The sequence below is a fragment of the Telopea speciosissima genome, chromosome 2, assembly GCF_018873765.1.
Source record: "Telopea speciosissima isolate NSW1024214 ecotype Mountain lineage chromosome 2, Tspe_v1, whole genome shotgun sequence".
In the NCBI taxonomy this organism is placed as follows: Eukaryota; Viridiplantae; Streptophyta; class Magnoliopsida; order Proteales; family Proteaceae; genus Telopea; species Telopea speciosissima.
In genome coordinates this window covers 60,225,705-60,297,177 of record NC_057917.1, presented here as the reverse complement: position 1 = coordinate 60,297,177, position 71,473 = coordinate 60,225,705, and the positions used below count along the sequence as shown (strand labels likewise).

Genomic DNA, 71,473 nt, shown 5'->3' with positions numbered 1-71,473 from the left:
GATAGCAGTTCAATACAAGAAAGAAAAAAGAGATCGATCTGTTAGGGGGTGAAAGAGAGGAGCCTTCACTTGGCACACACTTCAAATCAAATTTCTTTAATTCAACTCTAATTGATAAGGGATTGATTGCACAATTATTAGGGGGGGAAATCTCCTAAATCTGAGACTCTTAGCTAGATAGACTAACTTAACTAACAAGACTCTAAAATACTAATTAGAATTGTGGAAGCCTAAGTCTTCTAGATCACTTGGGCCCACACAACTAATCACAATAGGACTCTCTAATGACTAAACTAAAGCCAACTTACATCCTTTAGACCACCACTATTGGGTTTTATAATTCAGTCCATTATGTAAAAAACCAAATAATAAAAATGCAAGGACTTCATGCATTTTTGGATCTCTACTCTTTTTGGCTGGTATCTCTGATGATAAAAAGGTTCTCCTTCAAGCAAGGACTTCATTCCCATTGGGCCATCTCCCAGTTAAGTATTTGGGTCTGCCTCTTATTCCAGCTAGGCTGACAGGCTGACAGCCCATCATTGCACTCCAATTTTGGATTTCATGTGCAAGAAACTGCAGTTATGGAAAGGTAAACTCCTCTCATATGCTGGCTGTCTTGAGTTAATCAGATCGGTTCTCCAATCTTCTTATATTTATTGGTCTGGAACCTTCAGTCTACCTCAATCAATCATAAAAGATATTGAAAATCTCATGTGCTCATTCCTTTGGAAAGGTAAAGAACCGTCTCGCTTCCTCCATCCAATGAGTTGGGCATCAGTTTGCCTCCCCAAATCGGAAGGAGGCCTTGGTTTGCGAAGAATTAAAGAGGTAAATTCAGCTGGTATTCTCAAATTGATATGGAAAATTGCTATCAAGAGGAAAAGCATATGTGTCAATTGGATATATGCAAGGCTGCTTAGAAATGACTCCATACGGTCAGGTCCCCACAACCTCCGATGCCTCTTGGGATTGGAGAAAAATCCTATATCTCAGGCCTATAGTCATTGAAGCTATTTTATGCAAGATTGAAGGTGCTTCCACTAAAGTTTGGATAGACCACTGGCATCCGTTGGGACTCTTCCTTCCTATTATTGGCTACAGAGAGATACACAGATTGGGTCTTCACAAACACTCTTTAGTTTCAGAAATCATTGACCAGAATGGTTGGATCCCCCTTCCCTCCCCTCTCCTATCAGATATTTGGAATGCTCTCCCCTCCATCTCTAGAAGTATGACAGGAGCAGGAGATATAGTCAGCTGGACTCATCTTCTTCAGGGATATTTAAAGCTAAGTCTGCCTGGGACCTCATCAGATCAAGGGGGACAACTTCACCTTGGAGAAAGATCGTTTGGTTTAAAGGCCACACCCCCGGCACAGCTCTTGTGTGTGGAGAGCTCTCTTCAACTGTCTTCCTACACAATCTTTTCTTCTCCACCAGCACATCCAGCTGATCCTACTTGCTGCCTTTGTCAAAATGCCATGGAAGACGTCAATCACCTCTTCTTCGAATGCCCATCCTCCTCTTCAATTTGGGCAAGAGTGTTAGACCATTGCTAGCCTAAAAGGACGAAGAATTCTCCCATTCAACAGAGAGTGGATATGGGTGGATATGTCTTTTGCGGGAAATACTATCTATGATTTAATTGGGAAACTTGCTTTTGGTGCATCCATTTCTTCGATTTGGATGGAGCGCAATATAAGAAGATGGACTTCAACTCAAGACCTCTTCGTCAGATTTGGGATTCCATCTTTTTTTATGTAATCAGTAAAGTTCTTATGACCTCTCCTAGTTGTATTCCCTCCCCAAGGAACAGGCATATTATTGTATCTTGGGGCCTCCCCTCTTCCCTTGTCTCCCCCCCCCCTCCCCTCATAAGGGTTCTCTCTTGTATGTAGTATGTACTATTGTTTTCTTTCCCCTGCCCCCTGGGGGGTGCGCCTTGTTGCTTTTATTCCTTTTGGTAATGAATATATTATTCACCCGGAAAAAAATGCAATATCCAATAGATATCAAAATAGAACCAATTTTAGGACTGGGTCTGCATTAAATACTTCACCCAAAGAGATGTTTTTTCTTCTAAGTACCAGTTTTTTAAGAAACCAACCATGGAATTGACACTCAAAGTAGCACAGATTAGATATTGGACTTCTTACCCTTAAGGGTATCCATGGTAGCACAAAGGCCAACCCTTCCTCTCATGCTCTAAAATCCTTACACATTTATTACATAAGCTCGCGTAAATAATTATTTCTGTTAAGGAAACTTCGTCACCCTACTAACAATAGAAAAGGACAGGCATACATATGATAAGGTTTATGTCCACCAAGAGGAATAAAACATCTCATATTGGACGTCCATTGGAATTTTAAGTCGTGAATCATGCTTTAAGATGGACTCATCTCATATTTGTAAATAGTGTATCAATTAACAAAAATTGAAAACAGGCTATCCCAGGTTTTCACCAAATGAACACATGTTAATTATTTATTCGAATTCGGACTAGGGTTCAATATGAGTACTTTCGAAGAAGATATTAATGTGCTACGTGCTCTGGAGAATCAAAAATGCTAATTGTTTCATACCCGGAGATCATCGAACCTACACTCACTTTCTGTTTTGTCTTTTTTTTTTCCCCTTTTTTTTTTTTTGGAGGGAGGGGGGGGCGCGGGAGACTAAAGAAGATTGATGCAACAGTCTCGGATTCTTTTCTTGGAATTTCAAAATTCAATAGCGAGATCAAAAATAGAATAACTAATTCAAAACGAAGAAATATATGGAGAAATAATCAAATAAAAAGAAAAAAGATGAAAACCTTACAATGCCAGGATTCTCATGAGGATCTCGCTTGTACATCTCAACGTGTCGGCCTCTCAATAACAAAAAACGAAGGTGACAAAATTCATGTCCGATGGAATTGACGCCGAGATGAAAGACCAAACCGAAATACTCGATCATCCCTTTGTCTTCCGAACCGAACTCCGAACCTTCTCTGTCCGAACCTTCGCTGGCTGCCATTTTAGACGATGGCGAAGGCGAAGACATTTACGCTGCAGCCCTTTTTCCTTTCAACAAATTTTTCTCTGTATTCAGAGATTAGATATAATAAGTTTATGTATGTTCTCTCTCAGATTCATCATAGAACAGAGAGATAAAGCTGTGGAGCTACTACGTTTACAGAAGAAAGAAAGAAAGAAAGAAACCGACCTTTTGACGCTTTTATATATCACTTTTGAATTGAGAACAATCAAGTGACAAACTAACAGCAGCAACAGTGAAACACAGAGAATGAGCGAAATGAAAAATCTAAGAGCGGAAACGCTGAGGAAACGCGTCTAGAAACGCTAGGGAAACGCGTCCATGGTTGGTTCGAGGATCCTCGATGCAACGGCTGTGTCGATTGTCGACAGTCGAGACAAAGGCTTTGTCGTCGTCGCCCGCCCGAACTCAGAAGCCACGTGCCCCCTTTACCGAGTGCAGATCCGTAATTTCGTCCATGCTCGAACTAATCATGGGTAAATGTGAATTTCATAGTGCTTTTTGGCAGGTGAGGGTCCACGTAGTTTATTATTGAACCGAACCACCGTCCTGCTTGAACCGGATCAACTCCATTGGGGAATGGATAGACGATGGAGACCATTCATCTGAAACCATCACATGTTTTCTCTGACTTGTCATGTCAGACCGGGTTTGACTGAGTCTGGCCAGTCAGAAGGAGTAGTGTTAGCATGACCAATAGGGGGATAAAAATTTCACCCTTCCTTTATCCAATTATGTTTGTTCATTACGTAGGAGCGACATGCAGTAATACAAGGTAAAATAATAGAATAATACCATTCTAGAGAGTGGAGAATGATAATTCCTTCTTATTTGCATATACCATAAAGATAAGAAGAAAAAAGAAGAATGGAAAGGGCGAGACAACAAAGCATGCTTTACAGCCAAAAGTGGTGAAATAGGACCACCGATCACTTTCATGGGATTAGTATTCTCTCCAATTCTGTTACGGTCTGGCATATTTTGATTCGAACCTTAACTCGAATCTGAATGTAGATTCTGAATCCGAGGTCATAGCACCGTGTACGTTATGGAGTATTGATTTGATGTTCGATCAGGTAAAAAATAAAGAAGGAATCCCGGTGATAACCCGCCATTCATCGACAAAATGGCAGATACCTCTTCTGTGCGGTTGTGGGATCCACACACAGATGTACAACTCATGGTAAGGGACCCTAACCTCGTATTAGGTATTTTTGGTACTATAAATATGTCCATGTGGGTTCGCTTGCGGAACACATCGACTTTTGGATGTTCCGCCACAGAAAAAACAAAAAATGAAATCTCAAGTTGATGTACTAGTTGATTGCTGCATTGATCAGAGAATTGTACTACTGCGGATTTTACTCCTTGAGGCGCAGAACCCAGTGTTTTGGGTCGGGGATCTCATCGCCGTATCCCGATTAATGGCTTGGAATGTTTTTTCCAATATTCTAGGATCCATGGGGCCCACAACATCCAATTACCCGCACAGGGATCAACTTTTTGTTTAAACAAATCAAATCTTACAAAAAAGACAAATTTGGACTTAGAATTGAATTTTGGATTATGTGAGTATTAGGTTAATGACACCTATCAAAAACAAATTGAATTTTGGATTATGTGAGCATTAGATTAATGACACCTACCAAAAACTTACATGACACCTATCAATTTACAAACCTATTTAGATTAGCTTAACAAAGAAAACAATTAAACTTATCCACTACTACCATCTAAACTAATCTAATCAATTAAAGAAAAACACTATGTTCCATTAACACCCCACTCAACCGACTAAAAGATGGATAAGAAGAAGAGAATTAAATAATCAAAAATCTATTTAAACTTTAAACGACCCATGTTAGGATTGATTAAAAAAAAAACTTGAAACTTATCTAATACGTTCTTCTTTCTAATCTAACCGTCTCATGTTTTGTTTAATAAAAAAAAAAAAGAGATTAACTAAAACCAATCTAATTCACTACTCTACTTTATTCGAACCATTTGGAAAACAAAGAGAACAAAAAGGAAAAGAAGAGAAGAAGAAGAAGAAGGGAAGCCGAAGAAGGGGTTGGTGCTACAGGCGATCCTTGTTCCAAGGTGAAACCCATCTTGCTCATCATCAAATTGTCCCCCTAAACCTTCTTTCTTGTCTAATCTTCTCCTAAACCTATGGATTCTTTTAATTTCTTTCTTGAGAGAGAATTGAGTAAACCCATCTCTTGATTCCAACTTTAAGGTAAGCCCTGACCTTGGCTTTAGATGGTCCATTCGATACAGAACTTCCACACCTACTACTAGTATTCAAGACAAAGGGGATCTTGTTTCAACCATAAATGGTTGTGATGCTAAATTAAAACAAGGACTGCAACCATGACTGTACCCATTCTAATTTTTTCAATTTTCTCAGATAATCGAATCATAAAGTGGGCCCAGCTCATAAGAATGATCGGGAAAGATTCGGCCCAAAACCCCATTAAAATCATGTTTTCCTGCGATTTTGGGTTGTTGTGTATCTTTGGTCGATGTTCCAATTGATTGGACCATCAACCAGAGAATACTGCCTTAGTTTTACACCAGTTATAATCTCAAGTTGGTGTCTCAGTTGACTGGTTCATCAACCAAAGAATAACTGTTTCGGTTTTAGCCACTGCCATCTCAGGTTGATGTCCCGGTTGACTGCCTCATCAACCTGAGATGTTGTTTCATTTGTGAACACACCCTAGACCCTGTCCAACTTTACCACTGGGTAACCCTAGGACTCCACACGGGTTTTTAACACTTTTTAACATCGGATATGGTTAAACATTCGTAGGACCTTACCATTCGCTCGTCAAGTCGTGTCGACCAACGACACCAAACAAAACCCAACATCACCATCTCGATTATAACAAGGTAAGTGGGGATAGGCTTTGATTTATTTTGGGAATGTTTATTTCATTTAGAATGTTGTTAGAAATCATGCATATAAATGAATGTTATCTTTATTCGGAAATTATCTTTTGGCTTATGGTTATGGTTTATGGATATGGAAATGTGGAGTGATGTTGATATGATGGTTTGAAATGTGAATTTTTGTGTTAGAATAGATGTCGTAGTCAGCTTGGAAACGAGAGGTATGGTGTGCCGTAGTATGGGATGTGGGAGCACTGTACACCTCGTACTATGCCATTAGATTGCATATGGCTAGACATGTCACTCCCTGGTGCTACAACTCTTACCAACAAGGGTCTACGTGTTGGATAGTCCTCCCTGGGGAAACCAGCCGTTACCAACGACGATACTGGGAACGGCGATTTCCGACTGAGGGCCAAAACTGTGGTAGAGGACTAAATCTCGAGGGTTTGCTGGGTAAACCAATCGTTACCAACGGAGGTACTAGAACCGGCGATGTCCGATTGAGGACCGGGAAACTAGCGTTATCAACGAAGGTACTGGGACCAACGATGTCCGATTGAGGATCGGGACCGGCAGGCTCCCAGCGCAACTCATGTTTAACATCGCCAACAGAGGGGATGCTACCTAAGGTGTTGCTGTAGTACAAGCTTAGAGATTTAGACATTTTGGATAGGTGGAATTAAGATTAAAACTGAATCCATGCATCTAGAATTTTGCTTTGTGTGTGCATGTGCTTGTGTGTGGCTTATCCTTTACTTGCTGGGCTCAGTAGAGCTCACCCCTATGGAATTTTCTCTTTTTAGATGATCCTGCAAGTGAATGCGTTTGTAGCGGAAATGATTACTTGGAGAACAGAAACTGATGACGTAGCGTTACCTTTTTATTTTCTTTTGTTTAATTCTATCCTTTTTGGTGGACGTATTTTCACTGTTTATATTTTAGAATAATTGTGTATGTTGGCTCGATGGTCGTGAACTTGGGAACATCGAGTTGTTAGAACTTTTAATGTAAATAATATGTATAAAACTTATAACACTTTACTTTCCCTGCACTCTGATCAATATAACATGTGTTATCTTGAAATTGTATTGTGCTTGTGACGTGTATTTACTGCATTTGGATCCTGGTGGTCTTCGAATACATCAGGTATTCGGGTCAGCCATCGAATCCTCCCAGGGGGGTTTCAAGGTGTGACAAATTCCCTGTAGCTCGACAGTGCAACAGTACTAGTGTGGATGTCAGATACGTGGCAGCTCGGACATCCAACGGTCTGAGCTCAAAACACATCATGGGGTATTAGAAATCAGAATAGTAGAAACTAGAAAGGAAGAAAGCAGCCTAAACACATCAAAAGTAGAAGAATAATTGTAGAAAGAAAGTCTTAATTAACAACCTTAATGTATATACCATTTCTTAAAGTCGGTTAGGTCTAAGAGATATGGTTGATATTTGACTTCGTTTTCCTTGTTTGCTCCACTTGATATACTATACTGTTGTATTAGGAAACCTCGTTCTCTTGTTGTACCTCTTGGCCCTCTCTCTGTCAACATCCTTTGACGTAATATTATTAAAACTTGATTCCCCACACATGTACACAAATTAATGCACCTTTCTTGTTTTTAAGGGTAACAAAACCCAATTTTCATTCAGTCCCACCGGCAAGACCTGTATCCGTTCTTAGTTACAAGACCCAATTTTGTGTTGTTGTATAATATGATAGGTAGTATATAAGACTTATCTGGCTTTGTGTAGTAACAATATATCACCAATATATCTTCGCATTGGTTGAAGTAGAGACTAACACTGATAGCACCGGTTGATGTAGATCCTCTTCTTGTATTAGGAATAAATGGTTGTAGAGTTGAGTCATATCAAAATGATATTGTCCTTAAGGTTTTTAGATGCCCTAATTCTACAATCTGAGTTGACCATGCATCTATACCTCTAGGATAAAACAATTATCAAATCACATAGGTTGTAGTACCAAATATGATTACGTATAGAGAATCCAAAGGTTATACTAACTAACTCAAGCAAACACACCGACATAATATAGCGAAGAAGAAACAATGAAGATAAACAAAAAACATAGTATATATTCAATGGCAAAATATGTTGTAAATATACAGAAATACTCTCAGTACTGTAGTTGAGACACAAAGTAACTCTCATATATTACAAAACTTTTCCAACAACTGAGTTTAGACCTCTTAACAATGTATATATATAGGGAAGTAGTTTTCTGGCCGTGAGTGTGGCCTACGCCTTGCCAACACTCCCGTGTGTCTATCTCTCTCCTCCTCAAAACAAGGAGGCAAAAGTGTCTTTTCATATGGGGAGGAGAGAGATAGACTCATGGGAGTGCTAGCTATAATAAGCCACACTCCCGGACAGAGTTCTTTTTCCCATAAATATATATATATATTATGTGTGTGTGTATTAGTGCCCTATACGTATAGATATATCTATATGTGCACAAATGTGACTGTACAAATACACATGGACTCTGTACATACAGGTATGTGATTGTAGGTATCCATGTGTCTAACACATACGAAAGTATGGTATGGTGTGTGTCTCCATATACTTGTAGATATGTACCTCTACATATTGGTGAACATACAATGTAAATTGAAAATTCAAATTCAAATTTGAATTTAGAGCCGAAACTTACTATGTATAAAAAAAAAAAATGTGGCTTGACCCACACCTGTACTCGTACCCGACCTCGGCCTGGATAAAAGATAAATATTCAAATTTGATTTCGAAGCTAAAACTTACAATGAATAAAAAGATAAATGTGATTACATGTAGAGAGTCCAAAGGTTATACTCACTAACTCACACACACACAGACAGACAAAATACAGCAAAGAATAAACAGAAAATAGAATGTACATTCAATGGTAGAATACATTGTAAAAATATAGAAATACTCTCAGTATTGTAGTTGAGACATAAAGTAACTCTCAAGACAGAACTTTTCCAACAATCGAGTTCGGAACTCTAAACATTGTATTGTATATATATATAAATGTGTTGCACATGCATATGTGAAAAAGAAACCCTAGACTCAACCTAGAAATTCCCAATAAGCGATACTTTCCTTTTTGAATCCACGCCCTTTTTCGGTCTTATGAATTTATAAGCTCATCTTCGCGTTTGTAGGTGAGCAATGTGGGACTAAACAAGTTCATGTGCCTTTTTGCTTTTTTTCAAAGCATCATGGGTGGTTCAAGTCTCTATACTACAATATAAAAACAACAAAAGGAAATGTTTTAAAAAAATATTTTGAAACTTGACAATAAAAGAATTTAAATACAACAGTTTGTCTTCAAAGTGGCGAACTAAGAAGTTGTATCCATCTTTTAATTGTCTTTTGTCTTATTCTCAAAAATTATTTAATGCAATATTCTAATACAGGGGGTAAAAAAAAGTTTTCAACAATTTGAAAGTTTTATGTGAAATGGCAGGATTTACCCTCGTTGGAAAAACAGAGTGTGTTACACTAAAAGCGTAAAAAAATAAAGTTACAATATTGTCATGTTATAACCGACTTTGGTTACAATAAGATTTCCCCTTTAAACTTTTTGAGTATGGGTCACGTCCTCCTCATATTAGAATATGGGGGCACTATTGCGTTAATAAGATATGAGAGAATTTTATTTGAGGCAGTACATACACATACAATGGTAGTCTTTGAATGCACGAATAAGAAACAATGATATTATTCAGATTTAGGGAGTTAAAAGAACCAAGGATAAATCTAAAATAACCTTGTTGCATCAAGAAACCTTCGGTGGGCCTTTCGAGGAATGGACCTGTATAGAGTAGCAAATAGGCAAGGGAGATAAGTGCCAGTGGGGGACTAGTGGGGACTCTCCGATGCCTAAGTCAGGTCTCTTTAACAAACAAATGAAACCAAAAGAGTTTCAAGGATTTGATCCCCTACATGGGGTGTTACCTACCCCTTTTATAGAGTGGGTTCCCTCTAGTTGGCGTGGTAACGTAAAGGTCCTGATTTGACCAATGGTGGAGCCCTCCTATCGTCAGGAGGTGGAGTGTTCTTCTTTGTCAGGTTATGGAGAATCCCTATCTGATAAGGTCTCCTACATGTATGGGAGCCTTTTTTGATGAGCATCAATTAATGCTCATTAATATCATGGAGATGTGGAGGGTGGTTTCCTTCTTAGTAAGCAATGATATGCCATGGCCTCTGTTGAGTAACCATACTTAGTGGGTGGTGATATGTCACGATGTGTTGCCTTAGGTAGGCTAATTGACTTAGTAGGCTCGCCATGTTCTTCTGGCTTCTAGTAGTGGATCACTGGATCCTTAGGACAGGTTTCGTGCGGATATGGTTAACCCGATTGATCCAATATAACATCCTTATCATTGCCACGTGTTATGTTGTTATTGGCTGGCTATTGCAAAATATAACAAACCTTAAGAGAAATGATGAGGAAAGACGTACATATCCCACTTCTCCCCAATAGATATATTCTTCTTCCACTGGCCGGAAGACAATTGCAAGTTAGGTGGCTCATGTCACCTACCTTGCACCGATTAAAAAGGATAGACTTAAATTCAATGAGGTGGCCATCATCATGTGAATTGCGAGACATCCCTTCTTAATGTACTTCTAATTGTAACAATCAATCACTTGCTCGGCATGTTCATATAAAAAAAAAAAAACACTTGCTTGACACCTGTAATAATATATTGCATCTTATTATTACCCTTTATTATTATGTAATAATATTAAACCCTACGGTCAAAAAACGAGATACAAGTTCAAAGAGGTCCTTAGGCACGAGAATAATTAAATGTCAAATTAGACAAAGAGTGGGCCACCGTATTATCAGACCTTGGAAGCACATAAATCAAAACAAGGAGTTGAGCTCGTCTCCAGAGATCCCAGCACGCCGTTGAGTTGTACTACACATATGTCTAGACATGCATCGAGATATGTGCAGCATAACCCCACCCTTGAATGCCCTCTAAACATGCCATAGGCACTGAAAAGGAGCCGGATCCCACAACAGGTCAAGAGAATCAAAATATCGGAATGCCGGATAAAAAGACAATGAATCAAAACTTAACAATCCGAATGGATGGTAACGCGGGTCAACCCAGCCTTCACTATTGACTGAATCCAGAGCCTCACCAGCCAATCAAAGCTAGGAAAAAGATGGTAGTGGCTATCAAAACATAAACAATATTTTCACACTAGCATCCAAAGCAAAACAGCTAATACCCATCGCTCTCGGCTTATCTGATAGAAGTAGAACTGCATTCGAGAAGATGAGAGAAGAGTCAGAGTCGGTCTAGATTTGTGTTTTTTTTTTGTGGGTAAATCGGTCTAGATTTGTTTATCATTGTTGAAATGATTGTTTTAAACTTAGTGATTGATGTGAATGATCAAACATACACAAAAAGACAATTAAGCAGTCACCTAATGACTAAATAATTTAAACCCAAAAAAAAACAAAATTAAAATAAAGAACTAAGATACGAGCTCTGAAATATCCAGAGATATCAGTCTCACATTAGAGTAACACAAAACAAAATTTAAAATAAAGTCTCTCTCTCTCTCTCTCTCTCTGTGACTTTTGATACATAGCAGATGAACTCGGGCAAATCCATCCGATATAGATAGATCTACATTGTATCGGCCGAGACCGATATTGATTCCTATATTCCTGGTTCCATATGCTTTCTTTTAAGAAGGGGTAGACCCGGCCTGCTCTTCCACAATTATAAACTACAACTCTCTTATTTATTTATTTATTTATTGGGCTAAGTCCAGTGAAACTGAGTCAAATCCAATGGTTACCTGCAAATATTCCCCATAAATTATAAATTATTAGTTAATACTTAATAGAATAAATACCAACATGAATTATACAATTACCTACAAATTTTGTGTACACATACACTGACAGCACAAAACTACATACATATGGAAGATATTCAAGGAAGAAAGAATTTGACTTCCTAGTAGAGGCCCATGTGATGCATGTGAATGAAGAACAATAGGAAAATAGAGTTGAGGAAGATGAGCAGACATGATTGGATCTGTGTAAAAAAATAAGAAATAAAAGAAACAGTTACCAATTGAAGCCCTGCCCTTCAATCCCCACAGCATTCCTTGATAACCAACTTATTTGGTGTGGAAGGCAAAAGTAATTTCACATTCACTTTACAGAAGGCACTGATGAGATCATACATTTTGACCACCCAGCAACTCAAGCTCAAGACACGAGAAATTGTACAGCCCCCAGGTCTCCTCCTCCAAATAGATAAATTTTAAATAAGGAGCAATGATCTAGAAGGGATTTGAATTTTGATAGTCTATACCTTTAATATCATCTTTCCCACTTTTAAACTGGGTTGGGAGTTGGGACTTTGGGTCTCAAAGTCATATACACTACGCTTTACAAATCAGGTTGGTGTGTAGATTAAATAGCTTGGATATGAAACTTTTAAAAAATGGATCTATGCATGGCACCATATCATCTAATGTCCATTTGAATATTGCATCAGACATTACCATCAACATTCATATCAGATTCGGATCCTCTGGTGATTCCATATTCCCATAAGTAAGAACTAGGATCTGTACATAAATCTGTAAGGATCTAACTCAATCCAACTCGTTTTATGCCCTAGAAAAGTTAGCTGGTCTCTCTTTGATAACCAGAAGACCTTGAATATATTGTCAGCTTGAGTAGTCTATACTGGTGATTTATTTGTGCCAATCCTGAACAATAAATTTTAGTTGCGTGACGACAGCCTGAAAGGCCATGCCCAATCCAGTAGGAAATAGGCATTTTTTCTTGAAAGTACCTATGTTGGGTGGGAAAGTGGGAGAGGCACAGGGGAAGAGGGGTGTCGGGGTAGATAATGACTAACCCACCAACCAAAAATCCATAGGAAAGTAATTTTCGACACTCAGAATGATCCTTATATGCACAAGGAATTTTACATACTGTTATCACGCAACTCTAATCCAAATTGCCTCAATTTACAACTGAATGAAGGAAAATATACTTTCCTCCTTGTAGGACCAACCACCATTCGCCGGACTTTCAAAAGAAAAGATCCTTAGAAAATTATCAGGAACATGTGGAAAGAGAGTTATCAGACAGAAATGAAGATGTCAAGCTGTATTTCAAGCAAATGGAGGTTCCCAAGATAGTGGAGCAGTGCCAAACCCAAGATCAGATGTGAGGCTCGTCCAATCAGTTGGCGGATGGGTTGGAGCTAACTGAGCGTGCAGCTTCTGTTAGTCTTAGTGTTCCTCCAAGTTCAACAGGAACAAGAGGGATAAGGGAATGTAGAACATCTGTTATCAATGGTCGATAACTGGGTTCTGGTTGCACACACAGCACAGCTACAGCAGCAACCTACACATCATATTGCAAGATCAGTTTATTAGGGAATAAAATATATATCACACAGAAAAACAAAAAATATAAACTTAGGAAGTAATTATGGGGTTTCTGGTCAATGAACCTGGTATAAGTGTTTCAAATCCATAGTGTTTCGGATTACAGGATCCACAATATTTGGAAGCTTTGATCTGTCAGTGAGCTGAGGCATGGCCTGCACAATACATATCACAGAACAATCAGGTTTCAATACGAAACATGACTAAAATTGTAATAGTATTTGAGTTCTTAGTGGGAATTTTCAAAAAGAGTTTCTGCCTTTGTGAGAATTAAAGTGTATACCCATGTAACAATAGATTGGCATTGAGATGGTGCCATTTTCTCTACAGGTTTTCTACCCATCAGAAGCTCCAAAAGAACAACTCCAAAAGCATACACATCACTCTTCTCTGTCAATTTCCCTGAAAATTCAATAATCATGATCAATGATGGCAAACTGTAATATTATTGTTTAATCTTTAGGAAACTGCTGTGACTTAAATTTTCACTAATAGGTTAATATCACAAATGCCTAATACAAAATACATAACAGTGCAAATCAATAGGGCCAACCAGTTAGAGTTTTTAGACGGTTGACTGAATGCATACATTTGCCTGTGGTACACATACAGTTTGATGGAGGTACATTATTTGATGTTCCAAGCTAAAAATAACCGAGATCAAGATGTGTACAAGGGTCATAACTCATAAGATCTTAACATTCAATCTGCAAAACCTTATCAGACGGATCGCTGTTTTACTCTGACCCACCAAAAGAAGGAAGCAGAACAGATAAAACAGGTCAGCTTTAGGCACAGATCTTCAAGATAAGATGCACAGCACCACTTCTCTGCATGATTCAGCTGCCAGTGTAAATCAAGTCCATGGCGAGACACCTTCAAATGCCTTCTAGATAAGCATTTAGGCCTCCTAGTCACGGTGAAAAGGATGGAAGGAATGATTTTTATCAATACAGAACTACTTAGAACAATGAACCCCATCCTCACCACCAAACACCCAAACACTCCCCCCGGCCCCCAACCCCAAAAAAAATATATATTTAATTTCAGGAGGGTTCATGAAAGGAATTAAATGATAGCTCAAATAAGAAGATAAGTTCAACACACAACCAGGACAAGCAAACTACACAAACAAGCTTATTGTATAATGTCATAGAAGAAGCTTGGCATACCATCTAAAAGGTATTCCGGGGCTACATAACCCAGAGTGCCCGAAAGCTTGATACTGTTCTTGTTTTGGGCCCCACCAGCTACAGCAAGGCCAAAATCTGAAATCTGAATCAAGTAAAATTTATCGATAACAGAACAAGAACAAATAAGATTCATTGCAGGAAGACAAAAGTGTTCATCAATGCCATAGAAAAAAATAATTCAGAGATTTTGCAAAGAGATATCAAAGGCCTCACTGATTGTACACGGAAATGTACCTTGGCATTGAAGTAGGAATCCAGAAGAATATTAGATGATTTTAGATCTCTGTGTATCACTGGAGGGTTGCAGTGCTCATGAAGATATTCCAATCCTCTGATCCTCACAATTGAAGGAAGATGCAAATAAGAGAGGATATAAACAAAAAAGAACACACTGTAAAATGAACCCAATAAACTCACCTAGCTGCATCCAGGGCAATTTTCATCCGGATATGCCAAGTTAAAGCTGATCCACGAGAAGGTCCTACATGAATCAAGAGAACCATAAGGGGAAATGTTCATAGTTTTTAATCTTTATCCTACATTTTACCTACTCTTTTCAGTACAGAAAAGAAGAAAGTAATACCATGCAATTGAGTTTCCAAGGAACCATTATGCATCAGTTCATAAATAATAAATCTCGTCTCGCCATTAATGCAATAACCCAAGAGAGAAATTATGTTTGGATGCCGAATTCTATTCAGCAAATCCACCTCATTCTGCAGTTTCAATAGGCAATTGAGAAAGAAAATCAATTAGACAACAACGACGAATTGCAGAACATGGAATCAAGATGAATGTCAAGAGGAATAGTACCTCGAATTCTTTTTCAGCATCCTGCCCGCTGCAATCGAGTCTCTTCACAGCAGCAAGCAAGTTGTCGTTAAACCGAGCCTTGTAAACACATCCAAACCCACCCTCCCCTAAAACATTACTTTCTCGGAAGTTATTTGTTGCTGCTTCTAACAACTGGTACTCAATTACAGAGACCAATCCCTTCTTACCAGTAATCCTCAAGGAATTCAATTTGCCCAAAACTGGACCTAATGCAAGCCCTCTATCACTATCTTCACATTGAGTTTTGATGGTTGGGAAGGAAGGAAAGAAGGGTGTAACAGATAAGATAAGAAAATAAGCATAAATCTGCAATTTTATTATTTCAAATCTTTTTGTGTGACTAATTTTGAAAAAAGATATGCAATTGCAAAATTAAATACATATGCCAAAAGATTAGTGAAGAGGGTTTTGTAGGAGGGTACCTGAGCTCTGTATGTTCTTTGGATCAGAATTTTGCCATTTATTGTGTTGATAAATGCACAAACCAAATATAGCTACGAGGATTGCAACAAAGACAGCAGTAGATGCAATCACTGCTGCAAGCATTTTTCTATCTAAATTCTCATGTTGCTCTATTCTTTCTACCTGTGCGCCTGGTTGCAAAGAATTCAAACAAAACGCTTGAGCAAATGCACTTGTCTGGAAAAGAAATAAATCAAACCAAGAGAGAAGGTAGAAGAGAACCCCTCTCCCCCCATCCCAAGAAAAATTCTGTGCTGTACAGAGAACTACAGCCACAGTAAAAATTTGAGAATAAAAAGGCCCAATCTCTGAAGTCTGAAGCGAAAAGAGAAGAAAAATGTACAGAGGAGAATTGATTTTGTCACAAAAAGATTAATGATCTTAAGTCATTTTAAAGATTCAACCAACAAATTCGAACAAAAATAGCAAAAAAGGAAAATAAACAACAGATAATATCCCATAAAGTCGAAAAAACCAGACGAAGTATTTTCAAGTTTCATTTTTTACTACTGCTTTGTTAAATGCAAAGAACTAGTAGTTCAAATTTTAAATTTTGAATTTTGAAAACCATCAACTCATGACATTTTTGTTTGGTAGAACACTCACTGCGTGCATGACTTATCTACGAAAAACGAGTACAGTCTACAATCTACAACGAGAAAGAATATGACTCCAAAAGCCAAGAAATCCAGAAGAAGAAAGAAGTAACCAAGATAGGAACGAGGCCGAGACTTGAATACCAGGAGCAAGTGCCGCCATTTTTGCATCAATTGGAGGAATGGGTCCATTTCCAGTCGGCAAGGCAGGTTCAGAAATGGAGGAAAACCATGGCTCCGGTCTAGCATCACTGAGAACTGATAACAACGAGAAGCAACAGACCCAAATGAGTAGAAGAGGAAACAGCCGACGAAGCAGAAGATTCATGGGTTCTAGTCGAAAAGACACAGGGATAACAGAGATGGGGCGTTGAGTCGTCAATGAGAACGAAATCTGTGAAACTATGTAGGCATAGATGTTTGGATCTTCTTTGCCTTCTTTTGAATTCTTGTCACTTTTGGATTTGGATCTCTTTGCTTTCCTGTTACAGGAAAAACAGGAAAGCTCTTTATCCTTGAGTGGGGCAAATGCACAACAATCATGTGGCAGTTATCAAAAGGTGAAGGCCAAAAGCTCAGGCTCAAATGTAGAACTAGAAACCAAAAAGTAGTGAACAGAAAGAGAAAGGGTTCTAGTTTTCATGGGACCACAGGAAATGACCAAATTGCTCCATAATAATATTAGCCTTCTAAATTCCCATATTTCTCTGGTGGACAGCAGATTGCAAATTTGCAATAGAGTAGCTTACCTTCCTTTAAGACCTTAACTGGGAAAAAAAAAAAAGACTAGGCTAGTGCTGCTTTCAAGTCAGGATGATAGATATGATTGGTCATTTTCAGGGGCACCATGAACAAATTTTGATATTTTTGTTTTTTTTGGGTAAACTGAATTTTGGTTATTACTTATTAGGTCCATCTCATAGAATTGAGGTTTCTTAAGGTTCCCTTCATAGTTTTAATTCCTTGTTGGTTGATTCTATCAGCAAAATAGGGTGATGGTGCAGGTTGGATCGGCTGGGATCCCAAGTCTCAACCCATATTTTTCATCCATTTTGAACGCTACTTGGTCTAATGGCTCCTGCATCAAGACATACAAGCGAAAGAATGTACCACCTTGCTCTCATGAAAAATAAAAAATTATATCTATGTTGATGCCATTGGCCCCCCACACCAGTACAAGCACTTTAAAATCCGAGAACAGTATCTTGCCTTGTTTGTCAAATTCTAAGGATGGCCCATAAGCCACTAGGGACTAGGGGTGACAACCCAAGAGGTCAGCCACTGGTTAGGGTGACGTTCCAACTTCAAAAGCAGAGGGTGGTGGGAGGGAATAAGGATTTCTAACATCCGAGGAAGGGAGGAGGTAGAGTCGAACCAGTGACCTCTCCATTGGACTTAGGCCAGTGCCCTACACCACTAGCAAACAACACCACGCCAAAGAGGCATTTCCCTCACACAATCCATATTGAGCTAATTGGATTGACGGACCACATTCAGTTGGGATAAGGTTGAATTGAGTTGAATTGGGATTAACCTAATAGATGATTCTACCTAATACTGATTTATGGATTGACGTGGGTCAATAAGTAAAATCTCAATTAAATCAAACATACACGAATTCAGATAGGATGCTGGATCAGATCCTGATACAAAGCAAACAAGCTTGATCCCCTTGACAAGAAAATAATCCAAGAGAGTAAAATTTTTTAAACTAGAGCCAAGAAAGTAACATTATAATACAACTTCATAAAGTTAATTCACCCCAGCCCCACCCCCTCCCCCCAAAAAAATTATCATAAAGTTTTTTCAAGAATTATGATCAACTTTAAACCATATTGGATCATATGTTAGGCCAGTTGGTCCAACCTATCGCGAAAAAAAGGAAAAAAACCTTAGTAGTATCATTATATCAAGCAAAAAGGTTAGAATCAGCCTTAATATAGCGAGATGTTAAGGGAAAAGTTTCCCCACGATGTAAATGAGCAATTTCCCTAACATAGTATAAGTTTCATATGAATGATGTTATTTTTAGACCTACAAACTCCTTCCGACAATTGACATCATGAGGAACCCTCTGCCAAGGTAGTTTTATTGAAAACCATATAGGCAATGATCTGTTTGTAACTCCTACAAATATCCTATGTCTACCGTTTCTATTTGGTACACTTACAATAGCACCCACCCGTAAAAAAATATCCTGAATCCACATGTGATATTAACAATATTTAAAGATTTTCAATATTTATATCCAACATTATTGATAACAACTCCAGTTATGATGGATGATAGATCAACAATCTATAATTAGAATGATGAAATAGCCATGTGGCAAGTTTTAATCTAATAGTAAGCTAGGTGTACTCATGTTGTATATATATATATATTTTGGTAACTAAAAATTGAAATAAATTAGGAATATATTAATTTGGATGTAACGAATAGGTAAAATAGGGAAGTAGTTTTCTGTTCGGGAGTGTGGCCTACGCCAGCACTCCCATATGTCTATCTCTCTCCTCCTCACATCAAAGGAATAAAAATGTCTTCATATGGGGAAGAGAGAGATAGACTCAGGAGAGTGCTGGTGTAAACGATACTCCCGGACAAAGAACTTTCTCCTACCAAAATATTAGTAATATAAAAATATTTTATTTGATTTTTTTTTTTTTGATAAAAGGTTTTGTGCATGGTGCACAATTAAGAACAAAACCATTGGATGGGGGAGAATGGTTCCCTTCAAATATCAAAATTACCCCCTATTGGACAAATCGACCAAGCTCAAACCTCTTTCCTTTCTCTTTTTATATGGTTTCATTGGAAGATAAGTTTTTCACGCTACTTCATCAATAGAGAATCTACCTAGACACAGAGAAGAGAAAATGTTAGTGTGATTCTACATGATATGAATGTGAAAAGATGTAGAAAATCATCCCCATACTATCTATATGGGGATTTTTTTTCCCATAAATTTTATATTAATTAAGATAAGGGAGACAGTTTTCTAAGCAAACGGCACGAATAACTTATCAATGAGGTGCAAATGTGCAATAGAAAATTTTTATAATCAGAGGGTAGAAAAATCATTTCACATGAAATGGAGAGATAGAGAGAGGGTGCCACTGCTAGCGTACCCTTCGCCAGGATCAGAGAACCTTTTTCGGCTATTCCTATAAGATAACGATTGAGTTTCTAATAAGGGTATTTGAGTAAATTAGGTTCTGTTTTGACTTGAAAGGTTGAAATTTGGATGGGTGGGGGGCCGGTACAGAAACGTGGGATCTGGGAGGTGGAGCGTGCCTCATTTATTGAGACTTTCGCTTTTAAATATACAGGTGGGGAAAATTTTCATGTACACAGCCCATTAACATAAGCTTATCTGAATAAATGATATCGAAATTCTCACCGTTGGATATATACTTCTATACGTATGGGTTATTACACCCCCAAAAAAAAAAAAAAAACACGTATGGGTTAGCATTATGTTAGATTTTACCACTTAATTCAATCAAATATTTTCTCATATTTGAGTATGTATTCTTATAATTTTAGCTATCCATGTATTTAGATTTTCAAAGTCTTATTTTGTCACTTAAAATATTCATTTACGCATATTCATAAATTTTAAGTCCCACTTAACAGTCCACACTTGACACAGGTATTAAAAATTAGGGAAAAAGAACGCCACCCGGTCATGCAATGCACGTCGCCCCTACACCTTGACACAGGGACACGAGAAATGATCGTTGCACCCCCTGAACCTGAAAATGATTAAGGGTGCGATGGTCATTTTGCATGTCCTTGTGTCAGGGCACAGGGGCGGGGTGTCTGACGTGACCAAGTGGCGTTCTTTATCCACATAGGGGCAGTGTGTATGGCTCAACCAAGTGGTGTTATTTTTCCATAAAAATTAAATCAGTACTTCATTAAAAATAAATAAAAAATCAGATCTAGTCGATTCCAATTCCCCTAATCTAGCTCAGGTTGATTCTATACAAAATGATACCATGTTGAGGTCGATCCTGATGATGTATTAGAATCGATTAGACTGATATGAATTCCAATTCTGGGTTTCTTATTGGAACAGTCCTTTTAAGAAACCTTTTTCGAGTATTCACTTAGGCAGCGTTTGGTATGTGTTTTTGGAATGCATTCTAAGTCAATTTTGCATTCTCAGATGATAAAAATAATTGTTTTTATCGTCTGAGAATACAAAATCAACCTAGAATATATTCCAAGAATGCGTATCAAACACAGCCTTAAACTCAAGACCATGGTTTAAGTAGTCGGTATCGGTGTAATGACTAATGATACAGATCAGGGGTAAATCTGTCCAAAAAAGATTCACCCAAAGTGAAGGGTAAAACAGTCCTATCTGGGCTGACCCATATCAATATCGTAATCCGTCTTGGCTATTATCAATATTGATACCAATTATTTAACCCATGCCTGATAAACCTTGTTATTATGCATCGGCCGTTATCCTCTCACAAAATGACATATCTGCCTTTATTATAGGATGAGAGAGAGGGAGAGAGACAGCGTAACGTATGCAACTGGCACGTTCATTCTGCCAAAAAGAAAAAATAAGATAATAAATTCGTCACGTGTTAGGTGAAGGATTAGGCTTGAAAGAAGGAACCACTGGTCGAGGTCCCACCAGGTGGATTATAAGGTCGGGTTTATATGGTGCAGGGCAAATGCAATCGTCCCATTTCTTATTTTTTTTTCAAATGATCATGGCAAGGTTTTATAACTTTAATTGGTATCAATTGAATCAAACGACTCAACTTGGAATTGATTAAAACCTGAGTTTGGTAGATTCCAATCAAATCTGTTTGAATTGTAGCTGATTTCGAGACAATGCGACTCGGATTCGATGAAGACGGATAGCAATACCCTATTCCGAAAACTTTTTTTGATGCTTAAGATGAAATTGGCAATGCCAACCATAGTTGGAAAACTGGGTTTGAGTAGGACAAATCGTCCGAATCGAGTCAAAATTTTGGAAAATCTGGTCCAGAATTATGTAGATTAGGTCAAGGTAAAAAATGGCGAGACTAAGACATAAATCGTTCAAGTCAAATAAGACTCGGTATTTTTACTCAATTCATGACAAACTCGTCGAGTATAGTCGTTTTTTAAAAGCCATAAAACCTATTCACTTAAAAACTAAATTGAGTAAAATAGTAAATCCATATTCTAAAACAATAAGAAACCCTCAATTCCTTTCTCTTATTCAATGGTATGAACTTAAAAAGCAATGATTTGTGATTCTTTTATTTATTTTTTTTTTGATTTTCTCATATATATTTTTTTATTTTTTACTAATTTATACATATTTATTACATTAAAAAAAATAATAAACATGACTCGTTTTGACTGGGTTTGATAAGGCCGAGTCACCAGGCTTTTCTAAAAGACAAGTCAAGTCAGAAAAACCTGGTTTTCCAACTATGATGCCAACTTTATAATAACATTAGCAAATAGTTAATCATTATTAGGGCTAATTGTTATTGTTACAAAGGTTTGTTATTTTTTTCAAATGTCACAAAATATCTATTCTGTGATGTGGACAGATATATGTCTATTCTGACTATTGGATTGAGAGGACATTGGTCAAATTAACCACATGTCAAATTTCAAAGTCTATTTTAGTTAAATGCTCTGTTTATTTCGGCGTAAAATTTTACTTGAAACTTCAAAAATATTTAGACGTAAATTTTAAATGTTGAAAAGTGTTCCAATGTTTGTTTATTCTTATGGAAACAAAATTAGAAAATCTTCAACATGTAAAATTTTACATTTACAGTGTTATGCCGAAACAAACAGAACCTAATTAAGGAGAAATGTTTCTTGTGGGGGGAGTGTACTACCCATTCCCAGACAGGAGAAATTACAATCCCACCCCTATGAAAGGCAGAAATGATCGCTCGCCTAATGCTTCTGCATATGCTCTCATTGACCCCTACGCATGCTCCCCAATAGGATACATTTCCCCTTCAGTTACGTACACGGTACACCCCTTCTCATGTATGCCCATGCATGTGTAAAAGTACTCTAGACATTACTGTGCACTCTCCCAATTCGGAGTAAAAATAGACGACTTAGATTATTAAAAAAAAAACCCATAAAAATGGATAGGGATTTTCGAAAACACCACCACCTTCCAATGTTACATGAATAATTACCTATAGGTTAGTAGTAAATAAGATCAAAATAGACACATGATTAATAAACCACATCACAAATTCAAAGCCGAAAATTGGTCTAAGTGCATTGATTCAGTTTTTTATTTTCTTGAGGTCTGACCATTGGATGTTGCGCCTACCACTTTGCCAATTGTCGACCTCTCCACCCCGATCTGCACCACATTGCACCATTGGGAAATTGAAGAGGTTTTATTTCCTATATGGAGTTGCTTAAATTCAAGAATAAGATATATTGATTACCATCACCCCACCCAAAAAAAAAAAAAAAAAACAGGAAATATTGATGAAAGGGGAATTAGATATAGCCTTATTGACTTTCCTTTTTTTTTTGGGTATAAGACTTATTGGCTTTCCTGATGGTCAAAGAAAAACGCCAAAAAACCATCCCAAGTCGCCAGATCATGGTTAATTTTTTTAATTCATTCCAAATATTAGCCAATGAAAAACATCGCTTAAGTCAATAATTAAGTAGTCAATAGCAAGTTTTATATCAATAATAAGAAAAATAGTGAAAATATAAAATAGAGATATTATAATTCTCAATTATACCTGGATAGTTCTTAATTCTTTTGACAAACATCTTACTTATTAGGGATTTTCTTATTGATATCCCTCAATGTATCAAATAATCTCTATCCTATTGGCATGAAAGACAATATATTTTTCAATCATAAGACCATTCAAGGTTCAGATGGTTTTTAAGACCAGGAATAGGAAAGAATAATCGAATCGAATTCAATGAGGGTAATAATGTTATTTTACATGCGTACTCGAAAAATATATATATCAATGACATTTTTTGATAATGACATATTAACTTATTTTTGAAAATCCTTTTATACCCCTATGTTAAAAAAATGTCTGAGAATAAGACCAGATAATTAAAAGAAAGTGTCAAGTTTTAAACACAGTTGGAAAACCAAGTTTTGAGTCGGCCGAGTCACCTGAGTCGAGTCAAAATTTGGGGAAACTTGGTCAAGATCGAGTCACGTAGATTCGGCTAGGGTGAAAAATGACGCAACTCGATGATGAATCGTCTGAGTCAAGTAAGACTCAATTTTTTTACTCGAGTCACTATTAACTAGGTGAGTCTTGTCAATTTTTAAAATACAAAAATGAGCACTTAAGTAGATGACTATTGATTGAACACAACAATAAATTAATGTAATAAATAACACCTAAAAAATGTAAAACTAAAACTTAAGCATACATGTAAAATAGTGAAGACCAAACAAATACTCCTCGAGTCCCAGACATATTAACTTATTTTTGAAAATCCTTTTATACCCCTATGTTAAAAAAATGTCTAAGAATAAGACAAGATAATTAAAAGAAAGTGTCAAGTTTTAAACATAGTTGGAAAACCAAGTTTTGAGTCGGCCGAGTCACCTGAGTCAAGTCAAAATTTGGGGAAACCTGGTCAAGATCGAGTCAAGTAGATTCGGCTAGGGTGAAAAATGACGCAACTCGATGATGAATCGTCCGAGTCAAGTAAGACTCGGTTTTTTTACTCGAGTCACTATTAACTAGGTGAGTCTTGTCAATTTTTAAAATACAAAAAAGAGCACTTAAGTAGATGACTGTTGATTGAACATAACAATAAATTAATGTAATAAATAACACCTAATAAATGTAAAACTAAAACTTAAACATACATGTAAAATAGTGAAGACCAAACAAATACTCCTCGAGTCCCTTGTCTCCCTTCTCCACAACCCTTCAACTTCCCATTGCAACTTTGCATCTTTCAAAGTTCATAAGCACAATGAAACCTCTCTCTCACTCTCTTTGTGTTGCATCTTTCAAAGTTCATAAGCAAAATGAAACGTCTCTCTCTCTCAACTTGCCATGTAGCATCTTTAATACCATAAATGTCAATGAATGAAAATAAGTCTTTTCTCTTACCAAAATAAATAAATAAATAAATAAATAAGCCCTCTCTCTCTCTCTCTCTCTCTCTCTCTCTTTCACGGTATCAATTTGGAAACTTAAGATACTGTTTTGCTTTTTTTTTATGCATTTGCTTTGAGTTTATGGGTGGGACAACTATTTATTGTATGGGCAAGAGATCTGTACTTGGTTGCATGGTCTCTATACAATCTATCATGTGTGTGATAGATTGGCCAACTTTCACTCCGTGGCTCGATGACCTTTGTTCGTCTGATGCCATTGGTTGTACGCATGTCTTCCATCACTAAAGCTTTTCTTACCTTATTATCTAAAAAATAAAAAAATAAAAAAATAAAAAAAATAAAAACACTTGGTTTTCCAACGACTCTGGTTCTTTGTTTTTGGGTAAGACAAACTTCATTGATTAGAAGAAAGATCAGTAATTACATAGTCTTGGAGCCAATCTGGGCAGAAGATAAAAGATAATTGAGTAGAGCTCCGAAACCCAAACGTAGCTAAACCATGAGCAACATTGTTGGCAGTTCAACATACATGATTGAAGGAAACAAAAGAAAGGGATGAAGTCAAAAACAAAATGTCATCGATAACATGGATGGTCCCAAAAGGAGTGGTACCCTTCTTGATAGCATTAATCACCTCTAATGAGTCTGATTCAATATCCAAGCAGGTAATACCATGATTAAGAGCAAGGAGGATTCCTTGTCTGATTGCTTTAGCTTCCAGCAAGGTGACATTGATGAGCACATTTATGTGTGAAATCTTAAGGCATAAAACATACATATTACCACATTGGACAGAGTTACTTCGGTGCTTTCTTGTGCTTTTCAGGTTTTAGGTGAATTCTTGTGAAAATTGAGCAAAAGATGCTAAGAATAGTCGAAAGTGCCCAGGAGCCGAGAAAATCAAGTTTGGATTGAGTACTGAAAGAATCACGCCAATCAATCAAATTTGAATGTGATTACAGTGGGCCCCTTAGCATAATTTTGAGGTGTTAATAATATAGATGCGTAGCCCGTCGAGTCAGCTTCGCAACGATTCAAACGACACTTGATTCCGAGTTGAAACGAAGAAGTTACGGCTGTTTCCGTGGATATGGGTTTATTTGTAATTATTGACAATCGACTGAGGATAAAATAAAACGAAAGTTCAGATTTTAGGGGCCTTAACGCAATTATCAGAAGTTATCTTTCTGTCAACTGAAAGAATCCATTTGGAAGGCTCTGGAGCAATCCAACTTCAACTTGAGATATCTTGGGCTCCCGAACTCCAAATTGGACGAAATTTGGGTCTATTTTGGGTGATTTTTCGTAAGGAATACAACAGTGAGACTCATATAAGCATCCCATGCTCCACGTTTTTTGAGGGAGAGATTTGATATTTCATTAATTATGAGTGGAATCCTAGTCATCACCCTTGCTCTCTCTCTCCTCCAACTTTTCAAAGGCACTTTTGAAATTCTACTTGGAATAGATTTCTTTTGAAAGATATTCTCTCATCTCATCTATGGAAGGTTGAAAAGTCAAAGATGCCTTGATCTCATTGCTTGGAAAAGACACCTACAAAGAAAAGGAACCACAAGTTAGAATTAGAAAATTATTTTTTAATAAATAGAAGGTTTATGTATCTAGGATTCTTTTCTCTCCCTTTTTCTATTTTTTTTCTTTTTTCTTGGGATTCAAGGCAATGTAAAGGAGGAAGGAGAAGAGAATATTCTCTTTTCTTAGGGAATATTTTTCATACCACTTCCCTCTTCTCTCTTCTCCCTTCCCCCTATAAATACCCCTTGCCCTTAAGGTTGTAAGAAGTTAGTTTTTAGTTCAGTTTTTAGTTAGTTTCTAGTTCAATTTTAATTCAGTTTTTAGTGTAGTTTTTAGTTCAATTAATTAGTAAAATTTCTTTTTCTCTTCTTTTAGTTTTTGACTTTCTAAGTTCTAGTTTGATTTCATGGTTGTGATGCTTTTGATTCATGCTTTAATTTTATGTCTTCAATATGGTTGTAATAATTTTAGTTTAGGTTCAAGCTTTCTAGTATAAGTTTCTAAGTTGATGACAAGACTTGGAGATTTAGAAGAGGAAGCAATTTCAGTCCGATTCAAGTACATCCAGGTTTTCATTCTCTAAACCCTTAATCTCATTCTCCCTCTCCTCTATCTCTCTCTATCTTCTTTTTCTTCTCCCCCTATTTCTTTTTTTTTTTTTTTTATATGGTTATGGTTTGTGGATGCACTTTTATTCCCTTATTCCTTTTTATGTAGTTATTATGTGTGACTGCATTTTTATTCCTTTCAATTTGCGTTAGTTTGATAGGTTAGATGCTAATGTGTTAGGACGTCAATTTAATCCCTTAATTTTGTTAGATGTTTATGAGTGAGGTTGCATTAATTTTCATTAGTTTAATTTAACACTTTAATTTGGTTCACTTTGCATTACTTTTAAGTTAGTTAAATAGAGTAGTGAATATCTCCTCGTGTTCGACCCGTAGCTATGATTGACCCGTACACTTGCGGTATTATTTTAACTCAAACAAGTTTTTGGCGTCGTTATCGTAGAGATTATTGTCTATTTTATTTTTTTAATTTTTAAGTAATTTGAAGTGCTTTAGTTTCTTTTCTTTAACCTCTTCTTTTTCAAAAAAAAAAAAAAAAAAAAAAAAAAAAAAAAACCTCATTTTGTTTCTCTTCTGTTTTGAAGACTGTGCGCCCAATCTAAAATTCTCCATATGCCCAAACCCAGCCTATCTTGGTGTCCCTCATAGGATTTGGTTACCTATGACGCTGCCCCTTGATTCGTTTGGGTGGATTGGCATGTGACTTATCTTTGGAGGTAACTAATTTTGATAACAGGATAGCAACAAAGTGAGTGCTTTTGTTGTTAGTGCTTTTTTTTTTCTCTCCTAGTCCTTTTATTTATTTTTTTTTCTTTTTAAAGCAAAAAAAAAAAAGTTTTATGTAGGCCTAAATTTTGGATAGATGGTTAGTTTATATATGTCTGGAATCATGGGAGGTGCACTTCCACCTATGACTTTGGGGGAAAGGTGGAAAAAGGCTAAGACACATATGACTTTGGGAGAAAGGTTTAAACAGGCTAGAGCAGTCAAAAGTATAGAGAACCACTTTGCACCACCCCAGTACAATTTTGTTCCCCAACCCAATTATGGGCTTTCAGGAAATTTTGATTGGTCACATCCCCATACTATCCATGTTATGGAAGGATGCCCTAAACTTTATGGGGGTAGCTATGGTGATGAGAATGTGAGTCCTCTATTTCAGTACAATTCTTTTGGCACTTACAATCAGAGTTGGAGCGATCATCCCAATTTCTTGTGGGACCAATGGAATAACCAAGCTGGACCACCCAATTTCCAATACCATAGTCAGTTTGGTCCTCCAATGCCCAACCCTACATTGCATCTCAATGAGCCACCTCTCCTTGAATCATATCATCAACCCCCTAAGTTTCAGAAAATGGGTGAGGAGGCCAGAATGAGTGAGTTAGAGAAACACATAGCCTTTCTCATAACAAGCCACAATAATATGGAAAAGCAACTCTCTCAACTGATCACCATGATACAGGAGGAGGAAACGGGTACATTACCTAGTCAGCCTGAACCTAATCTATGTTACCAGTTTCCAATTCAATCTGAACCGCCCCATCCCCAGTTTAATGATGTTGAAAGTCCACCACCCCAGTTTGAGGTTAATGAGAGTCACTCCCAACACAATGATTTTCAAGATGATTTATTTGTTGAGATTGAGTCTCCTGAAGATGTTAGTAAAGCGAGGTTTGATGAGTTACCTAGGGACGTCCAACTTTTGCCTAAAATTTCTGATTTCTATGCGCCTAGCATTTCTACTAATTTAGAATCAGATTTTCATGATAGCATAGAAACCCTAGAAATTCGATCTCCCTCTCTTTCTTTGGAAAACCCAGTTGACTATTATACTGAGGATTGTTTTGTCCCACATAGTGATTTGTCTAAACCTCCTAGGTTTGATGATTTTATTGAGGAGGACAATGTTAGTCATGATGCTTTTGAAGCAAATTATCGTGATCCTTATTTAGAAAACCAAGTTACGGCGGATAGTTGTATTGCTAGGATTGATTTGAGTAAACCTCCCATTTTTTATAATTATTTTGATGAGGTTATTCATAATCCATTTTATGCTTACTGTGATCAGTTTTTAGTTGGTTTTTCTAAACATGACATGTGTTCTACATTGCAAACGGGAGAGAATGGGAGGATTTATGGCATGAGTTTTAATGCCTTCATTTTCCACTGTCCCATGAGGACAGATTTTTCTATTGGATATTTCTCAGTTGTGCTTAACTTCTATATTATTTCTTGCTTTACTAAAATTCATGGTCGAGTATTTTCTGGTTTTGAAGCTATTTCTCCATTTACTGGCCATGGATTGAGATTTCTGTTGCTGCTCCTAGCACTTTTTGTAGAGCTCATGACTCTTCATGATCCTTTTTTTGATTATATCTGGTAAGCCCCTTCATCTCCTCCCTTGTCCTTATTCTTTTTTTTATGCATACATTGAGGACATTGCATGACTTAAGTGTGGGGGGATGTGTGAGCTTGCTTATTTGGTAAATTTTGATTGTGACAGTAGTTTGGTTTTGTGTATACGTTTCTTTGATTGCGAAGCGAGAGAAAGAGGGAATTAGGTACCCTAGCATGCGAAATAATAAAGAAATCCCTTTTCAAGGACGGTAGTTGGTTTGTATCGGTGAGAGGGACTGAATTAAAAAATATGAGCGTTATTTCATTTGATGGCTAGATTTCTTATGTGTTTTATGGATCCTTTGATCTTTTGACTAGTAGTTGAGACCAATTTGTTTGTGGCAAGGCAAGACATGAAAGTGAATGAAAAGAAAAAAAAGAAAAAAAAGAAAAAACAAGGAACAGAAAAGAAAGTGGAATTCCTTGGGACTAGACAGGGCACTGTGCCTCATGAAGCAGGGTGACTTGATCGAAATACCTTGGAAGAAAACTAAAAAAACTCTTGCATCAATGTCTCAAAGCCTTTATGGATATATGCAAAAAGCGAAGCTACCAAGTATTTGGGTGTCTGGTGTATGCTCCACCATGTCATTCAGAGAACAGTAGTGGAGTAGAAATAGAGTTTTCTATTGTGAAAGAAAAGCTTAATGCCTGAAAAGCCTGAAAAGAAAGTATGGTAAAAAATACTCAAAGCCTAAGTCTTTGGTTCCATCGATGCTATGAATGATTTACCTGAAGGTGAGTAGTGTTCAGAAGATATGAGGAAATCCCTTAATCTTGATACATGCTTATTGCTTGAATTGATGTTGGGTGATAAAATTCAAGTGTGGGGGAACCTTTGGCTCCTTGATCTTTAGTTGAACACTTTTTGGGATTATGTGCACTGTCCTACTTATGCCATGATTAAAATTTGTAGCATTCATTTACAATTGAATTTTGGGTGTATATTCACTGCAAACACCCACGAGACAAAACTCGTCCACTAGGGGTAACCTAGGGGTTTAAAGGCTTGTTGCACATGCTAAGTGCAACCGTGATTTCTATGAAAGTGAGTTAAGATTTTTTGCATTCTAGATTAGTTTTTCTTTTGCTTTACTTGAGGACAAGTAACGTTCAAGTGTGGGGGAATCTGATGAGCACATTTATGTGTGAAATCTTACGGCATAAAGCATACATTTTACCACATTGGACATAGTTACTTCAGTGCTTTTTTGTGCTTTTCAGGTTTTAGGTGAATTCTTGTGAAAATGGAACAAAAGATGCTAAGAATAGCCGGAAGCGCTCAGGAGTCGAGCAAATAAAATTTGGATTGAGCACTGAAAGAATCACGCCAATCAATCAAATTTGAATGTGATTACAGTGGGTCCCTTAGCATAATTTGAGATGTTAATAGTATGGATGCGTAGCCCGTCGAGTCAGCTTCGCAACGGTTCAAACAGCAGTTGATTCCGAGTTGAAACGAAGAAGTTACAGCCGTTTTCGTGGATATGGGTTTATTTGTAATTATTGATAGTCGGTCAGGACAAAATAAAGCAAAAATTCAGATTCTAGGGGCCTTAGCACAATTATCAAAAATTATCTTTCTGTCAGCCGAAAAATTCCATTTGGAAGGCTCTGGAGCAGTCCAACTTCAACTTGAGATATCTTGGGCTCCCGAACTCTAAATTGGACGAAATTTGGGTCTGTTTTGGGTGATTTTTCGTAAGGAATACAATAGTGAGGCCCATATAAGCATCCCATGCTCCACGTTTTTTGAAGGACAGATTTGACATTTCATTAATTATGAGTGGAATCCTAGTCATCACCCTTGCTCTCTCTCTCCTCCAACTTTTCAAGGGCACTTTTGAAATTCTACTTGGGATAGATTTCTTTTGAAAGATATTCTCTCATCTATAGAAGGTTGAAAAGTCAAAGATGCCTTGATCTCATTGCTTGGAGAAGACACTTACAAAGAAAAGGAACCACAAGCTAGAATTAGAAAGTTACTTTTTAATAAATAGAAGGTTTATGTATCTAGGATTCTTTTCTCTCCCTCTTTCTATTTTTTTTCTTTTTTCTTGGGATTCAAGGCAATGTAAAGGAGGAAGGAGAAGAGAATATTCTCTTTTCTTAAGGAATATCTTTCATACCACTTCCCTCTTCTCTCTTCTCCCTTCCCCCTATAAATACCCCTTGCCCTTTGGGTTGTAAGAAATTAGTTTTTAGTTCAATTTTAATTCAGTTTTTAGTGTAGTTTTTAGTTCAATTAATTAGTGAAATTTCTTTTTCTCTTCTTTTAGTTTTTGGCTTTTTAAGTTTTAGTTTGATTTCATGCTTTCAATTTCATGGTTGTGATGCTTTTGATTCATGTTTTAAATTTATGTCTTCAATATGGTTGTAATAATTCTAGTTTAATTTCTAGCTTTCTAGTCTAAGTTTCTAAGTTGATGACAAGACTTGAAGATTTAGAAGAGGAGGCAATTTCAGTCCGGTTCAAGCACATCCAGGTTTTCATTCTCTAAACCCTTAATCTCATTCTCCCTCTACTCTATCTCCCTCTATTTCTTTTATTTATTTTTATATGGTAGTGGTTTGTGGATGCACTTTTATTCCCTTATTCCTTTTTATGTGGTTATTATGTGCGGCTGTATTTTTATTCCTTTCAATTTGCGTTAGTTTGATAGGTTAGATGCTAATGTGTTAGGACGTCAATTTAATCCTATAATTTTGTTAGATGCTTATGAGTTAGGTTGCATTAATTTTCATTAGTTTAATTTAACACTTTAATTTGGTTCAGTTTGCATTACTTTTAAGTTAATTAAATAGAGTGGCGTATATCTCATCATGTTCGACCCGTAGCTACGATTGACCCGTATGCTTGCGGTATTATTTTAACTCAAACAGACATCAATATCAAAATTAGGGTGAACCAATCCAATTATAACAGTGCCCAAGTCGTCACGGATGATAGCAGAGGTAGAGCTTCTATTAATGTTAGAATTCACTACTGCATCAAAATTCAGCTTGAAAATGCCTCCAGAGGGTTTTTTCCCATGAGATAGGGCTTTGGTTATGGTTGTTGGAGGAGTGGCCATTACGTACATGTGGAAAATTATCTCCTCCAGTTCCCTCACCGGCCCAGTTCCCTAGTTCCTCTAATAGGAGGTGGTGGATCCCAACCGGGCAGGAGTAGGGTGGTCATTCCAACCCCCCTTGTTAGAGGAACTGGGAAACTAGGCCAAGCAAGGAACCGAAAGAGATAAAGATCTCAGAATTTGCCGCTAAGGCATCATCAAAAACTTTGAGGTAGACCAATGCTCTTTCATTCACTTGATGAGGAAAATCCTTAACACCTTTAAAAATGAAATTGTTTCTAAATTTCCATAGCTCCCAACAAGTAAAGGCAACAATGGAGTCAATTTTAAAATCGACCTCATTATTGATGTTATGAAACCATTCTTGAGGGCTGGAATACCATACAGATTAGAGTATTAGACACTCCTTTCTAATAAATTCACTTTTTACAACTGCATTATATTGAGAGGTTTCATTTATAATTTTGGTAGATGACAAGCATGCAGATGTAGTCATAAGCACCATAGAACTAACAACTATATATATGATACATAGTTTATATTATCTATTTTGCAATAATTGAATATATGGGAAAAGACAAAAGTGTATTTTGGTTTAATAAAAAGAAAGCTAGTCATATAGAATATTGTTTAAGCCTTAAGGCCTAAAGCAATAGTACTAATTGGGGTAATCAAAGATAAAGTAGGAGGGCCCAAGGAATTTTATTAGTTAAATAAGATTGGACACGTACTTAAAACTTAAAAGTAGCCCATGCAAATAATGCATGGAATCTATTAATTGATTAATTAATTAAAGGGACGTACATAAGTGGGGTTTGGTTCTTTGTCTCTCATTTCTAATCATCACTATGTGTCAATGATGCTTGCATGTAACTTGCAAGATGGGAAATTCATTCTTAGTTTTTAATAACAAGTGGTCATGGGTTCGAGTCTGGTAACAATGTTTTTGCGAAATCAGGGTAAGGTTGCGTGTATTATGACCCTCCTCAGACCTCGCAATGGCTAGAGTCTCGTGCACTGGTACTCAAATTATATATGCGATAACTGATTTTGAACCAAATTTCTATTTTCACCCATGATGTAGAAAGCACATCTTAAGCTACCACATCTAATATTCAGAAAGCATATCTCACATTTCCCTTGCAGATGACCTCATTCTATTTGGACGAGCTACAAGATTAGAGGTGAGAATATTAACTAGTATCATTGACTCTTATTATCGAAAATCTGGTCAGTGTCAAAATGTTTCCAAGACAGGGCTGATTATAGCCCCAATGTGACCCTCGAGGAGAATTTGCATAGAAAGTGATAGCTTTTTGATCATATCCATCCTAATCGACTCCTCTCCAGGGAGCTTACCGCCTAGGGATTGCCCATGGAGCATCCAAGGGTTGGGCTGTGCTGCACACAATTCGATGTATGTCTAAGAATATGTGTGACATAGTCCAACAGCTAAATACATCCTGGGCATGTTGGACTCCCCGGAGACGAGTTCAACTGTTACATTATTGAGGATTTCCTTCTTTTATGGGAGACCTTCGATCAAGCAAGCACCATCTTCTTGAAGGAAATTTTGTAGCTGATCTCTTGGTTTTAGAAGAGTACTGCAGTCACAATGACCTCTGAGTAGTGGATTGGTCGGTCAGGTCGGTTAACATGATTTATGAAGAGACAGCAACCGAGAGTCTGTGAGTCGACACTAGGGCCCAACCCAAATATCTTTTTCAAGGATAGAAAGCAACCCAAAAATCTTTGTCTGTAACATGTTTCACAGGAGATCTTGATCCTTCAATAAAATAAGAATACCGTTTTGTCTTTCTCACTTATTTGAGAGTTCAATTAATAAGGTAAACTGAGTACAAAAGATTTCCAAATTCAAAATTAGGATTTTCATAAGGAAATGATAAGTTGACTTAAGGCCATAGTGAACCCCAAATGTTGGTAAAATTTTTTTTTTTTTGGGGGTAAAAAATGGTGCTAGTTGGGATTTGAATCTTTAAGTAAGATACAAGCTAACTCACCATGCATTTAAAACCTTGGGACCAGCTTCTAAGGCTCATGCATTGATTTTGGCCATAGTTTTTAATGGGTTTTGATCCAAGATTTTAATTAGACTGAAATTTTAGAATTTTGGTTTAGGGATCCAAAACAAAATATTTTAGAATTCAAGCAACAGTTTACTCATTTAATTTTGAATGAAATTCCAGTCATAAATTTAAGAAATATGCTGAAAATTTGGACTATATGTTGTGATTTTGGTGCTTTATTTTTTGTTTTATATGTCCTTATACTAAATTAAAATAAAAGAAGGGGAAAGTTTTCATACATGGTCATGTAAACCGTGTATGTGAGAGGGTGGGAGTTTCAAGGCGTTAATTAATGGGTGGGGATTTATGACTTTTCCAACTCTTTGTGAGAGACTCTCGCATACTCGGCTTACACAACCCTGTATGAAAACTTTTCCCATAAAGAATTTCAAAAAAAAATTAAGTATCAAGAATAGAAAAGAGATATGGTCTTTAAAATTCCCTTTACACCCCCCCACCCCCACCCCCACCCCACCCTCTTTGCTGAAGTTAAGATTCAAGAGCGAGAACTTGATACAGCCATTGAGGTCCCCACCGGGCTATTGTAAGTTTGTAACTCTTGTAACTCTTATGCTGTGTTTGGTATGCATTCTTGAAATGCATTTTAGGTTGATTTCACATTCTCGAGTGATAAAAACAACTATTTTTATCATTTGAGAATGCAAAATCGACTTAGAATGCATATCAAACACTGCCTTAGATTAGGTCTGTAACTACAACTACCTTGGTAACATCGATTAACTCAAGTCTTCAAAATTCTTCCAAGAGTTCAATTTGGTCTTGGAGAATGGGGATTTCGAATGGACATGAGTTATGAGCTTAGGGCTTATGCCCCATGAACTTGGATAATTATGGGTAGTCTAGTGGTGCAACTCGGGCTGGCCCATGAGAACTCGAACCTCATCAACGGGCCCAGATTTGGTCTTGACATATATTCAGAAAACCATCAATTGCTTGCGTAGCCAATTAAACTGGATACACCAAAACCTGAACATTTTGAGGAAGGCTATTTAGATGAAGAAATCCAAATGGGTCACTGGTCCAACAGCAAAGACTTGAGTAGTTGAGTCTCTTAATCATAAGCCCTACAACCCACTTTCCAAGGTGGGTGCTAGGTGGTCCATAATGGTTGTTGGCTTTGTGAAAGTTTTGAATTGTTGGGGGTTATGGGGAGAAAGTAGCAGGCTTTACTTGCCTAGTGAGATTATGAATATTGAGGAGAAGATGTGAGAGTTGCGCTATTGTAACCTGTTGGTTGTGGATTTGAAATTTGAAAATGGTTTCTCATGCGAAGCATGAGGTAAGACTCTGCGTATTTGTCCTTCCCAGACCCTGCAATAGCGGGATCCTCATGCATTGGAAAGCTCTTTTTAAGAGGATGTAGGAGTTGGCAATCGAGTGGGAAAGAAGACAATGTCACATGAGCTACAACTGGAATGGGGAGAGAGAGCATGGGTCTAGCCGTCTAGGGGAGGATCCATCTAGAGGGGAAAATTCTACTCCTCTTATTGAATGTCGTTCTTGCGACATTTTTTGCATTGCCGACGCTGGTGTAGGGATTTAGCTTGTACCGGGGGGGGGGTGGGAGAGACAGTGCCACATAGACTACAACTCTTCTCATTGAATGTAGAGATGTAAATGGATATTCGTAAATTCAAATTCGGTTCGCATTCGTATTTGTTTGGGGGCATTCGTTTAGAGATATTTGGAAAAAAAAGCGACTAATTCAGGAAAAAAATTATCTGATCTGAATAGCTATCCAACCAATAATAAAAAAATTAAATAACTAATGATCTTGAGGGTTTTGAAGATTCAACAAGTTCTAAGAATTGAGGAAATGAGAATCATGAGACTATGACAACTAAGTGACATGAATTGAGAGAGGAAGGTCTGGGTTACACAAGTCAGGAATGTAAACAGATAGTCGAAAATCCGAATTCGATTCACATCCATATCCATTTAGGGATATCCGTATTCAATTTGAATGTCGTGATCGCAACATTATCTGATCACCTATGCTGGTACAGAGATTTAACCTACGTTGTAGCTGCATGGGAGCGTGATTGAGCAAACTCCTTGTTGCTGGGTGCTACAAAACTCAAACCCAAGACCAACCTCTTGTGAGGTGATTCCGTGAGTCACCCTTGCAAGCGGCTGTTGGCGAAGATGTTTTATTTGCTTTGTGACATACCTGTATAGAAGCTCAAACAATGGACAATCGTACGTGAGACTTTGAACTACAACAACTAACGAGAAGAGACAGAGAGAGAGGAGGGGAGACGTAAGGGGTATTTTTCTGGTTGTGTGTGTGTGTCTTCGTAGTTTCTTCGCTTACTCATGCATCGTTGGATTATTTTTATGGTTCAGTGGGCCAAACTATCAAGGCTAGGCCGCATATGGGCCTATATAAATTCTTAACAAGTTGGGGACATCCAGCCCAGCCCATCTAATTTTTAAATGCCAATTTACTCCTTAAGTTTGAAGATTTTAGAATTCAAGATCCAGAGTCAAATTGGTCTCTTTAAATTCCTTGGTCCTGATATTTGTTAGCAAAAATGTGTTCCCCTTTTTTTATCGTTTTAAACATGTTTTACCGTAAGTTTCCCAAATATACAGGAAAAAATGGCAAACAGCAAGCATTCCCATTTTAAACACATTTAAAACACGTTCCTCTTTTTTTTTTTGGCATTTTTTAAAACCTTGGACTGAAGTGACCATATCTCTCTCTCCCGAACTCTAATCGGTCTGATTCTTTCACCAACATAAAGATGACTTAAATGGTTACATTTCTCATGATATCACTTTCAACTCAAGGTCAATGCACGGATACCGAAATTAGAAGCATGTATTTCAAATAAAAATTCCTTGATTTATATGAGAATAGTGGTGTTTTTTTTTTGAAATATAAATGTTTAAAACTTGTAACGTCCGTTTTTCCTTTTTACCGTTCTCTTTTTTTTTGCCGTTTTATTTGATCGTCTGTTTGCAATGTTTTACCGTTTAAACCAGTACCGTCCATTTTCCCTTTTTACTATTCTCTTTTTTCTTACCGTTTTATTTGACCGTCCATTTTCAATTTTTTACCGTTTAAACCCGTACTGTAAGACTCTGTTTTTTTTACTGTTCTCGTTTTTGTTAACTATAGTCCTGATTAGGGCTGCAACATGGTTGGGTTGGGTTGGGCTCGGCCTTTTAAAACTTCAGTCCAACCCTGATTGACCCTAACCATGGGGGTGGGGAAGGGAGATGCATGGGCTCGCCTGGCTAGGAAGAACAATGAAAGAAAGAAAAAAAGAAGAAGAAGAAGAAGAAAGAAGAAGAAAGAAGAAAAAAGAGGAAGAAGCAGGGAAAAAAAAGAAAGAAGAAAGAATAGGAAGAAGAAGACAAGATCGGGTTGGGCTAGGACGGGCTCAATCTGATGCCTCGATCCTGATTTGGCCCGCTCCTCGATCCTAATTCGGTCAGCTCCTGACTCAGGTCTGGTAATTCCCAATCCTAACCCATCGTCAGGGCCAAGGTATCTCAACTTAGGCCCTATTCGGGCTCAAGTCAGGTTCGGGCCATTAGGGCTAAACTTGCACCCCTAAATTCTGATCATCATCTTTATTTAAATTATTTTAGTCTGAACTCTGAAGAATTAGCAACCAACTTTGGAATAGTGCCACATACTCTGATGAGGTTTAAAAACATGGAATCTGAGTATTGGATTCAATCTCCATCGATTCTAATTCAAATCATCTTGGAATCGGCCAAGAATTTGTTGGACTCAGCTTTACTCGCCAAGTCTCAATTAGACTCAGTATGTGCAGATTCGGGGTTGGTCGGAATTGACTGGAAAATTTCGAGTTGAATTGACCAATTCGAATCCGATTTTTTTCAAACCAGATACTCCAATCTCTTAACCCTTTCCACTGTCTCAAAAGGATTAGTTAGAAAATGACTAGTCAAATGCTGTCAACATTTCTTAGACACAAGTAGATGAGCAAATAATTACGCAATTAAGTGTTATTTGCATAATGCCACTCAAGTCAGCTAGAAGGCGAGTTCCCAAAGGCTTACAATAGAAATATAGGAGTTGTTAATATAAACAATTGCTATAATTATGTCAAATCCTTACAATGTTACCAGGTTGCTCACACAACTATGCAAGAGCCTTTAATGAAATTTCTCAAGTATGAGCTGAGAAAGAGTTTGATGCCAAAAGAAATTTTCTTGATAAATATAATTGATCTTTGCTCGCTTCTAGACTCGCTACCCCACCAGTAATGAAAGGCAGATATCTCGTCCCTGTTGATGCTTTTGGGTGCGTTCCATTGGCCTTACATTGGCATTGAAGCCACACTCCCAGACAAAGAACGTGATCCCATATCATTAATACCTTACAAAAACTCACTATAATATATGGGAGAAAGAACGCTACCTGATCGAGTGCGATGCATGGCCCTTGTGCCCTAACACAAGGCCGTGCAAACTGACCATTGTGCCCCCCCATGAAAAGGTAAAAATCCTTAACGATATGACGATCATTTTGCATGACCCTGTGTCTGGGCAAAGGAGCCACTCACCGCACACAACCATGTAGTGTTGTCTTTCCCATAATATATTGTTAACCTCACATCATCTCTATTGAAGGTGTGTTTGATAGTTGGGTTTGTTGTAAGGGTCCACATGGGTGATGCGGTGAGAAGAGCATCTCACTTCTTCACTTTTACATAGTTTCTATATTTATCCTATTTTTATAAAAAGAGGGAGAGTGAGGCGTGAAGAATGAAAAACCTTCTTTGTGCGTAAGTATTTTTGTATGTGTTTATTTTTTTCTACCATCTCATATTGTTACGAGCATACATAGAGAAGAAATAAAAGAGACTTTGCTCTCTCTTTTAGGTTTCTGGTACGATGAGTTGTGGCAAGGCGATGTTCAAAGAGAAAGTATTACAGTTTTTCTTGTATATTTCGCATTAGAAGTTGAGGTGAGACTACAATATTCTTGTGAATCCACATTATTCAATTCAAGTTATAAATCAAACTAAATTATTTTTTAAAATTCCATTTCATCCCTTTAAAGTTACTGTTCATACAGTAGATTGACCGGTCAACGTCAAAAAATAAAACCGGCGATAGAATATGGCCGACCAGATGGACAAAAAATTAGGATCCCCGGGTCGGGTAATTGGATCAACCCAAGGTCCTAACCAGCCCGATTTGGTTCATTTTTGGTCCAATGTGATGCGTCTGATTTGATCTGGTCTGATGCGACTAGCTTAGTTGTTTAGTCTTGGGTCAAATCACTTAACTGTTTTTTTTAAATTGCAAGAAATGGAAATCTAGAAAAAATATTCTAGATTTGACCTTCCTCCTCTTTAGGTCTTTTTTTTTTTGTTTGGTTGAAAGAAAATTTATTGAAAGGGGGGGGGGGGGGGAAGTAATAGTCGAGACATCCTCCTCCTTAGATCATGATTTGCAAAACTCTAATGAGATCTATATATTGAGATCGAAAATTGCAGACGACCATATGGCCAGTCTCCGGCCACACCACCGCTCGATGAAGGATTGCTAGACCCCATCAACCACCAACAGCCATCCAATGGATATGAATATGAACATTAGTTCTGAATCCGAAACCAAATATTATTAACAAAAATCCATTACAGATATGAATCCGAACATCAATTCTGAATATGTAATCAACTAATATTAATATCGATTTTAGTCCTGACTAGGTGGCTCTGATACCAATTATTAGACTTACTTAGGGTATCACATCAAACCCTAATTGAATCCTATACATAGATCAAGAATATGGTTCAAACAAATATGGGAGAAATGATGTGCACCTTGCACCCAAGTATGTTGGAGATGAATTTGATATAGTTCTTCATGATTCCCTTTTGTTGGTTTTGGATCTTTCACAGTACTTCAGACCTCCTTTTGTTCTCTAGTTGCACGGACTCAAAACATAATATATATAATATTATTCTAACCCTAAACCCTAAACCACAATGAGTTGGGCCAGTGTATCCCTAAAATTGTAGAGTATGCTAGAATTGATCCATGTAATCTAACTCTCACTAGTTAATCAACCTAAATAATTAATTAAGCCCATAATCTTACAGTTATGTCTTCAATATTTTCTACCTCTGCTCCTATTATGGTGATCCAAACATTCCAATTACAATTTTGAGGGTGAGTTCTATCAACGTGGAGAGAAAATGATGGAGTCATTCTCCGTTAACCCCCATCCCCAACTTCTCTTTTCCTATTCTCAAGGGCTTTAATTGCTCTTTCTCCCCCATTTCCTAATGTCTTTTTCTTTTTTCTTATAAATATATATATTTTTCTCTTTTGAAAGTTTAATTTTTGAATTATTTGAGCCCTTTTGAAAGTAGAATGAGTCCTCTTAGATGGGTTTAGTACGTGAGTCCCCCAAGTTAACCGAAATACTTCCTCTCTCTCTCCATATATATATATATATACTTGGGAGTTCTTCGTTTCTCAAGGATATTCTAAAGCTTATGTAAATCATTTTTTATCCCATAAGACCAAATAAATTTCCACTGAGTGATTTTTGTTAAAAAAATAGGGAGAAAGTTCTTTGTTTGGGATGTGGCCTATGCCAGCACTCCCATGTGTCTATCTCTCTCCTCCTGAAAACAAAAAGGGTAGAATTGTCTTTTCATATAAGGAAGAGAGAGAGAGAGAGAGAGACTTATGGGAGTGCTGGTGTAGGCCACACTCCTCGATAATGAACTAATTCCCAACAAAATAATACTAAAATTTTTTGTCTTATTATGTGAGAAGCATGTTTCATAATGATTATTTATTTAAAAGAGGAAAATATCAACACCAATGCTGATTTGATGGCTAGCAAATGAGGTAGGCCCGATTGTTTTTAAGTGAATGCAATATTGATACAAAAATTATAAAATTAAGAAGTGGAACTTGATCAATTTGTCGTAATACTCAAAGACAAATCCTCTCTTGCTAAGGTATAGATTGTAACATTTGCCTCCTTAAGAATATAAGATAAGGGGAACTGTTCCCTACGTGGGAGCCCAAGGTCACATGTGCACGACAACCAATGGGTGCGTTCTAGCACATTGGGCTACAAAAATTCTGCCATTCATGGAGCTTGGCCCTTGCGTCCAATGCAAGGAATTTTTTTTCCGTATAGACTTTGTTTGTTTCGGTGTAAAAATTTACTTGAAAATTTTTTACTTAAAAAAAAATTAGATGTAAAATTTTAAATATTTGAAAAATATTGCAATGTTTGTTTTTATTTTGAAACAAATATTGAAAAATTTTTCAACATGTAAAATTTGTAGTGAAAGGTAAAATTTTTTATGGTAAAGAAATGCTTAGATAATTGAACGATATCTTGGATGACTGGGTCGATCTTTTAAGGAAGAGCCAGGATGAGGAGTGATGAAAATGAACCCTAGTTCACACGTTATCAAATGTTTTTCCTTATATTTTTTTTAAATTTTATTTTGTAAAAAAAAAAGGTTTTTTCTGACGAAGACACGTTATTAGAAAACCTTTTTCCTAATTTCGGAGAAGGTTACCTCTCAACTGGACAAGAAAACCATTTCGTGTAATTGCCTAATAGGGGGCAGAATTGTCATTGAAGTGAATAGAAGAAAGAGAAGGTGTTTGTGTATCCTACTTGTAACAGAAGCCTATATTTGATACCGATCTGACGGCTAGAGAATGAATCCAAGTTCACGTTATCCCATTTCCCATTTTTTATGGCCACCGACTTCTTTTGGATGTTCTTTTCTTTCTTTTTTGGTCCTTAAGCAACAAATGGGCCCCACCACGAACCCCTTTCGCCGAAAACAAGCAAAGGCATGGGAAACACGTCAAAAGCGACCCATTGGAGGCGGTCTAATAAGGTTTCAAAGGAAGAAGAGAAGAATACGGTTTGGACTTGAACCGCCCAACAGAAATAGGTTGACCGGAACAACACGCGGTTCCACCATCAACGTCTACGTCACGTCGGCCGCCACAATAGGCATGACCACCACATCAACGCCAGCTGTATACCCACGCGATTCAAGGCTTTCAAAGTACTTTTAAAAAGGAAACAAATTAACCCTATCTTTTTAGCTAAATTACGAAGCATACCTAACTATTCAAATGACTAAATTACCCATAAAAATAGTCAAAATAGAAATCGAAGTTACACACAAAGTCACAAACACGGTATTATACACGATAGTTATATACTCCAAATAATGGTAGGATTGCAATTTGGTGAAAAGATGAGGTGACATGTACAAGTTATTGATAATGCTATAGGTGGTTTAGGGTCCACGTCACAAGTGGTATTCAAGAAGCGGTTATAGTGGCTTCCTTTATTCACCTCACGAGCCACTTGTTTCGCCCCTCGACCGCCTTACTTCCTATATAACTATAGGGTTTCCGATACCCTTCCATCTCTTGTGGTTCATAATCTCATCATTTTCTTTAGTGTTACGGCGTTATTTAATCTCTCTCTCTATTCTCTTTCTCTCATTCATAAAATCCATTACAAAATCTGAATTTCGATCTGGTGTCCTCCATGGCTACTGCTGTTCTCCGCTCACAGGACTGTCTTAGAGGTCGGTTTCCAAAGGAAACCCTAGCCCCTTCTCCATTCAGACCACGTAAGAACAGTAACACTAACGCTAACCCTAACCCTAACCCTAACCCTAGCTTTTCCAGATCTGGCCGGAGAAAGCGAATTCCGGTGGGATCTCTGGACAAAGAGAACGGTCGAAGTGCTAGATCGCCCGCTAAAAACATGATCATGGGGCAAGTTACGATTTTGAAGCGTGGTGAAATGTTGAAGCCGACGGAGGACCGAGTTCGTGGTGTGGTCGAGGAACAGGCAAAGATTAACGAAGTCTCGGTCTTGTGTTCAACGGATCGTTTAGGTCCGGAGCCGGAAATGATTCCGAAGCAGATTGGCTTGACAGATGTGAAGTCGGTTGATGGTGTTTTTGCTGGGTCAGCGTTTCTTACTTCTCCTCCTCCAAGTTCCCTTCCCTTACCTGGTTTTTTCACCAAGAAGGTAGTGCCGAGCAAAATTGATGTTGCAACGACAGATCTACGGCGATTGCTTCGGTTGGACTTGTCGTGATCTCGGCACTTGTTGAAGTAAATGCAAAGATGCTCTCCGGGATTGTGTGATACAGCACCTCTTATTATCGTTTCCTGTGTCTTTCGATCTTTTTCGATCTTCCTTTATTTTTTCAATAGGAGGATCGTAATGAAAGTACCAGGTGGAGCGATTAAGAACATCATATGCAGGGCCACTTTTAGTCTGCTACTTTACTGTTCGAGCGACGCAACTTTTTCCTGTTGCTTGCAAAAGAAGTGGGTAGTCATTTTCGTGAAATAGAAAAGATATTTGGTTTAGGTGTATAGTTTACATGGTTTGGATCTTCTTATATACTCTTATTTTGGTTGGGTTGATTTTTTTTTTTTGATGAAATGGTTGGGTTGATTTGTTTGTTCCTGTAATTCAGACTAGCAGCTTTTCTTCTGGGGGGTGGGGGGGGGGGAAAGGAGGGTTTGTAAATGATTGGCAGGTTGGTTTCGTGTCAGAAAGTGGGGCTTTAGGTTCTCTTTTTTTTGTTGTTTGTTTGTTTTAAAATTCTACTGATGTTAAGATTCTCTTCTTGTTAGAGTTTTAACACCATGTTTGTTCTATCAGTTCACAACTATACTGAGAGAACAAACATTTGTGTGGGAGGGTTTGTAAATGGTTGGCAGGGTTGTTTCGTTTCAGAAAGTTGGGTGTTAGGTGTTGTTCTGTTTTTTAATCTACTGATGTTAAAGATTGTCTTCTAGCTAGAGCTTCAGTAATATGTTTGTTCTTCCAGTTTACAAATGTAATTGATCTACATATAGTGGTTATGTTGATGAAGTTTTGGTTCTTGCTATTCAAATAAGGAAGACTGAATTAGATTTTCAATTGTGCTTGTACTTCGTTCCCTTCATTGAATTACTATTCGGTCCTCGTCCTCAAACCTCCATAGGCAGGATGGTCACCACCCAAATGGAAAAAGATGGAAGGGTTCTCTCTTGTTTCCCCGTTCTCTGATTTAAACTGACAAAAAAATTGTGCCTTCTCCTTTTCCATTTTCTCGTGTTCAAATTCAAGAACAGTAGCGGTTGATATGACGGTGATGATAATTGAGTTCCTTGTTTTGTGGATGAGATCCTCGATAACAGGTTCGGGATGGAGGATTGTAGCCATGAGAACCTCATCTTGGGTTGGTAGGGAGGGACCGATGGAGGGAGGAAGGTAGCCATGGAAACCTCATCTGTCCTTTTGAAGAAACGAAGCGGATAAGAATGCCCTCTAGATTTTTTTTCCTTCTAAAATGTTCCTACCCATTGGATGGAGGACATTCTTAATGATCCTAGGGATTTTTTATAGAGCTGGTGCCTATAAATAGAGATGATCTCATTGTCCAAGGCATCCACTAAGAAAGAAAGAAATAAAGTTGTAGCAAGCATTCTAGTGCAATAAAATCCTCATTCTCTCAACTCTTTGGTTCTTTCTCAAGCTCTCTTCCTAAGCCCCTCAAGGAGTGGTGAAAGAATGGCTTAGAACTAGAGAGGGGATAATTGCCGGCACGGTTGGCTTAGTAGAAGACTAAAGTCGTGACAGTACGCTAGTGCCTCTTTGGAGCATATATGTCACTTCATAGGGGATCTTTATCGGATCTTTATCACCTCCAGTTTGCTGACCGGCCCAGTTCCCCAGTTCCTCTAACAAAGAGGGGCTGAAATGACCTCTCTACCCATGCCCAAACACCCTACCCGGGTGGGGTCCACCATCCCCCTATTAGAGGAACTGGGGAACTGGGCCGGTCAGCAAACTGGAGGTGATAATTTTTCATCTTTATCCTCCAAGGTTCCCTGTCTGATACAACTGTCCGGTTTCTCTCATAGGGGATGAAAATGACGACCTAATCCCCTGTCCGAACACACTGTCTGGATGGATTCCACTTCCCTCTTACTAGAGACACCGAACAACTGTATTGGGCAGAAAACCTGAGAGGATAAAAATTCCTTCATAGGAGGGGAGGAGATAGCCAGACAGGACGAACTAGTTAACACTCTCTAGCCTAGCAACCTTCTTTTTTCACATTTTTTAAATAAAAAAATAGGAAAATTTTTTTACTTTAACGTGGGTGAAGGAAACACCCATGAATCTAAAGCATGGTTTGAAAAATCAATATTGGATCCACCAGAATCGACAATCGGTCGATTCGTATCAGCATCAGTGGAGACCGATATCGATTCCTTGCCATTCCTGTATCGGTGGATTGGTACGGACATGGGTAAAAATAAAAAAAATAAAAAAAATCAAATTTTCAAAAGGAAAGATAGGTATATCTGTTCAATTCGGACGATACCAATTACTAAAACCCTGATCTAAAGTCATAATTACCTCCCTCTATTTGTTGAAGGTCCAAAATATCCTTCATTATTTCCTACACCCCCGTCGCCAATGAATGCCATCGACGAAGAGATTCTTCCTTGATCTTGTGGTGAAGGAAAATTCAGTCCTAAAAAATAAAAGAGAAAAAAAAAAAAAAAACGATGTCCTATTCAATGGGATCGGATTGGATGAATTAATCGATCTTGGTTGCTGGCACTAATCCAGTCAATACTAATTGGTACCACTAATGTTCCCTCAAAGATCAGCAGGTATAGGTCCCAAAATCTTGGTTTGGGACTTAATGGTGTTGGATCTAAGTTGTAATACAAAAATGTAAATTCCCATCTCGGGGATCTTTTTGTCCAAAATTTCAAGTTGGATAATTATCCCACACAAAGACATGATGTAGACAACATTTCCGTCAAGTTTAGTGCCTACCAAACTTTGCCATATGGGCATGCATCTTGCCTCAAAGGATTAGAATCACAAAATATTTACTTTTACTGTTTCCATTTTATCATATCAAATGGTTCTTATCTTGTCTTGATCTTCTGTGGAGAGATGGTCAAAAAACCATTCTCTCTTTTCTTTGTTTTTAGGCGAGTCAAAATCTTTCATAAGTCTTGTTTTATCAATTTGAAATTTCTTATTTTTAATTACTCTAATACTTGAGGATCTTCTCATTTCAGATTTTGATAGTGATTACAACTATGGTCTGAGAGAATCCTCAGGAAGCAATGAAGAAAGAAGAAGAAAAAAACCTTTTGACTAAAAAAGAGTACAAAAAGCAAGTTATCTCCCTTAAATAATTTAACGAAAAAATTGTATACGCAACCCGTTATTTGTATGTTTTCTCACACATTCTTTTTCCTCTCTCTCATCATTAATACTTGTGGATCCCTTATTGTATAATCTAACACACATTCAAAGTCACTTATCTCCTTAATGCGTGTATGATTCTATTACACGCAGGTATTCTGTCCATCCCTTTCTTATAATTAAAATATAAGTTCTACAATAGTCGTAGAGGAACTATATGCATTTTTTTTTCTTGATATTTTTAGATGATTCCACATGAATCTAAACGTTATATAAGGCACCATACATTTTTTGTCTTTGGAACAACATTAAGGGATAAGAAGCACAAAAGTAGCCAAAAGTTTTATGTTATCTTAGAAAATAGACCAACCTCACTTTAGGGGGGGGGGGGTAGGTTGCTGGCCATAATGTTTTCCATATGACAGCTATGTATCCTTTACTTTTTTCTTAAGTGTTTTTTACAATATCATCTACTCATGCTACAAGTTTCAGACCAAACATTCTACCAAAAAAAAAAAAAAGTTTCAGACCAAACACATTAAGCCATGGGTTTAAAGAAAAATTTGGATTGGTCAAATAAAATAATCGAAAGTTGAGAAGAAAAATTCAATACATGGTGGATTGAATGGAGGGGATTATTTTGTGGTCAGCCAACAATTAAAACAGTTGGTGGTACCTCAAGCAATAGGTTGCAGTGGTCCCAAGAGTTAGAGGGGTTGGGGGATAAAGGTGGTGTATGGTTAAATATATTATATCTTTTCTGTTACAAAATAAAATAAAGTAAAACTATCCCTCATTGTGTAGTAATAAGAGGACTATATTGATGAACTAAATGAAAAGAAATTATTTCCAATGGTTTCTTCCATCTACAAGAAAGTAACAATTTAATCTTTCTAGTCAATCTGTCAACAAATTAACAATTGCTTGTTAGGATAACTAAGTTGCATCAAGGGACCCATTATACTTCTTTCAAACATGGGGATCATTATCCTCTCAGTTCCCTGTCCGGTATAGTTGCCCGGTTCCTCTCATAGGGGGCAAAAATGATGACCTAACCCCCTGCCCAAACACACTGCCCGGGTGTGGTTAAGTTGTCATTTCCACCCCCCCTATGAGAGGAGCCAGACAACTGTACCGGGCAGGGAACATGACAGGAAAAAAATTCGTAGAAAGATACGGAGGGTGCATCTTCAATAAAACAACATGAGAGAAAGCAACAACTGATATTTCAACTCTGAACTTCAAAGATATGATCAAAATAAAAAGCTAGTTCCTTGTTAGAGGAGTTGGTTTTTGGCCTTGCAACACTAACTCTTGCAAAGGATTTGCTCCTCCACCTTGTTATTTTGACTGTCCTACATTACCAGAAGAATAAAATTAATGGTCTTACCATCTTCCCCCCCCACCCCCCCCCCCCTTCCTTTTTGGTTAAAGTAGCTGGCTCTACATCCTCTGTAACCCTGTTTCTCTCCTCTTCTCTCCTCTGTTGTTATTAACCTCATGACAAAAATTGTCATGCAACCATATGAATGAAACTTCCCTTCCCGAATGACTGTAGCAAGACTATTAGCATCTCTAAAAACCTTCTTCTTTTCCTCTCTTAATTGCAACCTTTAGATCCTTCCCTGATAACAATCTAGTGAAGAAATTTTGTCACGAAGACGATAGCATATGTTAGTTGCCAAAGGAATATTAGTGAAATAGAACCCCTTCTTCAAAGAGATGTGTAGTACTGTAGTTTGATCCTCATGGTGAAGAAGAAAGGAGGAAAGAAAGAAAAATAACATTATACCTTTGATCATCAACCAAAATTTTCCAATATAGCAGGGTTGAAAAGACAACTTAATAAGGATATATATTAAACCATCTCATTCAATCCTACAACACCTAAATGAAAACAGATATCTCAAACAAGTAGGGAGTTATTATGTTAATTTGGTGTTTCTATAGGCAAATAATGGCTTTTTAATAAAAGCTTAAACCCCTCTTACTTAGCTCTACAAGACCAATGCCCCCCTCCCCTGCTCACCAACACCCAACTGCAAACGAACTTCTCAAAACAAGGAAGGAGTTATATTGTGGGTCAGTTACTTGTTAAACCTTCCCTTAAAAGTTCTCATCTTCATCCTGTGAAGCATGTGAAGCAGTTAACAGTTTTATTGTGGACTGTCCTGAATTCTACTAGCTTTCACATAGAAGACTAATGGTGAGAAGTCCTTGTAATCAGAGCAGTTGGATTAGAAAAACTACTCTGTTCCTAATCCCTTTGCATTGCGGTTTGACTTTGTTAGTGAACAGAGGTGCATTGGATTCCAGTATTAATATCATATCATATCACGTCTTTTAAGTACTTAACAAATATGGACTCTTAAAACCTACTTCAAAACAGAAAGTGAAGGAACTGGGCAAGTGATAAAAGTTATTAGCTATTTACAGTACAGAAAGTGATCACTTGAAAGTTGAAACTACCTTTGTTTATTGGTTATACATAACTGAATCCTCTCAATGGGCTTTGCTTATAACTCAGCCAAGCCTATGCTTACAAGTCAATAGATACAAATTATGAATCTACATTCTTACTTTAATTGTATCATATTCATTTTCAAAACCTAACAGTCTTCCTAGACAATACCATGTTGCACAGCAGTCAGGCTTGAAATTCACACAGCTACTGATTTCCCAGCTCCATTTACTTGGTTTGCCCATCGTTTTCCTCGTCAACTTCTGTAGGCATAAACCGCTTCCAGAACCAGTGCTTTCTCCACACAAATATCATCTCCTCAATAGGAATTCCCTTGGTTTCAGGTAGGAGGAAATAAACAAAGATGGTCATGACAGTGATCCAACACGCAAAGAAGAGGAAGAATCCAAACTCGAAAGCACAGAGGAGGGAAAGGAAAGACTGTGCAATTACAAAAGTAAAGAACAGGTTGACAGCTACAGTGATGCTTTGTCCAGCTGATCGGACCTCTAAAGGAAATATCTCACTTGGCACAGTCCACCCAAGCGGGCCCCATGACCATCCAAAAGCCAAGACAAAGAGGCAGATCACCGCAACCACTAGTACTGAGAAGCCTTTCGAGAGTACCTGATCATTATTGAACTTGAGGCCCAAGATTATGGCAACTGCCACCTGTCTCAGGTGCAAAAGATGGAAAAATAGGATAGGGTTAATTGCAAATTATTCTCCTTTGTCTTATAAAAACATAACTACAAGGAACAGCAAACAAACTTCCCAACTACTTAGTACATAGGAGAAATATGGAATTGAAGATATCATCTAATCTAAACATTGGAAACTCATAGTTCAATTCGGGTTCATATTCAAGTTAGAGACTAAACAGAAAGTTTGCTGAATGGTTACCTGACAAACAATCATCTGTATACCTCCACTGATTAGTAGAACTCTACGACCCAATCTATCAACTAGTGAAATTGAGATAAAAGTTGATACAAAAAGAACAGCACCAGTCAACACTGAAGAATATAGCGAAGCATTTCCCCCAAAACCCATGCTCTGGAATAGAACTGGGGCATAGAATAGAATTGAATTAATGCCTGTTAGGATCTGGAATGTTGGCATGAAGATTGCCATCATCAACTGTGGTCTGTTTCTTCTCTCAAGGATGTTTCTGAAGGGATGCTCAATTGAGTTTGCAAACTCACTAGCGTCAATCATGTCTTCGAACTCTGCATCGACATTGTGGGTCCCTCTTATCCTCTCTAGAACTTTTCTTCCTTTGTCTTGCAATCCTCTTTCAATTAGGCTGTTAGGTGTCTCTGGAAGAAGGATTCCTCCTACTGTCATCAGTAATGCAGGGCCTGCTGCTAGGCCTAGGGAGAGCCTCCATCCCCATGGTGTGATCTTCTGTGTCCCAAAATTGATCATGTTTGCTGTGAAGATGCCCAGAGTAGTTGCTAACTGAAACATCATGTTCAGGCCTCCTCGGAGATGGGCAGGTGCCATCTCTGACAAATACAATGGGACCGCCTTCAAACAACCATGGAAACAGGGTAAGTAAATCAAACAATGTACATCATTAATAAGACAAAGGGGAAATTTGGCATGAGAATGACAAATTCAAATATCTCGGCAGCAGCCTCACTTGATTATCATTTTATGTGAGCCCATATAACGTATAGGTCTCAAAATTTTCTCCTATTATGAATGTTCCTAATATTATTAGAGAGAGGCTATGTTGTTCTTGATAATACAAGAACACCCTTTTCCTTCACTTGTATGGCGGCATAGACAAAACTCCAAGAAGTTCTTCATAATCTTTGTTTATTTATCTAATTGCGTCCACTAACTGTTCTCTGTACTTCTGGCCATTCAGAACGTATGTAGGAAAGCATAAATGTGTTCTGGATAATAGTAACTCTACATCACCAGATTTTGAGAGTTATGTACAGAACTAGGTCAGGGAAACAAGAACTCAGATCCTCCTTTTAGATTCATCAGGATCATCTAGAAATGTATTCTCATTGATATGCATTATATTAAGCAAAACTACCTGACTATAACTGTGCAGGAATACATAAAATCAATGAAAAACTACCTGATTACCAAATCCAATCCCAACACCAAGCATGATTCGACCCAAGATCAGCATTGCCAAATTCATAGCAGCAGCATTAAGAGCGGCCCCAAAGAGGAAGCTGATCCCTCCAAAGATTATACTTAAGCGGCGTCCATACTTTCTCGTTACAGGAGAAGCTACCAGAGATGAAACCAATCCAGCAAGGTAAAGAGAAGAAGTGAATGCAGAGAGGCCCTGGTTGTTGTATTTGCAGTAGTTACTCTGTTGTGCATGACTCTGCTTGTAGTAGATTGATGGGAAGAATTTAAGCAGAAAATCATCCATAGATGTCACCCCACCTATCAAATTTCAAAGAAAACTTCTTAAATTGAATAAAGCCTTAAACCATTGTATTGACAGAGATATTGCACAACCAATTCTCAATTATGACAAATGTTTTTCATTTGAGTTTGCCCCCTTCCAGTTCAATAGTTGTTCATCACTTATCAAAAGGACAAAACTTTTGAGTCCTTCATTCATCAAAACTTGAATGTTTTACAAACTTTTTGATTCATTAAAGTTAAGCAAAAGTTATTCTTAGATTTTTTTTTTTTTTTGCTCTTTTAGAGAAAGCCTTTTATCAAGCAATTAAACACTTTTTGCCCTCATTCTAAGAGTCACTATGAAACTTTGGAACCATTTACAATGCATATTCTTTTATTTTAGGAATCACTCATATCAGAATCGAAGATATGTTTCCCAGAATAAACACTGCAAAATTAGAGGTGACAGTGTGATGAAAACATAGCATCTCATTAGGAAAACAAGGCTAGTTTCATTAATTCTACGAAAGATATGATTCAAACCCTATAAAAATGAAAAGGGTACCTGAAATTCCGATATCATAGCCAAAGATTGACCCGCCCACGGCGGCAACGATACAAGCAATCACCACATACAAGGTGACCTTCCCCTGATACTGCTGTGCCCTCTCCTTAGCCACACCGGCCGGAGCAAGAGATCCCCCAGCCATCTCGACTTATTTCTCTTTCTCTCTGCACGAGCCGACGAAACTCACTAGTCTCAGATACCCCAACAGAGAAAATAATCTTTAGAAACGCAGAAGCGCAGTCATTGGCTCCAAAAGTAAAATCTCAGTTTGAAGTCTGAGACACAGAGGCCAAGCAATAAACCCCTTTTTAAATCTAAGCACTTGGACTGAAATAACAAGTCAAAGCAATAAATAAGCAGTAATCTCCTAGGGATAGAGAAGCCCAACTTGACAACCCATTCTTTATTGATTGTTGACTTTAATATCAGGAAATCATATTGGACAATTGGAATTGGAGTATAAAGTATGAAACACTGAAACTGAAACTGCACCTTATCTTACTGACCCAGTTAAGGTTTCCTTCTTCTTCTTCTACTTCTATTTCCTGATTCAGGTTGGACTTGGAATTTGAAAGGTGAAGCCGAAAGAAAGTGACTGAAAAGGAGAGAGAAGGAGTCACTTTCTACTCCACCATTACTTTCCATGTTCAGCCAAGTCCTTCCCATTCTGCAATTCTGTTGTGTTTGGGTCTTTACCCAGTTTGAGATTCTAAAATAGTGAGTGGTCGAGTGATCTCTACCTCTTGTCTCTTTAAGGCGGTCTGAATTCCTTTCCCTTTTAAGGTGTGATAATCCGGTCATTTCGGTTTTCTTATTCGTTAATTCCCCGAATTAAGCAAAATGGTATCAATATAGGTAAGCCCGTCAAAATCAAACTGAAAGCGTTTATCGAAACCGAATGGAATAGTTTAAACCTGAAACTGTTTATTTCGAATATGATTTTAAAATTGAGATCTTTTAATTAAATGATTTAACTGAAACCGAATTGTGTTTTTTTTTTCTCTGATGAAAGAAAAACAACTTACTATTAAACAGTAGAAATATTTACAGAGTTGGCATCTTGTTTACAGAGGACTGCTGCAGCAAGTGACTGTGTAGATTGTAAATACATAGCACTTTTACATTTAAAAGTAACATTAGTAGCATTATCAACTATAAACAAAAAGTATTTAAGTAAGTCCAATGGCCACGGTTTCGTAGTTGGAAACGGCAAGAGCTCGGTCATTAGGTTGTTGGCGTACCAAATTTCCTTCACCAAAACCCCCTGTAGTCTAGCACACAGTAATCCATTTTTTATACTAAGCAGGTCTGGCTCCAAAGTGTTGTTAGAAGTAAACTGTTCTGCATCAAAAAACAAAGTTTGCCCTAGTAATATAATTATAAATGCCCAGGCCGCTGTTCTCAATCCAGCACTATTGTGTCCTGCACATATCAAGACAGGGAAATTAAAAACAAGAAAACAATTAGAAAGTTGGGAATGAAATTTATTTAGGGGGGGTACTTGTGGAATACATTGGTGTGGTAGGGGGAGATAAGTTCAAATATACTATCCACTTATTTACTACATTAAGAATCCAGCGTGGATCAGGTTTAGCCGTGGAAATAGCCAACCGATTTCTGGTAGTCCAAATACAATAACAAGTAATAATAAAAACACTAAAGAACCAGACTAAAGTCTGGTGATCAAGTTCCCGATTGTAGAGGAAATCGGTACACAGATCCATAAGACTCGGGTACTGCAGGTGTTCCATTCGAAGACCTAAAGGTCCAGTAGCCCATATGTGTTTGGCCCAATCACAAGATAAAAAAAGATGCCATAAGGATTCGACACAGTTGCCACAAAAAACACAGGAGGATTCGATCTGGATCCATTTTGAGAGAGTAGCCTTGATGGGAAGTCCTGCATTTAGCAAACGCCAGAAAAAAACTTTAAACTTTGGGTGGAGTGTGAGTTTCCAAAAGAAAGTCCACCAAGATTTAATCAAGGGGTCGGAAATGAAAGTATTAGAATTAAATTCTGTAGCAGCCATTTTTGTGGTGAAGTTACCATTTTTGGATTTAACACCACCAACAATCAGTTGCGTTAGAAATTAGAATCAAGCAAATATCAGAGATCACTGATAGAGGCACACATTGGACCAATAGAGCTTGTTCCCAGTTAGAATTGTCAATGAAATCAGCAACCTTGGTAGAAGAATGTGCGGGGGTTAGGGATGCCAGGGAAGTGTATGAGAGTACCTGTGGGGCAGAAGGTAGCCATTTTTCAGTCCAGAAAAAAGTTGATTTACCATTGCCAACTTTCCTGATAATCATGTTGTCAATGTTAGGATTTTCCCGAAATGCGACGAGTGTGGGCTTAATTAATTTTTGGATCGATCATTGATGGGGATCAAGAAATACAAGGACTGACGTGGATGCTACTATTTTATTGAGATGGACCGGACCGGCCTGGCCCATTGTGGAAGTAGGTTAGGGTTTGGGGAGTATTATAAATACTACTGATGAAGGGTCCCTGCAGTCACTATTCTCTTTTCTCCACAAGAAAGGGAGTTGTGGGAGAGTTTAGGAGGCGGCAGAAGATCCCCATCGTGGATTGCATTCATTCTCTGACAGATCGATGCTGCTTATGGAGGCGTTCTCATGTGTTCTTCATCAACACACGTGGGTGCCAGGTACACATTGCTTTCCCTGTTTATTTTGTTTCAATCGTATTCTAGAGATCTGTATGGGGACGAATTCGGGTTTGACAAAACCCTTGAATGTTCAAACAAGTAGTATCAGAGTCGACCATACGGACCTAGGATCGATTGATAAGAACCTGGATCAAGTTTTTAACGGTAGAAATAGAGATTTTTGCCAGATTTTTGGCAAAATCGCACGTTTTTGCCTCTACCAGATTTTTCCACCGAAAGTCGAATGTTTTTTGATGGGTGCGAAGGGCTCGGAGAGACGATCACGACGACGTGTGGATCGTCACCGCTGACGATCTGATGCGCCTGCCGAAGGAGCGAGTGAGATCCACGCGCCGATGGCCGTTGAAGGAATTTTTTTTTTCTCAAAGCGATGCTGACATCAGCCCTAATACTTGTGGGTCACGTTTGACCCGGTCAAAGTTGACCCGACCCGGGTCAAATGTGACCTAGACCAGGTCAAGGTTGACTCGACCCGAGACCTGATCCTTTTTTTGACCCGGACTCAGACCTGGGTGACCCAGTTGGGTGGACCAACGGTCCGATTCAGTTGAACCGGGTTCGGCCCGGTTTGGTTAGGTTCGGATTTTAAAAAAAAAGAACAAAAAAAGGGAAAAATGACCAGAAAACTTCAAATGGACCGTGTGGGTTCGTTTGGATGAATTTTGAGATGCGATTTTTTCTGGTGTGTCTTTTTTTCGTGCTCTGTGATTTGATATGCAATTCGGCATACTTTGTATAAACAAAGATTATGATTTTGATGGCTTTTGTGTTTTTCAATTGTTTTGGAAATAGAATCGACTGTTTTAAAACATTTTTATTGTTCTAGAAGTTGTCTTTTCCTATTTTGGAACACCGTTTTGATTGGATTCTGTTCTAGGATACCCCATTTTGCTTGTATTTTCAAGACCGACGTTTTGGGTATCCTGTTTGAATAGTTTTGATGAATTTTTGGGACCTGTTAATGACGATTGTGTCACCTTCGAGTGACATATAGGCGAGTGGAGCATCTGATTGGGCTCCGGTTGGTCTTGTTTCGTTCGTAATTTCAAGACCTACCCATGGGTACCTGGTTTTGGGATGTTTAATACTTTCAGGGACCTGTTTTGGACGATTATGCTACTTTGAGCATATTTGGACTAATTTGGGTTGACCATTGCCATATGGACGATGAATGTGCATGTCACAACACATTATGGACGATCGATGTGTTTACTTCCACATATATTGCTGCATATCTGGTTGAGGAATCATGAGAGGGTAAAATGGTGATCCATCAAAGTGGCCCATTGAATCCTTTTATGGTTCTGTCAAGACAGCGGAATAGGTGACATTAGCCCAAAGGCGATGTTACCAAAGTTTGACGAGGTGATATGCATATGGATTGGAAGGCTAGTGGTCTAAGGGTTCCAGTTGCCCAAAGGTGTTGGGGTTTCTAAAAACTACTGATATCTTCATGAAAAGGCAATATGTCCATCCAAAGATAGTATACTCAAAGAATTTGGGATGCGTGGCCTAGGGGTTTTCTTACCGCCCAAAGGTGGAGGAAAATTTTTGAAAGTCATTGACATCTCGCGGTAATTGCAGTACGATAAATTATTATTGAGGTGCATAACCTAGGGGTTTCTCTATCACCCAAAGGTGGAGAGAGATTTTCGAAAGTTGTTGCTATCTCGCGGTATTTACGGTACGATAAAGACTTGTATCGATACGATAAAGACGTGTACCTTTGACCCGAAAGGTCAAGAATGCAATGTTGTTGTAAAGTAGTATTGATTGATATTTATCATCTTGATTGTATGCATACATGTGTCTGATGTGTTGATGATAAATGTTTAGAACCACTGATTTTGTGACAATATGTCGATACATGTTTAAGTGATGAATGGACTCGCGATGGGTAAAGAACATGTTAGTTTATGTGATATAGAAACCTTTAATGTTGTGATGTTTTGTTTCTATATGCTGATGGAAATTATGCTGTTGACGAATAATAACTTATGGTGGTAGATGAAATAATAAGTAAATAATTATGGTAACTGACGGTTAACCAACTAGCATAATGAACCATGAACGAATATTCCATCAATAAGAATTGTAACGATGAAAGATTAACAATTTGTAACCTATAGGGTATAACAGGCCTTGAGCCATTTGATGGAAGCTACTTCGGTGGCATGGATTGAAAATGTATCAATAAAACAAGGAATAATGCATGAAAGGAATGAATGAACGAATTAAAAATCATGAAGAAAATATTGAAGAAATTGATGCACTTAACAAACTACGATTATACCCTTGAAAGAAGCTGATATCTAATTGTGCACAAGAAAGTAAGAAGTTTGAGAATGATAACTTGACTGAGACCAAAAGAAGTAATCGGTTTGAATAGTTTGATGATTTTGATTGCTTTATGCGGAATTTGTGGTTTAAATATTTATTTTCAAACTTGGTCTATTTAGTTTGCACGATTCTCATGATCAGTGGGAGTGCTTCTTTACAGAATCAGTTTGCGGATTGAAAGTCCTTATTTCCTTGATATGCTTGTTGAGTGAGAGGACTTAATATATGTTTTCATTTCTATTATGATGCTTCTGCTTGACGTGATGAATGGCATTTGCATGCATGCATATGATTGATGTGTTGAAGGCCTTTTGGTCTATGGATGTTCAATGGCGACGAGCCAAGTCGTTCGGCTATTTCTAGCCATGGATGTTCGATTGATGATAAACCAAGTCGTTCGATTACCAACGAATCATGACAATGTTCAAAGGTAATCCATGAGTCGTACGATGCTCATGATACGTTCGAGGACCCACAAGGAATGATGACAATATTTATGTGATCACAGACGTGTACGACATTCCTTGTACAAATTATCTCAATGCGGTTCATGTTAGTAAGTAGGTCTTTGTTTGTAGCTGACAAAAAGAGATATGCTGTATGTTGAGGTGTATTCTCTGCTATTGCTCGGCATCGATGTATTTGCTAACTGGATCAAGGTTTAGTAGCATTATTGTTGTATTGAGATCCCATGGCCACATCTGATAATGATGACCTTATAATTAATCTAGTCCAAGTGGGAGATTGTTAGGATTTTCCCAAAATACGACGAGTGTGGGCTTAATTAATTATCGGATCGATCATTGATGGGGATCAAGAAATACAAGGACTGACGTGGCTGCTACTATTTTATTGAGATGGACCGGACCGGCCTGGCCCATTGTTGAAGTGGGTTAGGGTTTGTAGAGTATTATAAATACTACTGATGATGGGTCCCTGCAGTCACTATTCTCTTTTCTCTTTTCTCCACAAGAAAGGGAGTTGTGGGAGAGTTTAGGAGGCGGCAGAAGATCCCCATCGCGAATTGCATTGATTCTCTGACAGATCGATGCTGCTTATGGAGGCGTTCTTATGTGTTCTTCATCAACACACGTGGGTGCCAGGTACACATTGTTTTCCCTATTTATTTTGTTTCAATCGTATTCTAGAGATCTGTATGGGGACGGATTCGGGTTTGACAAAACCCTTGAATATTCTAACAGTCAAGTGTGGGAATTAGACAGCGGATGCTGTTCCAAGTCCAAGATCCCTTTTTTTCCCTTGTTTTGGGGTCAAAGAAAGAAATATTAGGGAAATATTTAGCTTTAAGAAGCTGGGCCCACAGGGATGATTCCTCGGTGAGTAACCGCCAGGCCAGCTTAGCTAGGAGAGCCTTGTTATGATTTTCTGCTTTCCTGAAGCCGAGCCCTCCTAGCAATTCCCTCAAATATAAGGTCCATATGGCTCAATGTAGGAGAGACAGAGAGAGTCAGGGTAGACGTCATGCATGACACATTGTGTGGGAAGACGTGTGGTGAACTGTAAACTCCGAGGTTAAGGATCCTTTTCGTATTAAAATCCTCTGCAGTACCGGCGGGGTAGTAGTGCAGTACTTGGCCTCTGTTGTGCCGTTGGATGTGCACTGCCCCTCGTCAGTACTGCAGAGGATCCTGGTCCCATCTTTTTCCTTAATAAAATAGGGGAGGGGGAGGGGTTAGAGGAAAGGATTTGGATCCTTTGCGGCCTGTGGTTAAGCGGTCCTCGTGCTACACTCTACTCCCAGGCCGTCATGTGGATTTGATACAAATCCAATGGTTGGTAGATGGTGGCTTGACGTTTTTAAATTTTGAACCGTAATTTGAATTTTAAATTTTGAATTGAGCTCAACTACCAATTATTGAATTTGCATCAAATTATGGTTCAAAATTAAAAAATGCCAGGCCATCATCTACCAACCATTGAATTTGCATCAAATCCACGTGGCGGCCTATGAGTTGAGCGCAACACGATGGCTGTTCAATCCTAGACCCCAGAGGATCCAAATCCTAGAGGAAAACACTTATAATACTTTATACATATATATGTAATTGCAGCAACTTATTGCCTATATTCTTTTTTGTTTTTGTTTTTGTAATGATATTGCCTATATTCATATCAATGAATATAACGTACGTGATATGTACATCTAAATCTCCTATTATATTCCATGTTTGACAATTTTATGTATACATAAATATACTAACTAGTAAACAACAAGCTTGATTGGGTCATCTGTGTTGTTTAGCTTGAGGGTTTGGATTAATGTGATTGCAATCCTTTTCTTACTGTTTTCGAACTGTTTGACCATATTTTTAACCGTTTTGTTCATATTTTGTGCATTTTTATATACAAATTATGAAACTACATTCTTACTTCTTTAATTGTATCATATTCATTTTCAAAACCTAGACAATACCATGTTGCTCAGCAGTCAGGCTTGAAACTCACACAGCTACTGATTTCCCAGCTCCATTTACTTGGTTTGCCCATCGTTTTCCTCGTCAACTTCTGTAGGCATAAACCGCTTCCAGAACCAGTGCTTTCTCCACACAAATATCATCTCCTCAATAGGAATTCCCTTGGTTTCAGGTAGGAGGAAATAAACAAAGATGGTCATGACAGTGATCCAACACGCAAAGAAGAGGAAGAATCCAAACTTGAAAGCACAGAGGAGGGAAAGGAAAGACTGTGCAATTACAAAAGTAAAGAACAGGTTGACAGCTACAGTGATGCTTTGTCCAGCTGATCGGACCTCTAAAGGAAATATCTCACTTGGCACAGTCCACCCAAGCGGGCCCCATGACCATCCAAAAGCCAAGACAAAGAGGCAGATCACCGCTACCACTAGTATTGAGAAGCCTTTCGAGAGTACCTGATCGTTATTGAACTTGAGGCCCAAGATTATGGCAACTGCCACCTGTTTCAGGTGCAAAAGATGGAAAAAATAGGATAGGGTTAATTGCAAATTAGTCTCCTTTGTCTTATAAAAACATAACTACAAAGAACAGCAAACAAACTTCCCAACTACTAACTACATAGGAGAAATATGGAATTGAAGATATTATCTAATCTAAACATAAGTTTTGGATACTCAGTTCAATTCGGGTTCATATTCAAGTTAGAGACTAAACAGAAAGTTTGCTGAATGGTTACCTGACAAACAATCATCTGTATACCTCCACTGATTAGTAGAACTCTTCGACCCAATCTATCAACTAGTGAAATTGAGATAAACGTTGATACAAAAAGAACAGCACCAGTCAACACTGAAGAATATAGCGAAGCATTTCCCCCAAAACCCATGCTCTGGAATAGAACTGGGGCATAGAATAGAATTGAATTAATGCCAGTTAGGATCTGGAATGTTGGCATGAAAATTGCCATCATCAACTGTGGTCTGTTTCTTCTCTCAAGGATGTTTCTGAAGGGATGTTCAATTGAGTTTGCAAACTCACTAGCGTCAATCATGTCTTCGAACTCTGCATCGACATTGTGGGTCCCTCTTATCCTCTCTAGAACTTTTCTTCCTTTGTCTTGCAATCCTCTTTCAATTAGGCTGTTAGGTGTCTCTGGAAGAAGGATTCCTCCTACTGTCATCAGTAATGCAGGGCCTGCTGCTAGGCCAAGGGAGAGCCTCCATCCCCATGGTGTGATCTTCTGTGTCCCAAAATTGATAATGTTTGCTGTGAAGATGCCCAGAGTAGTTGCTAACTGAAACATCATGTTCAGGCCTCCTCGGAGATGGGCAGGTGCCATCTCTGACAAATACAGTGGGACCGCCTTCAAACAACCATGGAAGCAGGGTGAGTAAAAATCAAACAATGTACATCATTTAATAAGACAAAGGGGAAATTTGGCATGAGAACGACAAATTCAAATATCTCAGCAGCAGCCTCACTTGATTATCATTTTATGAGAGCCCTTATAACGTATAGGTCTCAAAATTTTCTCCTATTATGAATGTTCCTAATATTATCAGAGAGAGGCTATGTTGTTCTTGATAATACAAGAACACCCTTTTCCTTCACTTGTATGGCGGCTTAGGCAAAACTCCAAGAAGTTCTTCATAATCTTTGTTTATTTATCTAATCGCCTCCACTAACTGTTCTCTGTACTTCTGGCCATTCTGAACGTATGTAGGAAAGCATAAATGTGTTCTGGATAATAGTAACTCTACATCACCAGATTTTGAGAGTTATGTACAGAACTAGCTCAGGGAAACAAGAATTCAGATCCTCCTTTTAGATTCATCAATCATCCAGAAATGTATTCTCATTGAAATGCATTATATTAAGCAAAACTACCTGACTATAGCTGTGCAGGAATACATAAATCAATGAAAAATTACCTGATTACCAAATCCAATCCCAACACCAAGCATGATTCGACCCAAGATCAGCATTGCCAAATTCATAGCAGCAGCATTAAGAGCGGCCCCAACGAGGAAGCTGATCCCTCCAAAGATTATACTTAAGCGGCGTCCATACTTTCTCGTTACAGGAGAAGCTACCAGAGATGAAACCAATCCAGCAAGGTAAAGAGAAGAAGTGAATGCAGAGAGGCCCTGGTTGTTGTATTTGCAGTAGTTACTCTGTTGTGCATGACTCTGCTTGTAGTAGATTGATGGGAAGAATTTAAGCAGAAAATCATCCATAGATGTCACCCCACCTATCAAATTTCAAAGAAAACTTCTTAAATTGAATAAAGCCTTAAACCATTGTATTGACAGAGATATTGCACAACCAATTCTCAATTATGACAAATGTTTTTCATTTGAGTTTGCCCCCTTCCAGTTCAATAGTTGTTCATCACTTATCAAAAGGACAAAACTTTTGAGTCCTTCATTCATCAAAACTTGAATGTTTTACAAACTTTTTGATTCATTAAAGTTAAGCAAAAGTTATTCTTAGATTTTTTTTTTTTTTTGCTCTTTTAGAGAAAGCCTTTTATCAAGCAATTAAACACTTTTTGCCCTCATTCTAAGAGTCACTATGAAACTTTTCCAGGAACCATTTACAATGAATATTCTTTTATTTTAGGAATCACTCATATCAGAATCGAAGATATGTTTCCCAGAATAAACACTGCAAAATTAGAGGTGACAGTGTGATGAAAACATAGCATCTCATTAGGAAAACAAGGCTAGTTTCATTAATTCTACGAAAGATATGATTCAAACCCTATAAAAATGAAAAGGGTACCTGAAATTCCGATATCATAGCCAAAGATTGACCCGCCCACGGCGGCAACGATACAAGCAATCACCACATACAAGGTGACCTTCCCCTGATACTGCTGTGCCCTCTCCTTAGCCATACCGGCCGGAGCAAGAGATCCCCCAGCCATCTCGACTTATTTCTCTTTCTCTCTGCACGAGCCGACGAAACTCACTAGTCTCAGATACCCCAACAGAGAAAATAATCTTTAGAAACGCAGAAGCGCAGTCATTGGCTCCAAAAGTAAAATCTCAGTTTGAAGTCTGAGACACAGAGGCCAAGCAATAAACCCCTTTTTAAATCTAAGCACTTGGAATGAAATAACAAGTCAAAGCAATAAATAAGCAGTAATCTCCTAGGGATAGAGAAGCCCAACTTGATAACCCATTCTTTATTGATTGTTGACTTTAATATCAGGAAATCATACTGGACAATTGGAATTGGAGTATGAAGTATGAAACACTGAAACTGAAACTGCACCTTATCTTACTGACCCAGTTAAGGTTTCCTTCTTCTTCTTCTACTTCTATTTCCTGATTCAGGTTGGACTTGGAATTTGAAAGGTGAAGCCGAAAGAAAGTGACTGGAAAGGAGAGAGGAGTCACTTTCTACTCCACCATTACTTTCCATGTTCAGCCAAGTCCTCCCCATTCTGCAATTCTGTTGTGTTTGGGTCTTTACCCAGTTTGAGATTCTAAAATAGTGAGTGGTCGAGTGATCTCTACCTCTTGTCTCTTCAACTCGGTCCGAATTCCTTTTCCTTTTAAGGTGTGATAATCCGGTTATTTCGGTTTTTCTTATCCGTTAATTCCCCGAATTAAGCAAAATGGTATTAATATAGGTACCCGTCAAAATCAAACCGAAAGCGTTTATCGAAAACGAATGGAATAGTTTAAACCTCAAGCTGTTTATTTTGAATATGATTTTAAAATTGAGATCGTTTAATTAAAAGATTTAAGTGAAATCGAATCATTTAACATCCCTATGTATAAGGTCCATATTGCTCAATGTAGGAGAGAGAGAGAATCAGGTATACGTCATGCATGACACATGGTGTAGGAAGACGTGTCATGAACTGTGACCTTGGAGGTTATAATCTTTTTCCTTAATAAAATGAAATAAGGGAGAGGGAGAGGGAGAGGGAGGGGAGGGGGAGGGGGAGGAGGAAAGGATTTGGATCCTTTGTGGCCTGTGGTTGAGCGGTCATCGTGCTATTCTACTCACAAGTCATCATGTAGATTTGATGTAAATCCAATGGTTGGTAGATGGTGGCCTGACATTTTTAAATTTTGAATCGTAATTTTAAATTTTGAGTTAAGCTCATCTATCAATCATTGAATTTGCATCAAATTACGATTCAAAATTCAAAAGTGTCAAGCCAATATCTACCAACCATTGAATTTACATCAAATCCATGTGACGGTCTGTGAGTTGAGCACAACATGATGGCCACTCAACCAGGTCCCAGAGGATCCAAATCCTAGAGAAAAACACTTTTAATACTCTTTCTATTCTTGGAGATGGCCAAATTTTCAGACTTAAGAATGCACACAAGCCCGAACACACGGCGCAAGGTGTTAACGATAAGGATCCAGCCTTATCTCCAACCTCTAATCTGTTAAGAGTCCAAATCTACTTCCACATGTGAAACGGTGCTTGTGCTACTACGACCCTTATCTCTAACTCACTACTTCAAGCAACATCAGTAAGAGTGCACACAAGCACGAACACACGTCGCAAGGTATAGATATTTATACATATATGTAATTGCAGCAACATATTGCCTATATTCCTTTTTTTTTTTTTTTGTAATGATAGTGCCTATATTCATATTAATGAATATAACGTGATATCTACAATTTTATGTATATATAAATATACTAGTAAACAACAAGCTTGATTGGGTCATCTGTTTTGTTTAGCTTGAGGGTTTGGATTAATGTGATTGCAATCCTTTTCTTATTGTTTTCGAAATGATTGACCATATTTTTAACCGTTTTGTTCACATCTTGTGCATTTTTAAATACATCGTATCTAATCAACTTTTTTTCTGTTTCCATTTTAAACGATTATGGTTCTACCATGTGGCAATCTAGATGAAGCCTAAATTTTGCGAGCACATAGACCCCTAAGGTACCTTGGCCGCATTCAAGTCAATCAAATCAAAATGACCAAGTGACATAGAGAACTTCCAAAATCCAGGACCACGAGAGAATGCACGTCAATACATGAGTGGTTGAAAAATACAAGAAAAAAAATGCACTGTATGAGATGTATATAATTAACTGAAATTTGACATGTAGTCAATTGAAACTATTTCCTAAATATCTAATGGTTGTCTTTTATCAAAAAAACATTCAATGGATGGAAACTCAGCATCGCCCTTTCTTTTTGGTTAACTCTCAATATCACCCTTTCGCATGACATATGGTGTGCAGTTTAAAAAATGTTTTGACATGATTTTTTTTTTTGACGTGACCATTTAAAGAGACTATTCCGAGAAAAGGAAACAAGAAACTATTAAATCAAATAAAAGGAACATTTCTGATACCTTAAGCCCTTATGGTACCATACGGGTGTCAATTGGTTTTATTTTTCCTTAGTGTAACTCTCATTTAGACCATTTTGGTCATCCTTCTATCAAGGTCTTCCTTTGATTTACCTCAATGGTAAGTTATTCAGATGTACTAGTATCCAAATCAACAGAATTCTTGATTCTCTTTCAATTCATTACTTGGGTTTTGTGATCATCTTTTTCTTCAAACATTGCAATTTGGTCTTTGTGAGCACATACACCCCTAAGGTCCCTTGACCGCATTCAAATCAATCAAATGAAAATGACCAAGTGACATACTGAACTTCCAAAATCCAGGACCACGAGAGAATGCATGTCAATACATGAGCGGTTAAAAAATACAAGAAAAAAAAAATGCAATATATGAGATGTATATGATTAATTGAAATTTGACATATAGTCAATTCAAACTATTCCCTAAATATCTGATGGTTGTCTTTATAAAAAAACCATCCAATGGATGGAAACTCACCATCACCTTTTTTTTTTTTTTTTTTTTTTACTGTTAACTCTCAGCATCACCCTTTCACATGGCATACGGTGGCAGTTTAAAACATGTTTTGACGTGACTATTTAAAGAGACTATTCCGAGAAAAGGAAACGGGAAACTATTAAACCAAATAAAAATGTACATTTCTGATTCCTTAGGCTCTTATGGTAACATACGGGTGTCAATGGTTTGGTTTTGTTTTTTATTCAGTTTAAAACCAAACCAATTGATACCCTTTTTTACCGTTTTGTTTACATTTTGTGCATTTTTAAACATACCGTACCTAGCACATTTTTTTTGGGGTAATTTATACATATCACCCCTAAGGTTTGACAAAAGGATAATTTTATCCTCCAGTTTTGAAAAATTCTGCATACCCCCTGAGGTTTGCAAACAGTAATAAATAAGTCTATTCCGTCAGTTTATAACTAACAGTGTTAAAAATAAGAAGTGAACTAACAAAATTACCCTTGCAAGAAAAGAAAATAAAAAAACCACCTGCAACTTATCTTTCGATTGGGAAAGATGAGTTGCAGGTTACAAAGCCCTTTCAACCTTGAAGGAATTTAGAGTTTCAAATTAGAAAAAATCCCAAATCAAAATCCTTTCAGTGCAATTGATGACTATTTGATCTGATTTTCAAACTCCCCTGAATCGGTTATGTTAGGTCTTGATTCTGGTTCAAACTCGTATAACTAAAGAAAGGGTACAATCCATCACCAGAGCTTCAACGCAAGGGAGGACTGGACTCTCTCACATCCCCGTCTTTGTTTTCAATCATCAAGGTCTGATCTTTCATTATCTTTTTTCCTTCTTTGTCTCTCCATCGTTCGCTTGCAGAAATAAGAAGAACCCGTCTGTAGATTTTCTTTTCTCTGCAATTTCTGACATGATCCTTTTATGATGCTATTTTTCAGTGTCTCTGTTGTGTTGTGGATCTTCTTTGCGCCTTTAGAGAATGACCAATATCCTCTGAAATTCTTATTTTGTTAGTTTGTCATCTTGTTCTTGTTTGATGTTCTCTTGATTTTGCCTTTTTGCGTCCAATCTCCATTATTGAATCTCATAACTCATCCTAAAGATTTCAAGTTTTTAGTCATAATAATTGTTTTTTATTAAAAATAAAAACGATGAACATCATTAATTGGGTCTCCTTTATTGGATTTTGTTTGGCTTTTCAGTGCGATTGATGACTATGTATATGTAAGAAATTGAAATACGGAGCCAAACATGAAAATGTCACGAACTAGGGTTTTTGAAACTACTATTTGATTTGGGATTTTTTCCCAATTTGAAACCCTAAAACCAAAAGCATTCTCAGCGAACTGCAAGTTTCGTAAGCGTCATTTATTTTTGTTCTTCTTCTTGTCCCTCACCTGACCTCACCTCTCTTCTTTTTTTGTGTGATTTTATTGAACGAGATGACGAAAGATTATTTAAGCTAAAAAGTAGGAAGATCTTTACCTTACTGGGATTGTGCTCTGCAATAGATTCTATGAACTAAGCAAGAATCTGAGATAAATATAGCTTGACTCTTGCTTGCGTGATTATTGGGTTGAATATTGTTTCATCTAGAGACACAGAGAAAGAGAAGCTTACAACTCAAAACAAGAAAAAGAAATCCTAGTAAGCGATCAGAAGAGATCTCTGCATCTCTGGGTTGAAAAGGTTTTGAAACCTGCAACTCATCTTCCTGAATCGATTTGAGAAAGATGGGTTGCAGGTTTTTTTTTTTTCCCTTTTTCTTGCAAAGGTAATTTTGTCAGTTCACCTCTTATTTTTAACACTGTTAGTCATGAATTGACGGAATGGACGTATTTGTTACTGTTTGGAATCCTCAGGGGGTATGCAGAATTTTTCAAAACTAGGGGGTAAAATTATCCTTTCGTCAAACCGCAGGGTTGGTATGTGAAAATTACCCTCTTTTTTTTCTATTCTCATTTTAACTAACTATGGTTTTGCCATATGACAATCTAGATGAAGCCTATATTTGTTGAGCACATAGACCCTAAGGTCTTTTGTCTACATTCAATTCAATCAAGTGAAAATGACCAAGTGGTAAAGTAAAGCTTTCAAAATCCAGGACTACGAGAGAATGCATGCCAATACATAAGTGGTTGAAAAATACAAGAAAAAAATGTCAATATATGAGATATATATGGTTAATTGATATTTGACAAATAGTCAATTCAAACTATTCCCTAAATATCTAATGGTTGTGGTTATCAAAGAAAAAATCCAATGGTTGGGAACTCAGCATGACCCTTTCTATTTTTTTTTTGGTTAACTATAAGCATCACCCTTTCACATGGCATACGGTGTGCACAATTTCAAAAATGTTTTGACGTGACTATTTAAAGAAACTATTTTGAGAAAAAGGAAATGGGAAACTATTAAATCAAATAAAAATATAAAATTCTGATACCTTAGGCCCTTATCGTACATAAGGGTGTCAATTGGTTGGTTTTGATTTTGGTTCAGTTCAAAATATAAAACTTGAAAATTGATTCTGAACCGAAATTTAATAGGAGCATATTTTCCAAACAAGAACCGAATTGATTCGGTTTGGTTTCTGTTCAATTTTGATCGAGTTTGGGTTCTATTTTAGTATTCGGGCAAATATTTTATGTCTTCACCTACAAAAAAACCCTTTACTTATGTTAGGGTCATAATCCACAAAACTTTTTCCAAAGATTAGTAAGGAATGTCAATACAATATAGAAAGTCATAGTCCATTAAAGTAGTCTCAATCAAATGGAGCTCCTATGTGTTTGAGACATAAAGGGTAAGTGGTTTAGGCATCCGTTGTTTAGTATCTATATTATCTGGTATTAAATCGGCTGGACCCATTGTGGACCGGAACGCAAGATGTGTGGTTGGCGATGGCCTTTTGGAAGGATCGTTGGTTGGCTGAATTTATTTCTTCTCTTTATGACTCAATTTCAATTTCTTAAGATTTTAAAAGCAACGGTTGCTGACTTTATTGTTGATGGAGCTTGGAGTTTTTCTTCTATCCACTCTGATGATATGCAAGATATTTGTGCTAAGGCCAAAGAGATTCCTCTCTCATCCCTTTGTGAAGATAAGCGGGTTTGGTCATTCTCTTAATCTGGTTCTTTCTCTATTGGGCTTGATTTGGTATGATTTCTTTCAATGTCATGGAGTGATTTCTATTTTAGATATTGTTTGTAATGGTTTGATTTTTGCACCTTATTCAGTGAAATATAAATCAAATGGAATAGAAACATTTTATAATAATTGAAGAGTTGTTTAAATTTTAAAATTGAAATTGATTTCACTCTTGCTCTTTAATGAGCACATGGTTAATTTGATGGGCAAAACAGTAATTTCATGTTAAAAATAAAATTTCACCTTTCTTCTTTTCCTTGTGGTCTCACATCATATGGTTGGCATGGTCATTAGATTTTAATTCAATCCGGTATATTGTTCATGTTGGGAGGAGAGGTAGCGATATGGAAGAGTGCCGAGCGAAAGTCAATAAAAATTGTACAACTGAGGTTGACTATTTTTTATTTTTTTTGGGTACGAACTAAGGTTGACTATTTGACAGTATGAGAAGTAGCCACAAAGGTGGTGTGGTTGAGGAAGTTCATGACTGCCTCAGAGGTTGTACCTGACCTCATTATACATTCTATACTTGTTAGCAGATAATAGAGGAGACATATCTCAAACCAAAGAATTAAGAGTTACTCAAAGGAACAAGCACGTGGAGCACAAATATAGATGATATTTGCATGGTGATTTATTATTGCCAAAGTGGACTTTGCGAATATTTTGTATGACCCTATAAGTAAGGGACTCACACTTGTAATTGTCAATAGACATGTTGAGAACATGGGTGTGAGGATTGTTGGACATTAGCTTTGATGTACAAGTGGGAGATTGTTAGATTATTTGCATTTGATGTATGCCCATCAAATTCAATTTAATTTGATTAAATTAATTAATACATTTTCATATTCATTTGCTTATTGATTATTTTGATATTATGCACTTGCCTACTTTTACCGTTACTAGTTCACAACTATAGACAGATTTGGACACTCTGTTCAAGGATTGTCACATTGTATATTTCTCTAATAGGGATTAGTATGGAAATATAAATGTTGGTACCTAATTGTGTTGAACATTGATCCATTGAAATTTTCAATTTGATTTATCACCATTGTATTCGAAAGGGAATTTTCAATGGTTATTTTTTTCCGTACCTAGGAGGCACTTACTATTACGTTTATGTTTCATGCAATAATCGTGATCCAATGGTTGATGTCTACCGATAGGACTGATCACACACTAGATGGTCATTGTATGTGTATATGCATGAATGGGGTGGTTCCTCAAGAATGTTTTCGCACCCGATAGGATGAACATCTGAGTATGTGAGTTGTTGGATAGTGATCGATCAGAATCCGGAGCCTCAGTAATATTATTTGAAAGGAGTTTCAAATAACTTTGATTGATCATTGGTACTAACACTTACGATTTATTTTATAGTGCGTTTGAAATTTTGGTGAATCATTTGAGAGAAGTTTGGCTCAAACCCTAACAATTGCACTGCACTTTTTGTCAACACAATATTCTTTTAGAGAAAAGAGAGTCTTCTCCTTCCTTAAGTATGGGTTTTTGCCATTGGAGTTGGGACAATCAATCGGTGACCATGTCCTTGTATTATATTTAATTGGAGGAACGTGTCATTAGTGCATTCTAGGTAACCTATTCATCCCAGTATTGATTTATTATCTCATGTATTCATCGAGTTCCTGTTATCGATTTTTTTTGTTATGTATCTAAACCGTACCGCTTCCACTGCCGCCAATAAAATTCATTTTAAAGCCTAACAGTCTTCCTAGACAATACCATGTTGCTCAGCAGTCAGGCTTGAAACTCACACAACAACTGATTTCTCAGCTCCATTTCCTTTCCTCACCAACTTCTATAGGCATAATCCGCTTCCAGAACTAGTGCTTCTCCATACAAATATTATCTCCTCAATAGGAACTCCCTTGGTTTCAGGTAGGAGGACATAAACAAAGATGGTCATGATAGTGATCCAACTCGCAAAGAAGAGGAAGATTCCAAACTTGAAAGCACAGAGGAGGTAAAGGAAAGTTTGTCTAATTACAAAAGCAAAGAACAGCCTCAACTCACTTGATTATCATTCTATTTGGGCCCATATGACATATATGTCTCAAAATTTTCTCATATTATGAATGTTCCTAATATCATTAGAGAGAGAGAGGCTAGGTTTTTTTTTTTGGAGAAAGGAAAGGATTATATAATAATATAAAGGAATTTACAGTCTAAAGTACTGATGTCCGAAGGCATCCTTGTGAACAAGGTTCAAAAGCCCCGGAGGTAAACTGTCTATGCAAAAGTGAATCTCCTCCGGGAAATGGAGGAATCCAGCTAAGAAGTCAACACAAAAGTTTGTCTCGCGCACATGGAATTGGAATTGAAGGCCACTGAAGGAGTCTCGGAGGTCCCACACATCGTGCACCAGGTCGAAGGTAGTCCAAGGAGGAGTCATGTGACCATTGAGGATCTGAATAGCCAGAAGAGAATCATAATAACAAAGGATTCGCTCCAACCCAAGACTGCGAGCTTTGCGAAGACCAACGCGAATGGCCAGGAGTTCCATTCGAAGAACGTTGCGGTCTGTTGTCCCTCCGGCGATGGCGAAAAGGGGTGTGCCTAAGTGATTTCGCCCAATGCTACCATAACCAGCACCTTGAGAACGAACAGAACCATCACATCTTATAGCAAACCAGTCTGGAGGAGGAGCCAACCAAGAATGTGGCACAGCATGGGCTAAGGTAAGGGAGGCCGAGATCTTCCATCTTCCCAAAAACTCACGAGCGCAGGGGGTGTCTAGCATGACACCAGCAGAATTAGAGAACTTATCCCTAGTGTCTGCAATGATAAGATGAACAATGACAGAGTAGCGGTGAGGTGCATGTTGGAAGGCGCGGCTATTACGTTCAGACCAAATGCCATAAATAACAGCAGAGAAACTAAACTGTTTGATGTGAGCCACAAAGGAAGAGCCAGTGAAGTGAGAGCCGGCCCAGCCGAGCTCACCTTGCCACGTGGGAAGCGGATCCCTCCTATAACCGCATTGCAACAAGACCTCTTTCCAGATGGAGGCTAGGTTGCTTTTGATAATCCAAGAACACCCTTTTCCTTCACTTGTAT

The 71,473-nt window shown here is 37.7% G+C and overlaps 5 protein-coding genes and 1 long non-coding RNA gene across 13 annotated transcripts in view; 2 read left to right on the top strand and 4 right to left on the bottom strand.

Moving 5' to 3' along the window:
* Positions 1-3,057, bottom strand: part of LOC122651836 (protein ENHANCED DISEASE RESISTANCE 2-like) — a 160,103-nt gene extending 157,046 nt beyond the window's left edge. For all 4 annotated transcript variants that reach the window (XR_006331522.1, XM_043845386.1, XM_043845388.1 and 1 more), the window contains exon 1: positions 2,823-3,057. Coding sequence is in view for 3 of the 4 variants with exons in the window: in XM_043845386.1 (XP_043701321.1) it covers positions 2,823-3,047 (225 nt within the window). In the remaining variant the exon portion in view is untranslated. The remainder of the gene's footprint in view (positions 1-2,822) is intronic.
* A 9,807-nt stretch (positions 3,058-12,864) lies between these two features.
* Positions 12,865-17,078, bottom strand: LOC122652818 (probable receptor-like protein kinase At1g80640). 4 transcript variants are annotated; one of them, XM_043846681.1, is made up of 10 exons: positions 16,621-17,078; positions 15,837-16,011; positions 15,398-15,644; positions 15,168-15,300; positions 15,002-15,065; positions 14,819-14,915; positions 14,564-14,666; positions 13,675-13,793; positions 13,457-13,546; positions 12,865-13,347 (listed from the first exon to the last, which is right to left on the bottom strand). In XM_043846681.1, the coding sequence occupies exons 1-10, from the start codon at positions 16,802-16,804 to the stop codon at positions 13,183-13,185; spliced, it is 1,377 nt and encodes a 458-aa protein (XP_043702616.1). In that variant the 5' UTR covers positions 16,805-17,078; the 3' UTR covers positions 12,865-13,182. The 4 variants fall into 4 exon arrangements, with proteins under 4 accessions (XP_043702616.1, XP_043702615.1, XP_043702618.1 ...); XM_043846680.1 differs by having other exon boundaries at positions 15,398-15,648; positions 15,841-16,011; XM_043846683.1 differs by having other exon boundaries at positions 15,398-15,618; positions 15,841-16,011.
* Positions 17,079-42,786: 25,708 nt separating this feature from the next.
* Positions 42,787-43,416, top strand: LOC122651834. The gene has a single exon (XM_043845384.1). The coding sequence runs from the start codon at positions 42,822-42,824 to the stop codon at positions 43,380-43,382; it is 561 nt and encodes a 186-aa protein (XP_043701319.1). The 5' UTR covers positions 42,787-42,821; the 3' UTR covers positions 43,383-43,416.
* Positions 43,417-43,992: 576 nt separating this feature from the next.
* LOC122652403 lies at positions 43,993-63,445 on the top strand. The gene is made up of 3 exons (XR_006331592.1): positions 43,993-44,154; positions 57,526-57,535; positions 63,434-63,445. It is a non-coding gene; the product is annotated as an uncharacterized LOC122652403 (long non-coding RNA).
* On the bottom strand, positions 49,106-62,478 carry LOC122652401 (sugar carrier protein A-like). 2 transcript variants are annotated; one of them, XM_043846132.1, is made up of 5 exons: positions 62,181-62,478; positions 61,328-61,647; positions 60,129-60,759; positions 59,401-59,892; positions 49,106-49,155 (listed from the first exon to the last, which is right to left on the bottom strand). In XM_043846132.1, the coding sequence occupies exons 1-4, from the start codon at positions 62,323-62,325 to the stop codon at positions 59,453-59,455; spliced, it is 1,536 nt and encodes a 511-aa protein (XP_043702067.1). In that variant the 5' UTR covers positions 62,326-62,478; the 3' UTR covers positions 49,106-49,155; positions 59,401-59,452. The 2 variants fall into 2 exon arrangements, with proteins under 2 accessions (XP_043702067.1, XP_043702066.1); XM_043846131.1 differs by having other exon boundaries at positions 59,401-59,896; positions 60,133-60,759.
* LOC122652400 (sugar carrier protein A-like) lies at positions 49,172-52,223 on the bottom strand. The gene is made up of 4 exons (XM_043846130.1): positions 51,926-52,223; positions 51,077-51,396; positions 49,882-50,508; positions 49,172-49,650 (listed from the first exon to the last, which is right to left on the bottom strand). Exons 1-4 carry the CDS (start codon positions 52,068-52,070, stop codon positions 49,207-49,209), a joined length of 1,536 nt encoding a protein of 511 aa, XP_043702065.1. The 5' UTR covers positions 52,071-52,223; the 3' UTR covers positions 49,172-49,206.
* Positions 63,446-71,473: the final 8,028 nt, after the last annotated feature.

Coding starts and splice junctions, on each gene's coding strand:
- LOC122652818 (XM_043846681.1), bottom strand. CDS start 16,804: ATGAATCTTCTGCTTCGTCGGCTGTTTCCTCTTCTACTCATTTGGGTC. Junction 14,667..14,818: donor ATTCCTACTTCAATGCCAAG/GTACATTTCCGT, acceptor TACTTGATTCAG/ATTTCAGATTTTGGCCTTGC. Junction 13,794..14,563: donor CCCGGAATACCTTTTAGATG/GTATGCCAAGCT, acceptor TTGAATTTTCAG/GGAAATTGACAGAGAAGAGT.
- LOC122651834 (XM_043845384.1), top strand. CDS start 42,822: ATGGCTACTGCTGTTCTCCGCTCACAGGACTGTCTTAGAGGTCGGTTT.
- LOC122652400 (XM_043846130.1), bottom strand. CDS start 52,070: ATGGCTGGGGGATCTCTTGCTCCGGCCGGTGTGGCTAAGGAGAGGGCA. Junction 51,397..51,925: donor CTATGATATCGGAATTTCAG/GTACCCTTTTCA, acceptor GAAATTTGATAG/GTGGGGTGACATCTATGGAT. Junction 49,651..49,881: donor TACAGATGATTGTTTGTCAG/GTAACCATTCAG, acceptor CACCTGAGACAG/GTGGCAGTTGCCATAATCTT.
- LOC122652401 (XM_043846132.1), bottom strand. CDS start 62,325: ATGGCTGGGGGATCTCTTGCTCCGGCCGGTATGGCTAAGGAGAGGGCA. Junction 60,760..61,327: donor GGATTGGATTTGGTAATCAG/GTAATTTTTCAT, acceptor GGTTGTTTGAAG/GCGGTCCCACTGTATTTGTC. Junction 59,893..60,128: donor GATGATTGTTTGTCAGGTAA/CCATTCAGCAAA, acceptor TGAAACAGGTGG/CAGTTGCCATAATCTTGGGC.